General features: G+C 38.4%; 1 protein-coding gene and 1 long non-coding RNA gene across 4 annotated transcripts; both read left to right on the forward strand.

Moving 5' to 3' along the window:
- The first annotated feature begins 10438 nt into the window (after positions 1 to 10438).
- Positions 10439 to 39013, forward strand: SLCO4C1 (solute carrier organic anion transporter family member 4C1). 3 transcript variants are annotated; one of them, XM_032096948.1, is made up of 14 exons: positions 10442 to 10865; positions 15692 to 15955; positions 20050 to 20244; positions 22882 to 22978; positions 23866 to 23987; positions 24819 to 24934; positions 25221 to 25365; positions 27218 to 27413; positions 28038 to 28040; positions 30432 to 30585; positions 32543 to 32730; positions 34665 to 34729; positions 36511 to 36648; positions 38181 to 39013. In XM_032096948.1, the coding sequence occupies exons 1-14, from the start codon at positions 10631 to 10633 to the stop codon at positions 38303 to 38305; spliced, it is 2043 nt and encodes a 680-aa protein (XP_031952839.1). In that variant the 5' UTR covers positions 10442 to 10630; the 3' UTR covers positions 38306 to 39013. The 3 variants fall into 3 exon arrangements, with proteins under 3 accessions (XP_031952841.1, XP_031952839.1, XP_031952840.1); XM_032096949.1 differs by lacking the exon at positions 28038 to 28040 and having other exon boundaries at positions 10446 to 10865; XM_032096950.1 differs by lacking the exons at positions 24819 to 24934; positions 25221 to 25365 and having other exon boundaries at positions 10439 to 10865.
- A 14468-nt stretch (positions 39014 to 53481) lies between these two features.
- Positions 53482 to 59596, forward strand: LOC116438527. The gene is made up of 3 exons (XR_004237793.1): positions 53482 to 53664; positions 54335 to 56977; positions 57240 to 59596. It is a non-coding gene; the product is annotated as an uncharacterized LOC116438527 (long non-coding RNA).
- Positions 59597 to 72089: the final 12493 nt, after the last annotated feature.

Genomic DNA, 72089 nt, shown 5'->3' on the forward strand with positions numbered 1-72089 from the left:
GCCTTCAAATTTTATTCAGACTAGATGTTAGTATTAAACCTGTGTGGTGACTGAGTGGGTAGAAGTTTTTCTTTCACAACTGCCAGTTAATTAGTTCATATTGTCTCACAAGCGTTTCAAACATTTACTGTATTGCTGGCTTTAGAGTTGGAGATTTAGCTTAAAGATTATGGCTTAAACAATTAAATGTGTAAGATTACAATTTACATATTGCTACACAACATACAAAATGGGTAGACAGTATTTATGAATTGAATTTTAAAATATTTCCCATGTAATACAGTTTACTGTAATGCTGCCCCTGAAAAATAAGTGCTATAATAAGTTTCAAAAAATACCCAGAATCCATTTTTTAAAATCCCATACAAACAGGAGTCTATTTTAAGATACATAGTTTTATATTAATTTTAATAACTGCATATTACTTTATATTTTGTCATAGTTTATACTTACATACATTTCTATTATATGATATTTTATTGTATTTTACTTGGCTTAAACTTAAACCCTGAAAATTACCAACTTCTCTGTTTCCATTTATAGAATTTGTTCCTCACTCACATCTTCTACTCCTAGAGGCACAGGGGAATTTTTTTCAATATCAGTGGATAGTGACCCTTTACATCCTCTAAAAAATATTTCCTAAACAGTTTCATTTACATTTATGGAGGAATACTGCAGTTATTGAGAGTTCATACATTCTTGATGCTGAATACACATTGTAGTGTTCCTAATCACACAGGTGTCCCATTGATGCCAGGGCTATTATTAGGATGGATAAAGCGTATGAAATGGTTATAACCAAGGGGAAAAATATTCTTTCTCAAGGATGTAAATATCAGGATGCCTTCAGCCTTGACAGTGTCAGGTCTTTATTCTGATTATTTTACATCAGGCTTTTAAAATAGTCAGTGGAATAGCTTCTTCTGGCATATTTGAATGGAGAATCAATTTTACCCTAAAAGGTCAGCTGGGGCATGTGTTAGCATAACTTGTAATTTTGACAGCTAACATTAGCAGCTGATATAAAACCAGTGGAATCTTATCAATGAGAAGTTAAGATGGCACAAGATTTGCTAGAAAATTCCTGATTTCTTGTCTCTATAAAGCACTTCGCGCTGTTATATTTTAACAAGCTCAGTTTTGTTCCTTTCTACTTGGGTTGCAACATCTATGTCTTGGATTACTTGCTGGTCTTCATTTATTTAGAATGCTTTCCAATCTGTTCAATTCCTACTCAGTTTTCTTTAGATGTTTAGCATTCTTCCAAAGAGAATATATTCTAAGTGGAATCAATTTTACGCTTTCTTCTTGGCTGTGATCTAGTATTCTGAAAAATTTCTAAGGTCAGAATGAATTTTGAGAACTACTTAAGCCTTCTGCATCTTCATGGATGTGAGTTGCATGCTTGGAACAAGAAAAAGACTATCTAAGGTTCAAATAAGATTACTAATAGCTTCCTATTAATAGGTATTAGGTAAAATAATAGGATATTAACACAATTTAAAAATTGTTTGTGCCCCCAGCTGTCTGCCATTTCCATCTAAAGAAGGGTGTGGAACAAAAGAAGAAAACCACACAGTAGTAATTAAAGAAATAACAGATGGGAGAGATGCAGAGCTGGTGCTATTTGATGTGATGTAGTTCAAGAAAATTAGAACAAATATTCATAATGTGAATTCTTCCTTAATCAGCTCAACCAGGACCTCCAGTGCTCCAGACTCTTTCCTCCCATCTGTCTCTCCTTCAGGTTTTCACGGCTGTGCTTATGCAAGCTCTGACATGGTGCAGCTGTGCTGCCCTGGGTTAGGGATCAGGTAGCAGAGCTGCATGAGCAGGAGCTGGGAGAACTTTGGTGAGGGGCTGTCCCCACTTGCCCTGGGAGCTGCACCATGCCCAGGTCCCACTGCCTGAGGTGTTAATGCCTTCAGTGCCTGGCTCCACAGAAACTGCACAGCAAAGTGCTGCCTGACAAAACCAGTCATGAATGTGCTTCCATCATGTTCATAAGTCTAACAGTGATGGATCTGTATTGTCTCCAAGCCTCAACCACTGATCAATTGCTTGCCCTCAGTAACAGCTTCTATTATCTTTGCTATCCTTTTTCTTATGACAGGTTGCAGAAGTCCATCCTGTGTTTCCGATGCAAAGTGGAAAACATTATGGATTGTTCTCTCACTTTTAATACACCCACCATCACTCCGGAGATTTTGACTTCCCTGTGGTGACACACCCCGAGGCACTTGGGGTGTGAGGCCTTGAGGAGCTTCCCATGGGGTCTGCACCCACAATTCTGCCCTTCTGCCTGCGGCTTCAGAGGAGGACAGGGGAGAAGCCCTTTGCTCTTGGCTCCTAGTCCCTGACACAGCCACTGGCCCGTGTTGCTCCCTGACATCAGGTTAGGGGTTATGCTACCTGGTCTCTCAAAAAAACTGCTACTCCTTACACAGTCATTGATTCCTCCAAAACTGTCTCTGAGGCTGGACATGATTTTTGCCCACTCAGGCCTCCTGAAATTTCTCAAGTCTCAATGTGCCAGTGCTGAAATTGCCACCTGGAGAATTCAGGGTGTTTATGGGGAAATTTGACTAAGCCACTCTTCAGCTGATCCTTAGCTATTGAGAGGTGATGCCTAGTAGCAGATAGGTTCATAGGCTGTTCTCCTGCCTCCCTTTACAATGTCCCTTTCCAAGATGCATAGGTGAAAAGATGATAGCAGCCTCTCTCCCATTACCCAAACTGAAGCCATCAGCTTTCAGTCTCAGAGGGTTTGTGGAAGTATGAATAGAAGACCAAAGGAAGGTCTGAACACAAGAGGTTTCTGCATGTCATTTTAGCTATACAACTTAGACTCTAAATGTTAAAAGCATGGTAACTGGACTATCAGTAATTCCTTGATTAGATGTCTAGGACAGTGTGTTTGTTTCACCTAAAAGAAATTTGAGCTTAACAAACTATTCAAAATTCAAGGAAACTACTCCAACCTGGATCCCAAAACCTGGTGATAGCAAGAAGTGCCTGTTGATGTGTCAAAATCTTTCCATGCCTTCCTGTTGGTGGCATGTCTCCTCCCACTTGTGGTGAGTATGTTACACCCTCTCCTGTTGTGTTTAGTGGGAAATCCTCTGATCCTTTTTCACCCTATAGCACTTGTCACTCTGTTTAGGCTGTTGAATAGATTTACTGTAAGGTTTTGGACATGATGAAAAACGTGAATATGATTTATGTGATAGAAGGCTATCAGTTTGGCTTACTTCTGTTTTCTCAGAGCTTCAGCTTCCCAACCAGGTCATCTTCAGTAAATTAGGTAGCTATGACCAGGATGCTTTAATTATATGACCTGAAACAGAAATCTTGTTATTCCAGTACATTAGTCACTATAAAAGTAAAAAAAAAAATCTAGTACAAAACTAGACTGTATATGAAGCAAATTTAAAATCTGCTACATACAATCCCGAAATCAGAAATTAAGAAATGGGAGTATATTACTATGGTTTCTTGTGAACAACACCTTTTATATGATTCTACATATAAATTAAATGCAATTTTAATTATTGTGCTATGGACCTCTAAAGTGGTACTTGAAAACAAACCACTGAATGAAGAAAGACACTCTTTTCTAGTCAAATAAGACACTTGGGCATCTTTGCAAAAAAAAAAAAAAAGTCTTATAATGATTTAACTTCATAACCTGGCTACTGCCTTTGTTAGGAGCTAACATGCAAAGGGTGCAAAGGGTTTGAGAGTTTTTTCACTTATACCTATTTGATACATTCCACGAATTAAAACTTCCTGTTGAACCTGATATTCGGTGGACTGCTGAGTAGGTTAATTGCTTAATTTGCAGCTAAAATTATTTTAAACTCCAATGCAATTGTTCAAGTTGTCAATTTCTTTTATTTTTTCATTTAAAGCTCTAATTTATAAATTTGCTTTTTAATGTTAATTTCACTGTTTTGTTGTTTTCTGCATTAAAAGAAATAAGGAAGGTAATTAGTACCTGCAAAGCTTATATTTAAGAGTATTTTCTGTTCCACGAAGCTTTTGAAGGCTTAATTTGTGAATTGATTTTTTTAAATAGAGAAATTCTAGAGAGTTCTTCAGCTTAACAATTTTCATGGAAAAAAAATTTCTTCTTTGTAATATATATTAATATTTTCCAGCTTTTATATTCTACATATACAATTATTATGAATAAGCACATTTAAAAATAAACCTATCCAAGAATCACTCATCGAAGCATTTTTAGCCAGGAGGATAAGTGAGTGAATGAAATCATACTAAAATCTCCTAAACAAAACAGAAGCTTTATATATTTGGAATAAGGAAAATCCCTGAAAAAGCCTAGGCAAGATTATGCTGCGTCAATAAAATCATGGGGCAGAATTGTGTAATTTTAGTTTCATTAAACTTAATGTTAAAATTTTCCAGTAAAAGTCTAGAACAGTTGGAAATATTTGACATTCTGAAAATCAAAGCAACAAATTCAGAATTTATATATTTATCTGGATATATACCTGACATCTAGACAGAAGTGTCTAGCTAGTAAGAAGCTTTCATGCAGTGTGTGGTTATAATTTGCAAAACTGCTACAACCCCTCATATAATCTTGATCTCTTGAATTACAAAGAATGTCATATCAATTGATCCACCCCTCAAAAAATGGATTTTCCAAAAGTGAAAACACAATTTCTCAGAAGAAGATGAGATTCAGGAAAAAGAAATAGGTCTGAGTTTTTAAGACCAGAGACATCAAGCCTGCAAATTTAATTTAAAACTCAAATCTTACAAACAATTGATTTTGTCATCTATTTGTGAAATGTTAACTATACGGACTGTACTTAGTACTGACTGGATTTCTTTTGTAGCGGTGTCTCTAAGATAATAGCAAGTTTCTTTTTGTACACACTTCTGTCAGGGATATTTTTTAAAAGCCCAAATGGAGAGATTGATAAATTCTCTCTCTACATGCATATTTACAGCAGTGTTCTCAGTTAATAAAGAAGAAAAGTCAACTAGACTACTTCTAGACTAATAACTAGAACTCTGACAGAAGAGAATGATTCCATGCCAAACCAAAATAAGCACATTTGTTTTCTGCCGTTGAAATATTTGTTCATGCAACAGAACACAGAATTGCAGAGTGGTCAAAGGTGGCAGGGACCTCTGGAACCAATCTGGTCTAACAGCCTGCTCAAGCATCACCTACAGCCAGGTGCCAAGACCTTATCCAGTCATCATTTTAATGTGTGTATGTATGGAAATTCCACAACCTCTCTGAGTAATCTGTGGCAGTGCTTGAGCACCCCCACAATGAACAAGAATTTTCTGATGTTCCGATTGTACATCCCATGTTTCAGTTTGTGTCCATTGCCTTTGATCCTGGGCACCACTAAAGAGTCTGGCTCTGATTTCTCTGCATCCTCTCTTCAGGTACACTGACAAGATCCCTGTCCAGAGCCTACTCTTCTGGCTGAAGGGTCCTGTCTCTCTCAGCCTTTCCACATAACAGAGATTCTCCAGTCCCTTCAACATTGCAGTGGGCCTTCACTGGACCCTTTCTAGCTCAATTTCTCTCTTGCTCTAGGGAGAACTGGACACCCAGCTCCAGGTGTGGTCTCACCAGTGCTGAGTAGAACTTACCGGAGGACGAAACCAGTGAGGATTTAACACAGAGGGACTGTGTACTTTCACCTGCAATATGAATGTTATATATAGAATAAATTCACTGCTAAGAAAAAACAAACTGCTATTACGTTAAGCATAGTATATAAGAGAGAACTTCTTTGAATGTTCCTGCTCTGTATATGCAGAATTTACTGTATATCATAAAGCTTTACTAGCTGCCTGCCACTAGAGGCCATATATTTGCTGATGAAACAAACAATGAAGCAGATCCAATTTCATTTAGTTTTGTTCAATCTATGAACCAGGCAGAAAGAAAATAGAAGAGATTTCTCAGTTTTAGGAAACACTGAAACTAGTGTTTCTCAAAAGAAATGAAATAATTCATTCTTCTCTATTGATCTACTAATTAGATTCCTAGGGTAAGAAAAATACGTGGATCTTACTTTGTGAAAAATCAATTACTTTGGTAATGGTATTAGCTCCGAGTATGTTTACAGGTCAAATAACATGAAGGTTACAGAAAACAGGTGAGGTTTGGCTGAAAATAAAAGATTATAGCATTGACACAAAAACAGGAGAAGCCTTAAGTTTCCACATTGAGGCATATTAGTTAGGGAGCTTAATAAATTATGGGAATAACTATAGGTATTAATTGTAGGATATCACTTTAAATCTCAGTATCACTATCCAAATAACCAAACAAGCATACCCTTAAATATATTTCACTTCATGATATGTTGATTGGAATTAAAGTGGCATAAAGGTAAGAATAAAACATCCATTACTAACGCCTTAAAAAAGATAATTCAAAAAAATACCTCCTTCGTCATATATTCAAAATAGGGGGGAAATTGATATAGCTTCTTTGGGCCCATACTGGTGTCAGAATTAGGCACGGTCCAAACTAAAAGCTACATTACCATAATTTAAGTAGATACAAGACTCTAGACAAGCACTACAGTGACAGAAGAACATGATTTATCAAGGCACAATGGGATTTGGAGATACCTTCAGCTAGTTAGATTCTACAGGAGAAGTGTACATAGTTTTAGGTTTGCTTTTTTCATTTTCAAAGCAATTAGTGTGTTCGAAAGGAGACCAAACCAGATAATTTTTACATAAATTCTTCATAAAATTGCCTATGTGAAGTTTTTACATAAAAACCTCACATAGGCAATAAAAAAGCTGTTTTTACATTGTTTCCACAACAAACACACCATCAGGACTGGAACAGGATTAAGATCTTACTAGTAATATAAAACAACGAAGATAGTAAAGAGAAAAAATAAGTAATATATGAAATTCCTGGTTCTACAAGCCAATGAGGCAGCCTAATTTCTATTTTGTTCTGACTGTCTCTGGTTACTGACATTCTTCTCCAAAACGGGGAAATACACTTCGTAAAAGTGCTAGTTGCGTCTTTAAATAGCACAAAGGATGTCAAAATTCAAGATTAATTTTCTTAAGTAAGTGGAAAAAAAATTAAAAATATGCAAAAGGAGATTCTTCATTTAAAAAAAAATAACACTGTTTTTTTCTTAGTATCCTTTGCATGAATTCTGACCCAGCCCAAATAATAGAAAATTATGTGGAGAGAGCTACTACAGATGAAATAATCTAAAGAGGAGGATTTTTGTCAGTGACATGTATCAGAAATAAAGTTGTGCAAGCATTTGAAGTCTGAAACATTCAGCAAACACTGAAAAGCTGCCTGGAAATTGTGTTCTAAGGACCCCAGGTAATCTGCTTTGCATCTTATTTTATAGCTGGTAGAGTCAAAGGGAATATCGTACTGACAAATGTTTTACTGAGTTTCTGGGAGATAATATTCCTGCAATGTGAGACTGGGTCTGTGTCCCACTTGGCCTTTATATGAGATGGGATGGCTTTGAGACGCTTGAAAAAAATTATTTTGAATACGCATTTTCCCCCATCTGCCTTATCTAATTGCAAAAACTCAATCACTCGAAATTCAGAGGATAGTAGTTCTCAGGCTTCATAATGCACTCTATTTCTTAAACAAAATCAGAGGTTAATATGATTGCAAAAAAAATGACATGGCATGATAACATGCAACTGGACAACTATGACTTGTGAGGGTACAGACTCAGTAGCTGATCAGACACAATACCGTGAAGTTTTAAGGCCCTCAATTTTATAATTCTTCCACAAATTCAGCAAATCTTTTCTTCAAAATAGTTTTTTGTGTCTCTGCAAGGTATTACAGTATTAATTGTATTATATTCTTCTGTAATAAACAGAAACTTATAAAACTTATTTTGCCCCTAGAATATAGCTTCCCATTCCTCCTTTAAACTTAGGATCAGAAAGGGACTTCCTAGTTAATCAGTTCTCCTGTCTTTATCCTAGTCATAACTTCATCAAGCTCCATTTGGAATTTTAGAATTCAGCAAATCCATTACTAGTTTGTTCCAAAAACTCACCTCTACTGAAGATTAAAAGCCTTCTATAGCCAAAGAGAAAATTAATTGTCAGTTTGTTCATTTGTTCTGAAATCTTTTGTTGCATTTTGTCTTTTTCCTTATGGTTACGTATTTCATGAAGCACTTCAACTTTTTAGATTGAACAAGCTTGTTTCATTCAATTCTTTGTGGAAAACAAACTTCTCTGTAGTATTTCTGCACATTTTATCCTTCAGAAGTGATTTCATGTGAAGTTGGGGAAACAAGTGGTACACTATGGAGAATAACATATAAAAGAACTTTATCAAGTACGTTTGACTGCAATACACACATAAAAGTGCTGGTCATGTTTGCCCATTTGATGAGCTTCTCTGGACTAGGCAAATAGATTATTCACCTCACAGACTTTTACTATTTTTTTATCTGAGCACTCTAGATACTCTCCGAGAAACCACTTATATTTTGCCATTTTCTGGTAGGTTTTGTATCAAGTCTTAAATGGGAAGAACTGAAACTTCTATAATGGCTTTAGATATTGTCTCAGAGTAAAGCAGTTTATAAAAGCTGGTTAAATCTGCTGCATTTCTCTGTAAATTGCTTTTGGGGACATAACCAGTGCAAAAATACACTATATTTTATTCTCTATCTCTCTCTTCCTGTCCCTGTAGCTTTCTCCTAAAATATGTGTTCTACTAGCATGGTACAAATGCTCAAAAATTCAATGCAATTTAATTTCCTCGATTATTAAATTCCCTATTTAATTTCCAGATTAGACCTACACTGGACACCACAATGCCACCCTCCTCCCCAGTTTCGTTAAAAATGTTGTTGGCTTCATCTGAACATATACTGAGCTCCACTAGCTTCTCTTTTTCCCTTCCGTTCTGTCACCTTCCTGTGGTGATAAAACAAAACCACCAGTTGGTAGAGTTACAACTAGATGAAGATAACAAGAAACATAGCTGATCTGGCAGAGCAAGAGCGGTTTTCATGTCTTATTAGCAGTATAATAATTTAGCAATTTCATGAGTTACTCTTACTACACAAGTATGTAGGCACTCTAGCAAAAATCAGGATGTTGTTTCAAATGGCATGTCCTACTTTATTATAATTAGGAGGATATGAAAGAAAATCAAAAAATGGAAACTCAAAAAGAAGACTCTACTATATTCTTTCTGAAACAGACTGGTGTGCCAGCTGGTTTATGCATATCCTTAGACCTCTCATGAAGCTGTTAACTGGGATATATTTTGATACCCACTTGAGGAAACAACATTCTGGACTATAGCCTGAAACTATAATTAATTTCAGGGCTTCAGATCGTCAGTGACCAGCAGAGGAATGCTTCACTGGAGAGCAGCTTTCTGTGCTCCTGTGGGCTTGGGAAGATCACTGCTGGCTGTGGGGGGGGACAGCACCTTGGAGGGACCCTGACGTGGCCAAGGAGGAGAGTGGAGAAGGCCCAGGAAGTCCATGGTCCTCCAGCTCTAGCCACCACACACTGTCCCCTCAAGACGCCACAGAAGCAGCAATAACAGCTGATTTTCCATTTTCAATTTATCAATTTGAATAATTAGAAACATATTCTCTTGTCTAACTTACTTGTTTTCTTTTTACAGAAGAAAGTCTCCATGTAGTTTCTGTGCTGCTATATGAATACTGGAAAATGTGCGCTTCTCTCTAAGAACAGACAGTTGGGAATTCAAGACAATGCCCTGGCTTTCACTGTGAAACCAAAGTCACTGCTGATGTCTCCAGTTTCAATCCTCTTTCTCTTGACTCTAAAATGTCTTGGACTCTTAAAGGGGGAAGGACTTTTCAGGACTAACTCATACTGCCCAGAGATGATCACCAGTGGTGACAGCTAATTGATCCCCAGACTCTCTCCCAGTTATTCTTGTGCAGAGGGGTCAAACAATTTATACTAAATGCAAACAAACTCAGACTTTCTTATGCCTTTGACAAATTCTCATGGTTCATGTCTGCAATTGAATCAATGTGTTTAATGACTGGGAACTCCTGCGCATGGAAACTTTCTGAGAGAATAGTATTTCAAAAGGGTAGCATCTGCAAACGTCCATAGTTTTTGTTGTGGGCAGGTCATGTTGCCTAAAGTGGGAAAGTACTATATCTGGTACATTTTGCAACCTTTCCCTTTTTGCAACACTTATACGGAACGGGTTTTTTTGGGTTTGGTTGTTTTTTTTTTTTTTTTCCGTGTCGCAAAAGAAACATTCCTGATTACTTTTCTCAGGTACTTGGCGGGTGCTTTGGTTGGTTGTTTTTTTTTTTTCCCCGTCAGAAAAAAATGTTGTTGGAGAATATCGACGTGCCGGTCTACCCGCCCGACGTTCAGTGAACCGCTAAAAGCTGTCGATACTACGCGGCCGTGGTGCGAGAGGACGTCCCTGCAGCGCCGGCCGCGAGGCAGGAGCGGGGGCAACCAGCAGGGCGGGCCGAGGGCTGGCGGCGGAAGCACTGCCACCTGCCCGGCGGGGCCGGGCCGCCGTCGGGGTATTTAGCGGAGCGCTGGGCGCGGGTGCCGCTCGCAGCCGCCGCTGGGAACGGCCTCGGGCGCCATGGAGGGCGGCGGCATCGAGAATCCGGCGTTCGAGACGCCCAGCTCCGACCTCGGCCGGCGGTACCACGCGGGCCCCGCCAGCCCAGGTGCCGGCGCCGCGGCCCGCGCCAGGCCCTGCCCTGGCCCCGAGGAGGGGCCCTGCGGGTGGGGCCACTGCACCCCCAGAGCTCTGCAGCTCTGCAACAATTCCGAGGGGTACTTGGCTGCCTACAGCCTGCTGGCCGTCTTCCAAGGTAATCTGTTCCTGCTGCCCAGGGCACATGCTGCTCCCCGTCCCGGGGCTGGGGGGAACCGCCGGGAGCCTGGGCTGGGGAAGGCAGGGAAGGGAGTGGTGATGTTTTTTGTGGTGGGTAAGGAGAGACAGAGTTCCTCTAGTGCTGTTTCTGAACACTGACGGTAATGGCTTGACTAAGGGGAAGAAAGTACACTTGTGCCCTCGATGGGGAAGTTGCACGGTATTACTCTTTGCAGTTCACTGTTTCTCCTTTCTTCTTTTCCCACGTTCTTTATTGACCACTGCTGAGTCCACGGTCCTACCGGCTCTTTGCTTCATGCTCTTATCAATGCTGCATCCCCACTGATCACGGGAAATAGTGCTTTATGTGCACCACAGCCAGAGACTTACAAGCCAGGGATTAAAACACCAATATAAATACAAAATTGTAGTACCTCTCCACTTTACTACCTGCTTACTAATTAAAACACTATCCTGGCCTGGTTGGGTGGGACTTTGTGAATCCCAGTGCACCCATCTTCCTAAAACTTAACTAATGGTTTAAGTTCACCCTTGGGAGTAACCTGAAGTTTAGTTTGCCCTACATTCCTGTTGTTCAGGTTCAGAGATTCTTGTCCATATTTTTGGTTTTCTGTAATGATTGGTTAGGACCTCAGCAAGCCTTAGGCTTAAAAAGTAGAAATTAACTGAGGGGAGGAGAAGAATTAGTGTAAAAAATATACAAAATTGACGTTTGTAAAACTTAGATATTTGTCTGCCAAAAGGATGATTGAGTTCATGTTCATAACCTTTCAACTTTATTTGACTAGCTAGAAAAGAAAAGGGTGTTTCCTGAAAAATTTGCTTTAAAGCTCATTGTTGTTACTCATAAAGAGATTTCTATAGAGGGGTAGAGGGAAATGTTATATATTTGGAGTTAGAGGAGAGGGCAGCCTACACCAAAGAAACATAGGGTTTGGATGTCTCTGTTCCACCTGGAACCACACTGAGGCAACTGGAATGGTATGAGGAGAGAATTAGAGGCTCTGCTTAAAACCTAGAAGGACTTTAATGCTACTTGTGATGCTTGGAAAGTCCTTGCATGAACTAGTGTCTTGGTATGTGTTTCTGTGGACTTTTTCTGATTTTAGTCCCTTCAGATTCTGATATTGCCTTAGCATATAGGTTTAGTGTTAGAAGAGAAGTATTTAGAAAGTTTTGGGATAAGCCTGTTGTTTCTTGCTTGGATTTGAAAGGCCGTGCTATAGCTGGTAGGAGCAGAAGATGATTACTGTTGCAGTTGTCCTGTCATATTTATTTTCTCTATAAATAAAAAGGGTGGGGAAGGGTGTGAAAGAACTTCTTACATCATAGGTTTCAATAGTAGCTGAGTAGTAGAAGACTTTTAGAATACACATATAAATATTTTTGAGTGGCATAAGAATATGGATAGGCAATTGGAAATACCCTGAATATGACACGAAAAAAATTGTTAAACTAAACGAAGTGTCTTGACTATTTCTAAGATGTCTAAATTTCTTAAAATCAGTCCTTCTGATCTGATTGTTGAGCTGACTAACAAACTCAGCATACTTTAAAATCTTGTTTGTAGTCTGGTTAGGTTCCCGATCATAAAAATAACTTGTGTATCATAAGAATCTGTCCCCTTTGGAGGTTTTGGGTGTTGCTTGTGCCACTCATCCAGGTCTTGCTTCTCTTATATAACTGTATATGTATGCCAGGCACCTAACTTATCTAGTTCAGGTTTAGGGCCTTAAAGGAAGGCTAACTAAAGGAAACTTATGATGTTTGGTTTGGAAGCTGGTTTAGGCATGGCTATTACAGATCCTGTGACATTCTTGATGTGTTACCTGGATTTTCTGACAAGAACCTTTCCTTTGGTTAGAATGTAAAGGAAACTGGGTGCTGAAGACTCAACCTGCAATTCTTTTGGAGATGTGGGAAAAACAAGGGTCATCAGTAAGAAATTCAGGGTTATGTGTGAAACTTTGTGAAAATATTCAGGTCTTGCAGCTTCAGAGTTTAGATAAAAGCAAAGAAAATACAACTAGGATTTTGAAGTTATGTGTCCTAATACTGTACTCTAGTTTGGGTCTGATCATTTGACTTACCCTCCAAATTACAGAAAGCTTCACTGTGGAAGATAAGATATATCTATTAAACTTTCTAATGCACCTCTAGAAAAGATTATTTCTTAATGCATTGAAGATTAATGAAGTAATCTGTAACACACTTTTGATGAATGTAAGTTGTTCTACTAGACTTTTTACGTGAGTGAACATAGTAGGTGATTATCTGCAGTGACCTGGTATATTGTGAGTCTAACTTAAGGCATGTGTTTGTCAGAATATTTTCTAGCTGCTCTAGAGAATAGGTTGTTATCATTAGCACCTGATATGCTGTATTGCAACTTCTCAGAGGATTTCAGGTAGAACTTAACTCTAATTTCTGGCTCTTTCTGGTTGAAGTACATGTGAAACCTGTATTTCCAGAATAGAAAACACTTCTTTGCCTAGAATGTTTTTACATGACTAATACTTGCTTTGTGTATGGCACTTAGAGTTGCCTAAATGTATGATTGCATCTAGTAATACAGTAACTGGATATGCTGCAGTTCATAGTGGTAGAAAACAAGGTAGAGGTTATCTCACTATTTTGAGTACAAGAAGGACTGTTTATTTCTCATGTCATTAATAATTTTTAGTACATAAAGCAACAGAACCACAGTTTGAGACTGGTCCAGTCTAATCTACCTGAAGTCTTTGAATAATGTTAATATTTTATAGGCCAATTAGGCCTGGTACTTTTACCAAGGCCTTTTTAATTGCTATTTTTGTGTGCCTGTTGTTAAAGCCACCATTCTTATAACAACTGCAAAACACGTATTTTTGTTGAATGGATGAAGAGAAAAAATACTCTTTTGCTTTGTGATAGCAAATAAAGTTGGTTTATAATTAATCTGGATTTTATGGGTCAGTACACACTGTACCTAAATCTCTTAACAGATGTGGCAGGACAACAAAGTTTTGGTTGAGAATAGTTAAAAATTAATTTCTATACTACAATTTTAAGTGTTGGGATGTCCTTACAGAATTTGTTTTTCAGATCAAGTCATTATCAGGTAGTATTTTTTTCTTGGAGATACTTTAGTGATTAATCACTAGATTATGCAATTGGAGAAGTTATGCTGCCATTCATCACATCTGCATTTTTACAGATGAAATCTAATTATCCAATATAATTACCTGGAAGGTTTTATGGCTTTTAGGATGTAAATTAAAGGTAGTGACTTAAACTACATAAAATACAATGCCTTCTAGGTCTGTAATCCACTTGCTGTGTAGCATACCTTCACACGAGTGTTTTAAAGCCTTAGTGAATGTTTGAAGTTCTGGCAGATGGGAAAAACTTGTTTGTTCATTCCTTCATGCTAGTATTGTTCTTTGGTTAATGCTTCTAAAGAGGAAAATAAAGTTGCTGAATGTGTAACTAATAGCAGTGGAAGGACACCTGAATACTTGTGTCAAACCCATGTGCATTTAAGTGTGATGACTAAACTGACAGGTGAAATTGTCAGCTTTAATAAAGAGGCCGTAGTAGGGTATTGGAACTAAGATTGTGCGAAGAGTTGTTTCCATATAGGAAGCTGAAGTTTGGCCATTAGAAAAACATTTATATTTGGAGTAATTTTTTTATTACATTTGAGTGCTCTAAGGAGATGTTGAAGTTTGGCTCAAGTAGTTGTACTTATGGATGGTGCAAAGCTTGTTGAAAACTAACTTGAACACATTTCTGTCACTAGTCTTGTGTTCTCATTTTGGAATGACAGTAGAGACTCATGTTGCAGTTTTAGAGTAGGGGTAGAGGCTCATCAGTCATCTGTAAGGTTACAGAACTCAGATGTATTTGCATCTCTAAGACTTTGCAACTTTTTTTTCAGGTATGTATTTTATTATGGGCACAATTTAATTAGGCTATGATAGATTAAGTTATCTGACAGTGTTATAATTACAGCGATCTATTGTGTAACTGAATCCTATTTTGGGACTGCTAAAACCAAACTCCTGGAAGTTTAACTACCTGGTCTTTCTCATAGAAACAGAATTTGAAGCAGGATGGAAGATTCAAGTTAGTCTACAAAAAATGCTTTTGTAAAAATGAAGAGAGTGTTTAAGCATGCAGTGGCAATTGTAGCTTACTTCTACTTTTGTATAATTTTTTTTGCAGTTCATCTGTGCTTCAGTAGGGCAGCTTGTGCAGTGCCTTTTTTCCAGGTTGTTTGATACTTTTGCTTCAGGGAAGTTAAAGATTCAGGGGGGTAAACCTTTTTTGCTCTGTTGAAGTAAATCCCCTCAGCTGCTCTGAAACAGCTGCAAAGAATTTTTAAATAGCCTTACACTTTTTGTATTATATAGGATACATGTTCATTCAGAAGCCTTCTTTTATCTTCCCTTTGTGGTGGTGGGGAGTTGGTTGTTTGCAGTAATTTGAAAACTGTCCTGAACTTGCTCCAGTCATATCTTGTATTCTAATACAAGTTGTAACCTTGACTATTTTAAAAGTATCTTATGACATTGTAATGCATTCTATTTGAAATCTGTGCTTCTGACAAATCCACAGGTCCTGTGCAATTTGGCTGGCTAAGCTGGCACTTATTGATCTACTATATACCTGTATTTTACAGCTAATAAATACCATTTAAAGGAATCTTGTATAAATATATATTAATTTTAACCTTTCCATCACACAAGGGTAAATTTATCTCTGCAACTCTATTGAATTAAAGTATCTTTGACTAATTATCTCCTTTTTTTATTTTTGTAGGTATTGTGGTAAATGGCCTGATTAACATCAGTATTTCAACAATTGAGAAGCGTTATGAGTTGAACAGTTCCCTAACTGGCTTAATCTCTGCAAGCTATGACATTGCTTTTTGTGTATTGTCACTGTTTGTATCTTACTTTGGAGAAAGAGGGCACAAACCACGATGGCTTGCTTTCTCCGCATTTATGCTAGGACTGGGCTCACTTGTATTTTCCTTACCACACTTTAGTAGTGGAAAATACCAATATGGAGGTAAACTTGAAGGTAAGCTTATTGTTACCTTTTGAAAATTACTCTAAAAAATTTAAATCTCTGTATCAACTTGGTGCAACTCTTAATTTGGTGCAACATAGTTAATCTCTGTCAAAGTCCTAAAATAGGGTGTTATCTGTAACTAAAAATAAGATGATTCTGTGAAATCTGTAAGTCCTAGAGCTGCCTTTCTGCACAGTAAACTTTATTTTTCCAGAAGAAATTTGAGTGTCAATATCAGTTCTTAGTCATAAACAACATTTAAATAAAACGCTTTTTTTTCCTTGCCTTGATGAATGCAATTAAAATTCACTTTAAAGAAACAATTATCTGGCATCTCTTTGTGACTAGGCATCAAGTTAGGTCAGCAAATAGGAGAGATGTTAAATGTTAGACTTAGCATCTTGCTGAAAGGTGACTACTTCTTGCATTTCTTTGTGGTTTTGAACTATTAAAGGCATCTTGATTAATTCATTAACAAGTTTCTCTAAGTTCTTTTAAGAAAGATGTTGATTTTAACTTGCGGATTTATTTGAAATAAAGAGGAGACAAGCAGTACTGAACAAAGCAGTACTTAAATAATGGGTGTAGCTATCTGTCAGTTCTGAAACTTTTTTCATTAAACAAGACTTAGCACAATATGATTAATGCCAACTGTATTTCAATTTAGTGACACATCTATAACTAATACAGAAATGTTCAGATATTTTTAAAGCAGGATGACTTGATCTTTTAGGATTGTCTTGTTTTTGCAGTCTTTAATCAAAATTATGCCTTCAATGACTAAGCATATTAGAGTGCTCACTAAAAAGAATCAGTAGCTAAGCAACCTGATGAAAGGTTGTTGATTCTCAAATTAATTTCTCTAGTGGTAATTAATTTGTCAACTTTTATGAGCTGTCTAGATGTTAGTTTAAAAAGTTTGGAAAGCTGTTTTTCCCTGTCTAATAAATGAGGATCTGAAATGGAAATTAACTGAACTTTTAACTGAACAAGGTCAAAGGAAAACATCTTTACAATTTTGGGGGCTATGAGCAGATATTTACTTGTTAGCTCTTGGTAGAGGGGCAACAGGTTACTTGCTCCTGGCTCTGCTACAATTCAATTTCTCTAAAATTTTGGTTTCAGTATTGACCTTCTTACTTCACTATAGGATGAAAAGGAAGCTGAATTTAATACATAAAAGTTTAAACCTGATTTTAGTTGGTTTTTTGTGGTTTTTTTTCTGGTTTTGTGTTTTGTTTTGGGGTGGGGTTTTTTGTTGTTTTTTGTTGTTGTTGTTTGTTTTTGTTTGGGTGATTTGTATTTGTTTTCTGTTGTTGTTTTGCGTTGGTTGGGCTTGTTTGGTTTGGTTTTTGGGGATTTTTTTTGTGGTTTGGGTTTGTTGGTTTTTTTTTTTTTTCCCCATTTGGGACAAGATACTGACAATATGGGAGAGCAGATTACCAGCTATTGCAACTGATCTTTCCCCTTTCAAACACTTTTAGTTGAAATCCCAAAGAATATGTTACTGTTTCATCCAACATCCATCATTGAAGATGGCTGTAGATACTGGTACCTTTATTAGGGACATTTTCTACATGGACTTGTGAAATCTAAAAGTAGTGGGGAATTTTTGAATTGCAATATGTTTTCTTCACCGTAGTACTGTCAGCTGACAGCATGCCTGCTGTTTTGACTGTTGTAATGCAGGTGCCTTTGCTGTGCCTGTGTGAGTACATTTAAGATCTTAAGCTGATTTAAACAAAACACTATCAAAGATAAATGACTAAGAGTGCCCGGAATGTGTCTACACCATGGCAGTAAACATAAATCTTCAGGTGCAGTGCAACAGTATCCCTTAACTGTCAAGTAAACCACTGTACAGGATGATGGGATGTCTGGTTTAGCTAGTTCTGAGGTTGATGAAACATTTTAACTATACAATAGTTGCAGAATTTACTAGCACCACAACCCCAAAGACTTCCTTTTTCATTATTTGTGTGAGTCACTTACAGAGATCTTAATATTTTTTCTTTAAGCTTGTATTTGAGGCTTTGTATTAAAATCTACCACTTAATTTATTTCTGAACAGCTCTTTACTAGTTGGTTACTTGATTACTAATGTTTGTCTGTTATATGTCAGTACAGTGAGTTTTACATGTAGGATAACTTTAAAGTACAGTTCAATGCAAAATTTAATATGGCTGCCATATTAATTAATAAGTCTAGTCTGAAATACAAAATACATCTAGCCTCCAGCATAAGTCTTACAGACTTCCTGGAACTTACTGCTTTATCTTGAGATAACAATTTACTTTTATTCTGAGGATATATGTATCCTACTCTACAAATATATTTGATCACTTATTTATCATAATACCTCTTCCTGGTAATAGTTTAATCCATGTCATATTGAAAGATTTGCTAATCAGTGGTCTGCCTATTATTAATCTTTTTTTTAAGCCACCGTAAAATGTGTTTTCTATTCTCCAGAAAGGTTTTAGACTCAAATTTGTTACCCAAGTGTGACCAGCTGTTTGTTCTCGTAACTTGTCCAAGTTGCCTGAGCCGCCGGTGCCGCAGCTGGCTCCGGTATGTGCAGTCGGGGGCTCCCCCTGCTGGTGTGTCCTAACAGAATCAACTTAATTTCGTAAATCAGAGACGGCACAGAGGACTGTAAAAACTACAGATATAATAAGCAGTGTACCTTTAAACTTCAGTCTCGGATTTTATTTTAAAAACTAAATATGTTTCAATATGTCTGTGACACCAAATGTGAATCATAGTTTCTCACTTGACACAAAGAGGATAACTTCATTGTGAAGACAGTCAAACATTGGGACAGATTACCCAGGATACTTCCTAAGTGGAAAGGAAGGAAAACTTTAAAGACTCTTCCTTTTGAAGTGAGGTTTTCTTATCCCTTGTGTTGGCCTGTTTCTGTGCAATGGTGCTGTATCACTTTTTGTGTGCTACAGGAAGTAATGATTAAGGTAAATTTTCTTAAATACCTAGTGTGTGGCCAGCACTTCCTTATGCTTTGTTTTGTGAGCCCAAAGTGTGGATTGATCTTGCCCTTTCTTTGCTTTAGTAAAAAGTGTTCTCAGATGTAAAAGAACTTAAGGAAAATAAAGTCTGTAATAATTTTCTGGTGAAATAATGTGAATTAATCAGTCTAGTTACCTGATCTGGAGGACATTTTCATATATTTGTTCAGTGGGGCTCATTGCTACCAAACTGAAGGGTTTATCCTCTTTCTTTGGGTTTTATGCCCTTATGTTGAGAAACATGGAAAGAACCATGCTCCTAATCTTGTCACTTGGTATTCTGTTACCAAAAGTGCAATGATAGCAAGAGAAAGGAGAAGACAAAACATACTCCCTGTCTTCACTTCGTCTTTGCCTCCTTGTAGTGCCAAATATTACAGCAGCAGACACAACCTTACACTGCTGTACCGCTACTTTCCTCTTTGTGTGTGTGCACAAATACAGAGGATTTACATTAACTTCTCTTTTTGGAGGCATGGCAGTGTGTGTTCTATGAGAGATAGTGGCATAGGTTTTTAAGGTTTTTCCCTTTTTCATAAGCAAACACTTCCCAAAAGAGTGAACGTAAAGGGAGGATTATCTTTGTATTTTCTGCACTTTCCATCAGGCCCAGATTTCCTCAGGTTGTTCAGGCTGCTCTGTCACTTAAGAGTGGAAGTTGTTAGTGCTCCTCAGAATTGTTATAAGGTACAAGAATAAAATGAAGCGTCTGTTACATAGGAGTATTCATAACCTGTGGAATGACCATTTGACAGGTGGTAGGTTGTTCAGTTTTTTCATATGTCTGGTCAATAATACTTTCAACAAGCCAAAGCATTTTAATAGGGCTGTTCATGTTGCCTTCCTGGAGAGGAAACAGAAACCAAGCCCAAGAAAAAGTGTTTCTTTTGGGGGATATGATATTGTGGAAGGCTTGGCACTGCCATGTTAGATATATTAATAGGTATGAATATTAAAATGGGAGCTTGACGTAACAGCATTCTTTTATAGTTTAGCTTTTGGTATAGATTTTTCTTTAAGTTGGACGTGATGAGTTAGGTTACAGAATTGTAAAATCTTGCTGTCTCTGTTTTTCAGACACGTGTCAAACTGCAGAAACCATCTTTGCTAATGCCACTTGCAGTGCCAGCACAAACTCTTTACTTCACAAGTATCTGTATGTCTTTATCCTCGGACAGCTGCTGCTGGGAGTTGGAGGAACCCCTCTATATACTTTGGGGACAGCTTTTATTGATGATAGTGTCCCAAAACACAAGTCTTCCCTTTATATAGGTAACTTAAAAACTGTCCATATACATTGTCTGGATAGATCATAGACTGCAATGTCTTCCAAATGTTTTTATGAATTCCTCTAATTATACAGTCTTGTAATTATTACTTATGTACATGAAGTATTTCTACATCCATTACTGTGCAATTTAGTTATTAGTCTGCTCTAAGTACCAAGTCTTTTCAATTTTTATTTTGTAGAGCCTGGTAAAGCTACTTTGAGCACCCCTTCTGTCAATTTTTCATGTCAGTAACTAAAAATTGTTAAATGGTTAATGTAGCCCATCTGTTAATAACAGAGTAAGTTGTAGCAAAAACTTAACTTTTTAGTCACAGATGTTGAAAAATCAGTCAGGTCAGAATCAGTCAGGTCAAAATCAATCAGGTCAGAAGCTAGAGCATATTGTTGTATCCTTTAATATTTTTGATGTACCTTCTAATAGTAGGCTGTCCACTCAGTCCATAAACACTGCTGTGCCTCATGGGATCAATCCAGTTCTCTAGCCACATAGAAATTTGGCACTTGGCTGTACTGGAAGTACAGAGGTTGCTTTCCTGGGACTGTTTAAAAGCTAAGGAATACTAATACTTAGCAATGGTTTTTAATCTTTTTCAGTCACCATTCTCTAGGTTATGTGCAATTTTATTGCAAAGTTCCTTGCAGTCTAAGTGTTTTCTATGGGTATGAAGATATTTATTTCCCCCATCTTGTATGTAAGCTGATTAAAAGCATATTATCTATACTTGTAACTTATAGGAGGAATTCAAAGCATCTCAGATTCCAGGACTGTTTTCCAGACTAAATCAATATTTTAAGGGACAAAACTGAAATAATTATCTGTTTGCATGCAATTTTTGCACGGTTTTTCCAGGCAAGCTACTTCATTAGATGCCAAGAAATAGGATAGTTGCAGATGATAAATCTTAGATGACAAAGACAAGTTTTATTTTTGCTGTTTCTTTATTTTGAGAGAGATAATATTACACTTTTTCTTCCTCCTCTGCCTCCTCCCCTGAAACCAGTGAAATAAACAGAGCAAAATTAGGGCTGTCTGCATGATTGGGGGAACAAGGAGTGACCTGAAGACTCAGGAGAACGGTGTCAGTGTTCATACTTAAAAAGTGCACAATCTTCAGGCAACTGAGTTGAGTTCAGAAGAGCAGTGTATTCTGCTTAATATAACAAAACTGGAATGCAAGTGAGTGGGTTGGTAACTACACCTTGATTCTTTTTCTTGCTTCATGCAATGTATTAAGTGTTAAATTATATTGTGTTGCTTTACCTAATAGAAGAAGACTTATGCAAGGCAGAAAAAACCCAAAACCCCAAAAAAGCAACCCACAAAACAAAACCAAAATAAATCCAGAACCCACCCATAAAATTGTCTGTAAATAGCTGCTAGCATCTTTTACTATAAGCCTGCAACTCATAAGTTGTTGTTTTCTTTCTCTTCTAAACTGCATGCATTTTCACAAGGACTGGGACATCTACAACTAAAGCCGCTGAAGTTAAACAATTCCAAATGGTATTTAAATTGAGTGTGTGGGAGGAAGTAGGCACTTTCTAAGCTCAGTTTGAAGTTCTGTAGGATGAATATGAACTTAACTCAGAAAGTTCCTATGACAATGTCACTATTCCCAAATAGTGGAAAAACTATTTGGTGGGAAAACCTGGGATATAGCTACTCAAAATTTATTTTGACTTACTTGAGTGTCACATTTTGCATTGCTTCCCCCCTCTTGCACTCCTCTCACCCTCCTGACTCCCCCATCATTTTCTCTTACTAACTAGAGGGAAATTAAGTACTTGTGATCCATGCACTTCAGAAACAAATGAGAAATCCAGATTGTTTCATCTGGGGTAACAGAAGGAATGCATGTTTACTAATTAAAGATGGATCTAGTTGCTATTAATTGCAAGCTTTAATCTGCAGAGACAGTGTTCCTGCTATCAGGGAGTGCTAAAATGCAACAGAAATCTGTCTGGTAGGCCAGGGATGCTATTGTGACATCAAAAAAGTCATGTACTCTTTTGTAGGGTATGGTTCCACCAGCAACTTTGCAAGTTGGTGATTTTTTTGATGGTGCGTAATTTCTTTTTTTTTGGGGGGGGAGGCGTTTTTTTGTTGTTTGGTCAGGTTTTTTTCTTTAAAACTGTCAGGAGCTGTCAAAAGCCCTGGTTTTGTATTTTAAGGCAGGTATTACTCCAGTCAGACACTTTAATGCAACTCTGTCTTCTGGTCTTAGAAGATCTAGAAACCAACTTAAGATTCAAAAGCATAAACAAGCAAGTTCTCAAAGATTGTGGTCAATACTGTTAATAACCAATGTTCATAATTTCACTAATTTTTTTTCACCAGTTAGCTTTTAAATGTAGGCACAAAATGGGCAAAAAAGCAATCTAATAATGCTTAAAGGTACAGTCAGTTAAATTAATTTTCCTGAACCTCTGATTTGAAACTTCTGAGAGCTGCAAATTTCCTTGTTGAGGCATAATTATAGATTTTGTCTTCTATACACCAGTGAAAGAGCAGGTTGACTTACACAAAACTTTTGGTCTGAAATTGATTTAAGAATTTTATTAAAGCTTTAAAAAAATTTAAAGAAGTTATGGTGAACTTGATGTATTTTCTCTTCTAGGAATTGGCTATGCCATGTCTCTGCTGGGTCCTGCTGTTGGCTATGTTGTCGGAGGGCAGCTGCTTAAGGTTTATATTGATATCCAGATGCCAAAAAGGCAAGATACAACTTAGTTTATTGCTTCCTCTTTTTTTTCCTAATAATTTTTGTTAAAATCTGTAGCTTTTTTCCCTGTGAGGAGAAAGTTTTTCAGAAAATATTGCATTTTCAAGAGCTTCATTAACTTGGAAACAAGTTGCACTTATAAAGTCTTCAAGCAAATGAGTTACTTCCCAGAGTGAGTAGTGACTCCATTGTGTGTGCAAGTTTCTTTGTAGTGCAAATAGCTTGTTCTAGCATTTAAATATTTGCTATTTTAAACCTCAGCAGCAAAAAATACTTTTTCTTTTGCTTAGTTGTTTATTTGGGGTTAAGCTGCAGCTACTGATTCCTCATGAACTGTTTCCCTGAGTTATAAGATGAGGGTTAGGATATTGCTCCTTAACTCCTAGGGAAGAGCTTGCTAGAAAATCTATCAGTTGAATAATAGTCCACTATTTAAAAAAATGTTTTAAATTTTAGTAGTGTAAACCAACAACTTCACTTAAACTTTTAGTTCCTCTGTTTTAGAGCCTTCTGGTCAATGCAATGGCACTCTAAACTTCTGAATTGGTTTTGATATAACTCATTGATTATGAGGAATCTTTCTAAATCCAGATTTTCCAGTATCTTAATAATGCCTAAGGATCTTGAAATCAGGGCCAAAGAATGGTCTTTAAATTGGAAAGACATTGACTAATGAGTTGAAGGCTACATTTGGTGGAATTATTTTTAAAATTGTGTAGTTGGTTGAAACAAGCAAACAATATATGTAATACATGTAAAACTAAGAAAATTACAATATGAAAGGCTTTCTGTTAAATAAGTATTAAAAGGAAATATTCCAGCTCACTGAAATCTGAAATTCAGAAAGGTAAACCTGCTTCTTCTGAATTACTTTTCCAGTACAAAGGTGGATCAAGATGACCCACGTTGGCTTGGAGCATGGTGGATAGGATTTCTTGTATGCTTTTTTGCAATTTGGCTTCTTATAATACCTTTTTCATGCTTTCCGAGGCACCTACCAGGTAAAGGTTTAGTAATACTTGGCTACTTTGGAAGAGAGATTGTTCATATTTGCAGGTTATAAACTACTGGACTGAATGTTTCCTCTTTGATTTTGTTTTTCAGTTGACTGTCTTTGACTAAAATCTGAGGACAAGTACTTTTTTTTTTGTTTCCCCCTCCAATATGAAGCCTTTAAAACAAGGCAGATCAGCTAGAGGGAGGATCTCGTGTATGGTGGGCTTGCCCATGGCCAGGGAATTGGGAATAGATGATCTTCAAGGTCCCCTTTCAACCCAAACCATTCTATGATTCTATATAATGACGTACAGTAGGACTGGAAACGTATACCTAATTATGGAAACTGGTGGTCAGACTTTGAGAGATGCTTATAGCTATGCACCCAAGACTAAAGATTTAAAGTTTCTGTGTTACCCACCAAGAATCATGTAGAAATTCCATGAGCATCCAAGGGGACTTACTATACTAATATTGAAGGAGAAATGATGGAGGAAAAGGAAAAATGGAGTAGGAAATGGGAGAATGTGAGGGTGATTTAAAAAAAAAAACCAAAGGGCTTCAGCATACTCTGAAGTTTTTAGGATGTCCCTGATAATATCTTATTGCAGCCAAGACCTTCCAATGGAAGGGTGATACTTTCAACAAAAGTCTTCTTTTAACAATACATTATTGATCTCTTTACAAATCTGTACCAATAAAACAGGCAAGAAGACCTATAATATCTGAAATAGCTTTGCCAAGTAAAGGAAGCACAAATTTTTGTAGTTTTTTGAAATTGTCTAAGAGTGCAGATATTGAATGTTTTCATTGTCGATAAATATGACCATTTATAGGAACTGCAAAAATACAGGCTGAAAAAATCTCTGAAACTCATGATGATGGAAGTCAGGTACTGGTTCAGACCAACAATATTGGACAAAGTTTTAAAGACTTTCCTATGGCTCTCCTGGTAAGAAAAATCTCAAATTTGCTAAAACTGAATATATTCTGAGAAATGAAATTCTTTACCAGATGTTAGATATCTTTAGAAACGACTTATCATGTTGTGGTATGGAAGACTTCAATGTTACTGATAATTTAATGCACATTCATTTAGTTGATACTTGAGATTGTTAGAAAAGCGTATTACTGAAGTTCCACTTCAGAGTATCTGCTTTTACAATATAGTGACTTCTACTTTAGTTGGTACCAAAATCAAATAATTTCCAGAGCGTTATGATAATTTCTCCCCATAGATACTGCTGAGGAATCCAGTGCTTATGAGTCTAATAATAGCCAGTTCCTCAGAAGCTTTAGTTGCTACTGGATTTGCCACATTTCTACCAAAGTTTATAGAAAATCAGTTTGGAAAGTCATCAAGTTTTTCAGCAACTCTTGGAGGTAATATGGCTTTTTATTTTAAAATCTTAAACATAATGTGTTGAATACTTAATTGACATTACAAGTGGAAGATTATATGGGTACCTTTTTTGTGTGAGATGTTTGTGAATGTACTTAGATGGCATACAGTAATCAGAACAATATTTTTGTTATTCTTGCCTGCTGGGTACTCTAGTACTTAATTCATTAAGGGTGTAGCTCTACTTGTTGTTTGTAGGTTCTGAAGACTTGATGCTCATTTTCAAAGTAGAATGAGGATTTTGTGTGTTGATGACACTGTAGTTTATTCCTTTCTTATTCTTGGTGAAAAAAGTTTAATTTTCTTTATTTAAAATTGTCTGAAGGAACATTAGTATCTTAGTTCCTAAAACAATCAAGATGAAGGGCAGCTAGAAAAAAACAGTGCTTATTACAAATAAGAAGTTGACTTTGCCTTTCTCTTCTTTAGTTCCACACTGACAATTACAATGAGTTTGCAATAAAATGACTAATCAGAATATGTAATAAAGCTATTATGTAACTGGTTCTATAATTGGCTTACTGTCACCTATTTACTATCTGATATGTGGAAGTAATAGGTAGAACAGGAGAAAGCTATGAAAAACTGAGTGTTGGAGAAACAGAAAAAAACCTGATGGAAGAGCTGTGCTCAGTAGGGTCACATGATTAACTTCGACACAATTAATTCTGAAGAATAGCAACCAGATCAAGGCAGAAATGTCCATAATGCCAACAGATGCTTGCAGTATGCAGACTTAATATTTCTAGAATGTGTCTTGCTAAGCTGTAGAGTGCTGCAATATAACTATGGTAGTTGAACTGCTCTTTCTCCAACAAAAATGTGTTTGGGAAAGACTTTCTAAGTTACTTATTCTTCTGGGCAATACCAGATAGTATTGTTGCATCAAAACAAAGCATCTGCAAGTTTTACATGAAAATACATTGGAATACATGCTCAGTTGTTAACCTATAACCAGGAGTGAAGTGGAAAACTGAGTGTTGCCTTTTTTTGTCCATAGACCTTGTCTGAATGTCTTTGCATTGAAAATACCAACAGTGCTTATTAAATGTACATCTGTAAAGAAATTACTACAGTCATGCTGAAAACTAGCTGTACCTGAACTGAGCTAGCTAATCTAAGCATTACCAATGACCATGGAAACTATTTAAACTATCATTGACTATGGGTGTCTGTGGCTTCGGCAGTTTTGTCACCATACCTGAACTGTCTCTAAAGTTAGCTGTCTCAGGTCAGTGAAGTTATACTGAGATCTATGTTGTATTATAGATTAGCCATATAAAACTGCTCAGTTATTTATCTGAAGTGCAAAGAGGATAAATCATTGTGGACTATATGGACTATGACAGCAAAACTGACCCACTGATCTAGACTTCTTTACATCCTTCAGTAGATGTCTTACTGCATCTTATATAATAGTGGTTATGTTCTCTTATTAAAAAGCTCATAACAGAAGTATAAGAAAGAACATGGACACATCAAAAAACCACTGAAAGAATGAAAGTATTTTCTATTTTCATGGAGATGCCTATTGGTGTTCAGAGATTCCCGCCTCATTGTGCTCCTAAGTCATCTAGTTTGGCTGTCTTGAATTGGGTTTCGGACAACTATAAATGACACTGTCCAGTTAAAACTCTGGAAAAGCTAAAGGTGATGTAACAGTAGAATAAATTACTCATGCAGTTAGATTCTGGAAGTATGGTTTGAAAACAATATCACATGGACTGCATTTTACAGCTGTTTTTATTTTTTCTTAGCATAAAATTGCACTCAGTTGCTTGCCAATTATGTCTTGCATTTTTATGTAACTGTTTCTGTCTTGTTTTCCTCTAGGACTTGTACTAATTCCAGCAGCAGCGCTTGGCCAAGTCATAAGTGGTGTCTTGGTTTCCAAGTGCAAAATGGATTGCAAAGGCATAATCAAGTTCATGATAAGCACTTGTTCAGTGGCCCTAATATTAAACACAGTGTTTTTATTTGCTAAATGCGGGAATGAACCTTTTGCAGGTGTCTCTGAAACGTATAATGGGTAAATATATTTTAGTGCACTCTTGGGTTTAATGTTAATATTTATTAAATTCCCATAGTTTCAAATAGTACACACCAGCAGTTCTTAAAAGTGGGAGGAAGGCAGCTAGCTATTGCAAAAGTCTGCTCTCAAGTGGTCAGTTACTCCGTCATGAATTAACAGAGCCAGAGGCAACACCAACTGTTTGAGGGTCTGCCAAAGAGCCAGATGGTGCTGTGCCAAATAACTCTGGAAGGCGGGTACCTAGGGACTGCTAGATGACATGTGACAAAATCACAGGCATGATTTGTGCTGTGTAAATTGGTGAATAACTTACCAATACCTCTTTATTGTTTTCCCAAATCCCCGGTTTTAGACCTGGGCTACGTACCACTATCTTGTACAAAATTATGATCTGATAGTTCTGCTCCAATGCATAAAAAGGCACTTGAAGCTAAATAAGATGGTGAAGAGGAGTGTTGCCCTTTACTGACACAACAGCATGATGTGTACCATGAAAACAGGTAGCAGAAGATGGGTTGGGGAGGAAATTGGTTTTGTAGCCTCTAATGCACATGCAAGTTGGTGGAAAGTAGAAATTTACTGCTATGATACTCAAATATTCATTTGTATTTCCTTTTCCAGAAGGTATGCAAAGAGAATCAACAAAGTTCCATACACTGGTGACTGAAAGAAAATAAAAACCTTAAAGCTCAAGTTATGGCTCATTCTGATTTCATCTTTACAACTTGCTATATAAATTGAGAGTATATTTAAAGGCCAGTGTTGAAATTTGATGCCTAAAATATGGCTTTGCTTCAGAGTCTGAAAAAAATCTAGCAGACAGATGCCTTGGACAACTCAGAAATGTGAAAATCAGAATTCAGCTTTTGGTTGTAAAAAGCTTATAGTTACATACTGACCAAAAGAATCTGTATTCATCAATAAAATGCTGAAGATATGGTATAGAAAATGGTATATGAAATTATCCATATTTTTATACCAGGTCCTATGATAACAAACAGCTGCCAAAAGTTACCATGAACTGATTTTCCTCCTAAGCTAAATACAGCTAATTTGTATTTAGCAGTTTTGTGTAACTTTGTCAGTTATGTAGCATAACTGTTGCTGAAGACCACTTATCTACAGCAATTTGGAGTTAACCAGTCCTGAAATATATCTTTTACCTCAGTATCCATTATAAAAAAATGACTCCGTTTTACCTAATTCAGTGTTACATGTTGGACTGTATTTTACTGGACATGTGCATCAGAATAGTTAGTGGCACCAACACAGTGTCAGTTCTTAAACTGTTTTCTACAAAGAAATAAAATATGTAGCAGCAGCTTTAAAAAATTAATAGATTTATAAACTCGTGGAAGAACAGCCAAGTGTTTGCCTCCTGCTTATGCTACTGAACAGATGCTTCTGAAGGAATAAATTATGAGCCTGCTCTGAGAGTTGAATTGGAATTTGATGTTGATTTTTGTGGAGAATTTCAAGAAATCCTTCATGGCAAGCATTATCTTCCTATTGAAAAATAGCCTGGAGAGGTGATGGAAGATTTTGCAGGTTTAGTCTCAGAATTATATGAGTACAGGAGGACTTGTTTGTGTCAGCATCTTGTAGTAACACTGTTTGTTACTAAATTAGGCTATCAGCAGAACTAACATGGTTTATTTTGTCTAACAGGCACTTTAAATAATTGGCTTTGCCAAATTCTATTGCCCAGTGCTTCCTTGAAAACTTGAAGGAACAGAAATGTAGTGACTGCTTCTGTACTTTGTTCATTTCCACATGTCTTTGGGACTCTTGTTTAAAAATTTGTATGGAGTTTTTTAAAGAGCAATTGATGGCCTCATCTGCTAGATTTTTTAGAAAAGCCAGGGGTATCTTTTTTGTTTTATTTTTCTCTAACTGTCCATAACTAAATAATCAGTCCCTCTTTGGAGGTCAGGGGAAAGAGACACTGTCTGCACATGTAGACAGGACAAATGCCACCAAATTGATGAAATATTTCTAGGCTTTGCATGCCTCACAGGCTAGCAATGCACTGTATGTACAAATCTGTGATTAATGTATTTGCTTATGGTGCACTGTGGTTCATTCTTCATACTTAGAAGGATTGAAATTAGTTTGCTTAGGCTTAAAACACGAATTAGTTTAGTGGGATTCTGCTGTAGTACAACAAAATGGAGTTTATTTGTAGTTACGATGTCCCTAATATTCCATTTGAAGTTTGAATGTATGTAAGTTAGTTCCTAGATAAACTGTTTCTCCTTTTAGTATTTTTTGCTATCTCAAATTCTGATGAAGAAACATGCCTTTTAGATAATTAATGTAATGTGGAACTTTCATTTTACAGTACAATATTTAAACCCTACTGGCAGTGTCAGTAACCTGGTTTTAGCTGACTGAACTTTTAACCTGTGAGAATTCTTTACTTATTAATGAACTAATATTAGAAAATCAATGGATGTTTTCATTCTCTCCAGTTAGGACAGTTCTCACAGAACCCAAGGTGATTTTTCATGCTAATAATATAGTGGGACTACATAAAATAAAACCATATGATGACCTGTATTGGAAGTAAATGCCTGAATTGAGAGTAAATACAGTAAGCAAGAGTTAAAGTAAACTCTGTTAGTTATTAGTTATTCCCTAAACAGCCAGAGAAAATCTTTAAGGTCCTTTAGGGTGTGTCATTGTACTCTGCATTTAACATATGCAGTCGTCTTAGTGCTCATACAATTTTGTTGTCTGCATGGAAGAGTTGGGCTGAGATACAAAATTTTGTCATCTCTTGTGAGTGGAAATTGGAGGAATAATCTTTGGAAGGAATAATAGCATAAAAATAACTAGGTGCATAATAAATGGAAATTCAAGAGCAGTAACTACTATGCTTATTTTTAAACAACTAAGTGCATAAATAACATGAATAGAATATTTTAAAATATGCTATAAATATTGCATTACTTATTTACATATCTTCTGTTTTTCAATTGCTTTATTGAAAGTCTATTAACTTCTGCTTTTCAGAACAGGCACTCTATATAACTTAACAGCACCATGCAACGCTAACTGCAGGTGTTTGCGCTCCATGTACTACCCAATTTGTGGCAGAGATGACATCCAGTACTTTTCTCCCTGTTTTGCCGGATGTGCCTCATATCTTTTTAACAACATGAAAAAGGTACTTTATGCAATGAAGATAGCTGACATGGTTTATTCTGGTTTCCTGTAAAATGCACTATATTTCAAAATGTTCTTCCCTTAGTATGACAGGAAATTGCAGTATTTATGAATTTAAGTGGCAGTTACTAAGAGATATACTCTGACCAGGTATTTTTAGACATTCTACTTGTGAAAGTGTGATGTTTAATATTAAGTTTACTTACTTGATGACAGTTGATGTTTCATGGGGTTTCTGATTTATCAGAGTGATACAAAATATGCTGAAAACACAATACAAATGGAGGTTGTATTTAGCAAAATCCAGCAACTGCAGTTCACTTATGGTACCAGTGTGACTCCCACTGCTGGTCTCTAACGTGTTCACTGTCACAGTGCTGGCCCTCCTCAGTTGTTGGGAAGGCTTGCATGGGTTGAAGCCAGGTCAAGCCTATTGCTCTATAAAATGTTTCTGGTAGTTGTCTGGCTTTTTATACTCTGTTGGTTCAGAGTTCTGGTTTAAAAACCGTCAAGAACTGTAGACTACTTCCCATGATACTGATGTTGTATGTATGGTGGTCATTAATATAACATGTTATACCAAGTGGTATAACTTGCTACATACCAAGTATATAGCAAGTTAACCAGTGGTTTTGCTGTCTTTCAAATTGCTGAAATTTTTTTTGTTTGGATTTTAAAATGTGCTTCTTATTATGAATGTACAGCTGTTTTGCTTTATATTGAAGTTTGACCTGTTTTACCACCCTCCCTGTCCTTCACCTGCCATGTTTGTGCTGGTCTGGCTAACTTAGGAGTATGTTTCCATTCTCTTAATGAGCTCTGGGAGAAGCATTTACACCACTGGTTGATTCACTGAAGTGGCATAGCTGTTTCTTTTCTGTATAGCTTTCTTTGCAAATGTTCTGGTCATTCACAGCCTGCATTGTTTTGTGAGCTTTCTGGGCACATCACTTTTTCCCATCTCTGAGCCTCCCTTCATTGTAAGGGCTTACTGGTTAGCCACAGTATTTCTCATTTGTGTGATGCCATTTTGCAAATACTTCTACCAGACTTTCTAATGCTGATAATAAGTTAAATCTAAATGTACTTTACATAGAATTGACAATCAGAAAAGTCAGCAATTGTCTTGACATTACCTGAAGTTCCTATCTATATCTTTAAGCAAAATGCAATGTTTATTGTATACGTGACAATCTGAGTTTTGAAAACTTGAATGTCAGTAGCCCCTAATGCAGGAATGGTAAGCCATGAAAGTGCCTGGGTATTTTCAAGCCTTCCCAGAACTGAGGGGCTTTCTGTGCTTGTCTCTACTAGTACAACAAACTCTTGAGCAGGGATGTGGGAGGAATACAGAGAGATCCAAAAGTCAAGCTGACCCAGAAAAGGCCTTTCTGATTTTATATTGGAAAATGAGAGGAGGTATTATCCATAAGAAAATGTAGGAGACTAACTACTTCTTGCTGTGGAAATTTCACACTTCACTGACACAGTTTTGTTTATTTTCTTTGAAAACAAGCTTCTGTGGATTTAGATGAAGAGTATATTCCATTTTTTTCACCTGCTTATAAGAGTGGTCCTATATTGCTTCTATTCTTTCCTGCTTAAGTCTTAAGATCTCACCTCTATGTCTGCATATGGTTTGGCTCTAACTTCTGCAAGTTTTTTATGCTTGTTGCTAAAAGCTTGCTCCATACAAAATGGAGACTATTACTGTATTTTTAGGTCAAAAAGCCAAAAGTATCTTTTGCTCAGGTGAGCTGGATCAGTCAAGTTCCGATGAACCAGTTTTAAAAATTAGTGTTAGTGTCATGTGCTCATCAGCAAATGGACTGTTTCCCATATGGTAAAGTCAATGTTTATTCTTGTCTTGTGTGATGCAGACACAATGAAAATATACCAAAATAGTTTCATTTTGTGTCATTCTTGGAGCTAAATTTTGTCTTATAAATTATTTGTAGACATACCACAACTGTTCCTGTATTGGGAAATCAAAAAGAGAAAATGGTTCAGAAGACTTTCTCTATGAAGCTGTCCCTGGGAAATGTCCAACCCAATGCAAATTTTTACCTTTATTCCTGACCTTCTTCTTTTTTGCTGTTGTTTTTACATTTATGGCTAATACTCCAACAACTGTGGCCATTCTCAGGTAATGTTTTTTGGTCTGAAAGAAAGGTAATATTCTTGTGAAAACTAATATCAGTGAAATACTTCTATTTGTTTTGCTTTGCAATGCGCTGTTTGAACAAGTTTGCGTAGTAAGCAAGCAGTACTTTAAACAGAGGACTTTCATACCACTGTTCATTCGTTAGTAGAAATGTTTTGAATCTACTTTAAAAAATCTTTCTTACATGTAGCAAAATCCGTTTTATGGGAGTGCTCTTGACTGTTTTAGTTAAAGCAAAAAGGAATAACGTGCCATTTGCTTTGATGAAGAAAATATTTGACTAGCCTGTCTATTGATAGTGTCAGTATTTCAAATTGTATCAGGAAATGGACACAATAACAACTGATCTTGTACTTTCAGCCTTTTATTCCTGTCTCAGTTCAGAGTTCTGGTTTGAAAACTTGTCAAGAACTGTAGACTACTTCTCATGATACTGATGTTGTATGTATGGTGGTCATTAATATGACATGATAGCAAGTTAACCAGTGGTTTCGCTGTCTTTCAAATTGCTGAATTTTTTTTTTTGGTTTGGATTTTAAAATGTGCTTCTCATTCTGAATGTAGAGCTGTTTTGCTTTATATTGAAGTTTGACCTGTACCTCTAATACTTCTAGTGAAAAGATAACCATGATGCATAGACATGTTGCTTTGTGAGGATGTGGCTAGATGCCTTTTGGCATGGGGCTGAGGAAATCAATAACATCCTAAACCAGTGCTTTGTAGTAGCCTCCTGTCCAGGTTTGGTGTAAATCTGGAATTAACAGCTTGTCATATTGGTGTGCGGGCAGAATAATGTGAAGTTCTGCATTATCTTCAAAATTGAGCTGACAGTTTTATTTCACTAATTCTAAGCAGTAGCATTTGGATATTTGAATCCATATATAATTCAGCTGAAATAGTGAAACAGTTTTTATGGAAAAAAGGACTGTAAGTAGTTTAAATTTTCAAAAATTAATTAAAAAAGCTAAATGTCAGTAAATTTTACTGTATATCCTGATATCTTTTCAGTGAGCCTATTTTGTGCAATTTCAAACATAAAATCAAATATTTATGACAGTGTTCTATTGCTAGAAATATTCACCTGCATGATGTGAAACTCATTCTCCTTCTCTTAATTGCCTTTATGGGTAATAGGGTCCCAACACTGACTGCTGATAAGTGCTCCTCTGGGATGTTTTGATGTGCCTAATTCTCACACATACTCCATAATGTGGGAATAGCTTCTGAATGTGTAAATATGGTCTTTTTCAACAGTGTGAGTTTATTAAAAGACATGATAGTTTCTTAAAGGAAATAGTTCTGAAACTAAATTAAGCAAGTTATGTTGTATTTAACCTCCATGGTAGCACCTTTAAGACACTGTCATGGGAATGTTTGTTCCTGGAAAAGAATCTTAAAATAGGTAAGAGGTAAAGAGGTGAATTTTGCTACTTGTTAAATCAATATATTGGTTTGTATAGCAGAGGCCAGCACACTTATTGAGGTCAGATGAATATATGCAAAGGTTATGGAAATACAGCATGTTGTGCTGTGCTGTAGTCTAGTCTCAATTCATGTTTCTTTAGGTATAATAGCTCAGGATTGCATCCTAGCACTGTTTTAATTTCCTTGGTTGTTCTATGGAAAAAGTGTTCAGCAGTATATCAGGGTGCTGATAGCAAGCTTCCTTTTTATTTATACTATTTTGTTAAACTAGTTAAATCCAAAATTTCTTGATGGGCTACTGCTGTTTTTTCTATCTTTTATCTAAACACCACTTGAAATAGTTCAGTTACTTGTTCTGCACACTGGATTTCTAAACCCCTCAGCAATTAACAGGTTAAAAGAGTATATAGAGATAAAGCATATTCACTGAGGGACACAGCACAGAAGTGGAACTTGTTTACTCTGTGTTAAACTGCAAATCTTGTTTACAGGTGTGTGCCAGATAAACAGCGCTCATTTGCTCTTGGAGTACAGTCAGTGTTTCTGCGACTACTGGGTATGACTTTCTTGTTGAAACGTTTGCCTCTGAATAATCTACTTATTTGACAATTTTTTCTAGACTTTTAAATAATGTATTAAGAAGCTTTCAGAGGAGCTTGAAGCAGTTTGTCATTGGGTTATAGGATACACTTGTTGTAAGGTACCATCTGGATTCAAATTCCTTGTTAATAGGGTATTCATGCTCTCTGTAGCCTTTCTTAGTCTTATGAGCACAAACCAAATACAGGTAACTGTCCTTCTTTCAGTTAAAGGCATCTGTTGTTACTTTCCCCAGAAGAAGGCCTATTCTGAAAGCTGAGATAAGAAAAACTGATGTAATAGAAAACAGCTTCATGTAGTTAACATCTGAAATCCAGAAGTTAAAAGGAAAGTGAATAGGTGGAGCCTTTCCTCTTCTTTCTTCCTTTAAAATACCTTTGACTAGTTTTAGCATTTATTGAAATTGTAGATACTTGTACATAAATAATTATTGAGTATGATGTGGGAAATATAATACTTACATTCTAAATCTAAGCATCTCCAACATTTCAGTAAGACAGATGAATCTCCTTAACAAAGGAAACAGAGCTATGCATAGGTATTTTCTGGTCCCCACTGATTCAAATTTTCTCAGACATAACTTAAATTCTTGTTTTCATAGTAGACTGTTTTTAAATGGCATATTTAATTCAAGACTGGGACAAGACACAAGATTGGCCTTCTATTCCAATATTTAGTACTGCAGCCATTCCCTCTCCTTTGACATCACATATCTAACAGTGTGAGTTTTGCTTTGCTGTATTCAAACTGTGATTAAGTCATTCTACCAATAAAGTGTAACAAAAGCAAACATCCTCACAGGTAGAAATTAACTGGAAGATAGTGCTCAATGTTATATGAGGGTCTCTCTGTTTCACTTTACTCAGAGTTCATATATTTATGATACAGCTCTAACTCCTGACTTCAGTGTGGAGAGATAGAACTTTTTGCACTGCCTATACTATGACTGAAGAAGGCATCAATTAACAGCATTACTTACCAGCAACATATTTTTGTTGCAGACTTCGGGAATCACACAAGGGTTTTAGGCTGAAGACCTAGTGAGGGACATAGCTACTTGGTTAGCTCTAGGAGAGTTTAGGCCTTGAATAGGTTGGGTAGACATGCAGTGATGTACCTGGTATGTTTATTCTAAAATTGGCTATACCCGGATCCAAGACAGTTGTGCATTATAATACACAAAAATCACACGGAGTTAATAAAAGCTATGCAAGAATAATTTTAAACACTGTGCTTTTTTTTGGTGACATTTTTACTGGAAGCTTTGCTACATCTGAGGAATGGGAAGAAATGTATAACTGAACGCATAAACATCATGGTATTTCAGTTCTCTTCATTTGGAACAGATTGGTGTGTATGATCAGAAGAAAGGGAATTTCTTCCTTTCAGTTAAATTCCTGCTTCCTTGATTAGTTGTTTTCACCCCTGATTTTAATTACTTTTTTCTACAATGAAGACCAAGGAAATTAAGAAGCTCAAGTCTTGGAATAAACTTCTTGCTTAACAAAGTGAGAACTGTATAAAGAATTAACTCTATGGATCCTACCTATTAACTGAGAGCAATGTTAGGTGCAGACTTACTGTGTAATATGAGGCCTATGACTTTGATTAAAATGTTTTGTTTAGTGTTTGGTTCTCCCATTTTATCTTTCCCACCAGTATGGCATTTCACTGTATACATGAACCCCAGGTATGCCAAGTAACTCAAACATTCTAACATGTTACTGTGTTTTTTAGGTACTATTCCTGGACCCATTTTGTTTGGTGTTGCTATAGACAACAGTTGTACTCTGTGGGATATTAATGAATGTGAAACTAAAGGAGCTTGCTGGGTATATGACAATGAAAGAATGGCTTATTTGCTGATGGGCATAAGTAAGTCTTTTATATTAAATACATCTACTAGATAATAGATACACTGAGCCTGGCTGATAGATGGGAATTATTTTAAAATAGAACCTTACACTTTTCATTTTTAGCAGCAGTGTTTAAGTTGTTTTTTTTTTTCATAAATGATCAGCAAAATATTATGGAAAGAGAAACACCACAGTAATTAAACCTTAAAGGCTACTTAAAACACTCTTTTAATAGTAACATGAAATAGTTTTGCTCTTTGGTCATGCTTCATTGTCACACTAGATTTTTAAGGGACTGGCTTACACTTCAGTCTGTCTTCAGGGCAATGAGCATGATTACGGATGTGAAGATGATTAGAGGGATGGACTACCTCTGCTATAAAGAAAAGGCTGACAGAATTGGGATTGTTCAGCCTGAGAAAGTGAAGTCTCCAAGCTGACCTTATGGTGGCCTTTTGGTACAAGAAAGATAGAGGAGGCCTCTGTCAGAGAGCATAGTGATGGAACAAGGGGTAATGGATTGAAACTCGGAGGGTAGATTTTGGTTAGATATTAGGAAGAAACTGTTTACTCAGAGGGTGTCCAGGCACTGAAACAGGTTGCGCAGACAAGTTATGGATGGCCCATGCCTGGAAGTGTTCAAGGTATGGGGCCCTGAGCAACCTGATCTAGTGGAAGGTGTCCCTGCCCCCAGCACAGGGTTGGAACTAGACAGTCTTTAGCTTCTCTTCCAAACCGAACCATTCTGTGATTTTCTGGGTTGGTGTGTTGGCAGTTAAGGGCTGGGGAGCTTTCTTCCTCTTTTTGTATTTCAGTTCTTTTCCCTAACTTTATATTAAGTTCTTGAAAATATCTCTGAACACTAGTCAGAAAAGTTCTTGACTTGTTTAACAATCTGTTCCCTTCAAATGTGAGGTATATATGCTAGTGGGAGGGAGGGTAGGCTAAGCTTGCATCTGTGATAAGTGCTGTTGTCCTGTGTTCTGGCAATTTTGATATTTACAGTATGTAAACTGAAGTACTGATGACTAATTCTGAAACTGAAAAAGCAGTAGTCACAATTTCAGGTTTAAGGATCTCGTGGCATATTTGTGATAAAATAAAATACTGCTTTGCCCTTCTCCTTGGCCTTCCAAGTTGCACAAACACCTTTCTGTAACTTTTTAAGATGGCTGATCTTAACAGGCATTCTATGTGTGAAGTTTTAGTTTCTGGAAAATGGAATATTGATATAATGAATGACAGTACTGAAACAAGAAATAAGGAAGACTTGCACTTGAGGCTAGAATGGGGTGAAGAAATACAGAACTGAACAAAGGTAGTAGCTGCTGCAAGCAAAAACTGGCAGGCAGGTGAGGGGTCTGAATTCAGTTGGATGACTGCTTTTATCTGCCCTTTGCTATTCATGTAAAATACATTTAAATGGAAGCTATGAATTTCAGTCTTACTGGGTGTATGTAAATCACCATATAAAGCCTTATAAATGAGTGGAACACTGTGTTTGCTACTGAAAGTGAGTGCAATAAAGACTCTCCTGTTCTTTGCATTCAGGTGCTGCTTGCAAAACCATCACAATCATCTTTGTGGTCATGGCAGTGTGTTTCTACAAGCCTCCACCATTAACTAAAGCCCTGCCACGAAAGACTTCAGAAAAGATATCTGTTATATGCACATAAATTATGAACAAATCAGGGACTTTTGAAAGAAAGCTGTAAAAATAAGCATTATTACAATACTTGTACCAAAGTTCTTGTTGCGTAAATATAAAAGATTATATTCAACATTTGAACAACTTGAAATACTTTGAATCTGTAGTGTTCTCTAATTTGCTAAACATTGTTTAGTATTCCATTGTGTCTATCCAAAGAAGTTACACTGAAATTTGCAGTCTAATTTTAAAAGTCTGGTATGTAACTTAATTGAAACAAGATGGAATACTCTGATCATAAAACAGGAAAACTGAACTGAGCTGACTGAGCCCCGTTTATCTTTAAATGTTACTGTAGTGGGAGAAAACAACTTACTTGGTATATTGAAGAGAACCGTGTTTGTTTAAAAAGGACTTAATATGCACATAATCTGGGCTAGTGCCTTTGGGGATTTGTCTGCAGGACAAATGCAGACATGGGAATGTGTGAGTTTGGCTATGCTTTAGAAATATTTTTACATGTTATCTTAATGGCATAAGTTCACTTTTTAGTATTTGTAGGAAAATGTAAATAGTTATGATAGAATAGCTGGGTTGCAAAATCAAAATATTTGTTAATTTAAGTGCTTGAGTTTCTATCTGGAATATATACAGAAACTTGCTGTCAGTGGCTTTATTTAAGCATTGTTAAAATGTTTCTATAAAATTTGAAAATAAAACCGATTTTCTTACTACATCTGTGTGTGCTTTGTCATTTCCAAATGTGAGTTCTTCTTGACTCCAAGAAACACAATGCTGAAGGCTAGCAAGAATGTGTATGGAAGCATCAAAACTAAAATACGGCTTTAGTTGTTCTTTTTGACTTATATTTTTATTATGTTATGAGTCATGCTATTAAAGCCACATTTGTATAGCACAATGCAAGTGGTCACAAGTTAGCCACTATTACCAAACATTAAACTGTATTGCCTACTACTTGAAATATCATTGAATACTGACAGGAAAATTTTAATGAGTAAGATATCCTCTATACTGGCTTTACTTAGGTAATAATTTTTTTCTCTCTTGCATTGGCTGTTCATGTCATTCTTATGAAGCTGTGTGCCCTCCTCCTTGGCTTAAAAGGACTGTACTCATTGACTCTGCCAAGATTTTTTAAACAAGTGCTAGAACAAAGGATTATGACATAGTGCTCACGTTTCATCTAATTCTTTATATGTACCTGTTAAATTAGGTGGAGGTTAAGTACGCAACTCAAGAAGATCTTCTATTTGTAAATAGCTGTCCAGGAAATAAAGCAAAATAGACTACACCCTGTGAAAGCACAAGACTTGATGGGTTTTGAGAGAGAGAAGGAAAGGGGCAGGATTTGCTTGCTTCATATAGATGAGTGTCTCCTGGTAAGTTCCTGATGAATGGGCTCATAGCAAGAGATTCATTACCCCTGAAAGAATGAGATACTGATCTTCCTTAATATTTGGCAGTGTGGCCTAAAACTCTGAATTAGTTTTCCAGCTCTTGACATGGTTTGTGTGAGGTGTAGCAGGTCATGAAAAGACATATAGTATCATAGCTGGTAAACTTGTTTCTTTTTTCTTAGTCTCTGAGATCATGGTTTACAGTTTCTGGTGCTTAATGTGTTGCATAGATTACAAAACTTGTGAGGCAGAGCAATGTGAGAGCTTTCTCTTCTGAAGAAGTTATCAGAAGTCTTGCTTGCACTGGAGTGGTTATCTGGGGGGAGAAGGAAGGAAGAATTGCTCTTGTAATTTATAATCTAGCCTATGACTCATTAAAGATTTCCCTTGCTGGTTCAGGAGTATCACCGTGACTAGAAGACAGACGAAATAGAAGTTTATCCATTTACCTTGTTTCATAGCAATACATAGTGGAGGCAAGTAGACATTGTGGTAAAGGCTTTACAAAGTAAAGGTAAGACACAGACAAATCTGTTATATGTATCTGGAAAAATATGGTGAGTTAAATACTGGCCCAATAACTGTGTCCAGAGTGTCAAAGCATGAAGTCCAGGTTGAGTCAAGTCACTAGTGCTGAACCCCACAGATCAATACTGGGGCTAGTAAAATGCAAACTCAAACTCTTCTTTAATGACCTGGATGATGGGATATATTGTGCTCTGGACAAGTGGCTGATAGACTGGATGGTTGCTGCCATCCAGAGGGACATTTACAAGATTGAGAAATGGGCAAGCAGGAGCCTCATGAATTTCAACAAAGGCAGTACAAAAGCCTGCACCTGAAGGAAAGACAATCCCATGCACCAGTAATATGCACGGTACCACCCAGTTGGAAAGCAGCCCTTCAGAAAAGGTCCAAGAGTTCACAAGGCAGCAATACAGCATTTCTGCAAAAAGCTAAGCATATGGCCCTATATGGCTAGTGCAAATGAATTATCCAAAACATTATTGGAGCCCCTACTCAGTAAATGTATAGCATTCCATTAGTCTTTTACAAGGAAGTGACTGTAATTGTTTGAGTTAAGACTAAACTGATCTAAACTTTATTTGTTGTACTTTTTTAGTCTCAAAACTAAGACTGCAAACTGCATTTTCTCTCATTTGAAGAGGAAGGATGTTGATGAGGTAACCTCAAGCTCTGTCTGGACAGTGAAAGCTGGAGCCACTGCTAAAAAAGCTTTTTGTTTGAGAACTTCTCCAAATTTAATAGATTAACACCAAAATTTACTTGCAATGGCAAGACTACATTCTTTCTCATGAATACTGAGAATGGGGAAAATACGAATTTTATTTTGCATGTGGCTAGTTTTAATTAATATCATTAATTAGAATTTTAAAATATTTTGTATACACACCTAGTTTGTGAGGTCTCTTTGCACATGATTAGAAGTATCTGAACAAAATGACCTGAAATGTGTTGGTTATAAACAGAGTAGACCAAAGTACATCTACTGACAGATTATGGACAGAAACATGGGAACCTTAGCAATGCTGCAGGTTATTGGCTGCTTTTACATGTTTCTCAGTTGCTGACCATTACTGAGATGATGACAGTATGAAGAACTTCTTGTTAAAGCAGTTACTTTGTTAAAGGTAGGTTCAGCTGTAAGGAACTGTAAGAAAATTACTGAAATCTGAGTCTGAAAGCCTTCAAAAGGGCTGTGGGTTAAGTAGTATTTGTTTTTATGAATGAATGAATATAAAATACTTTCTTAATCTTTTGTTACCCTAGAAGAATGAATGTACAGTTAAGGTATTAGAACTTTAGACTTCTTTTGTTTGTTTGTGGGATTTTTTGGTTTTATTTATTTGTTGTGGGTTTTTTAATTGTGTGTGTGCACACTTTTTTCCATCCCCACCAGATGGCTCTGTTTCTGCTAAAAAATAGCCAATTTTGTTGGGTTTTGCATGCAACATTGCAATTTTTAGAGTGCAGAGCAGAAAATATGCAGCTTTTGCAAAAATACTCAGTTAATGAAAGTGTAACTGGTGCCTTTTGTCTGCTTCATTTCTGCTTTTGCAGTGGCAGTGACTTTCTTTTTGTGGTAAATAAATTAATATGCTTGTTTATTACTTACTTTCTTTTCATGACGTGTCTGTGAAGCACAATAGGCAGCTCTGTTTCTATATGGGTGGAGTACTTTTCCCCAGAAGACAGAAATCCACTGGCAGAAAAGATCAATGTTAGATTAAAGAAGCTTTACAGAAATACTGAGGAAGACAGTTACTCTTGTATCTCAGTAATATATGATGAAACAAATTGGGAATAAATTATTTTTGTGCTGCTTCCATGGAAAATACAGCCAGAAGAATGAGTCTGCTATATAGAGGAGTCTTGTGAAATTGGGCAGCCTACTCACGTGTATGCCTTTCAAAATCTGCATAATGGGAATGTTGGTAACTGGTTAGAAAACACGTGGTCCTCTCCAGTCTACAGAACACCTTCGTAAATGCCCAAAAGGAAGTACAAGTGGCACATATAAAGTTTCTTTCTGATCATTACTAATATTCAAGCTTTCATAATTAATATATTAATTTTTAGTATTAAATGGAGGTATTGAGCAAAGGTGAACTATAAACCAGAAAAATCATCATTCTCTCCAAATTATTCATTTACTTCAAAAAATTGTTTGGCTAAATTGATACCTGTTTTGCCCCCAGTATTTTGCTCTGAGATTGTCTTTAAAGATACAAAATGAAGGAAGTATTTAATTTGAATAGAAATAAAATCATAAACTAGAGGTCTGAAGTCAGTGAAGGTTTTGCTGTTTATTTAAAGGGAATCAGAGTGCTTAGACAAACTGCAAGAAAATTGTTTCGTATTTGATGTGCTTGCCAGGTATCCAGTTGGAGGAAGTTTCTGTCACAAAACTGAAAGGATCTGGTAACCTATAAACCTTGTAAGAAATGACTGTACTATAATAGAAATGCAAGCTGGAGATAGAAATCAGTTGTTTTCAGAAATTTTTTTCCTACTTAGTCATGTTTTAGAAGTGTCTCACTTGTCGTGTTTTAACTGGCTTGATGTAGAGTTTGGTTTAAAAGATTAGGAAAAGCCTGCTGATTAATGCAAATCCACATCTCCACCTTTGCAGTTCACATTTCTCAAGCATCTGTTGCCATTCCTTCAAATGGCAAACTGTCAGGCTATGGATAATGGAGGGTCCAAAACACTGAAGTAACTACCTTCAGTAAATGAACTGAAGCAGTTCCTTCAGGATATTGGCAAATAAACATGCTAGAACAGCTGTATCAGGAGATATGAAACAAAACAAATGCAGGCTGAAAATGTGACACAGGCAAATTCATATAGGAGATAAAGATGATTACATTGCTGTTGTATTTTATTCTAGTCAAGGTTAATGACCTACATTTGAAGAGCCTTGTAAATCAGTTATTTGTGTCTACCAGAACACAAGGACGTACAGTCAATGATTGCTTAGGCACTGTTACCGTGGGGAAACTGCAACACGCATATCAGTCAACGAGGCCCGTGGAAAAGAAATCTATATGGACCAATTCTTGATAGATGTTTCAGAGAGATGTTTATTTCTCCAGCCACATGGCCAGAGGTTTGCCAAGGAACTGTAGCAATCACGGGACCCGAGGGTCCTTCCCTGCGCAGGGGAACACAAAACAAGCAATGGGGAACGAGACTGACCAGGGGCTAGGGAAACCCTGTGTCTCCCCCCCAGGGCCCCTCTCCCAGGACCATGTGGCAGGGGGAGGGCCCCAACAAGGCACAAAATCTCCTGGAAACAAATCTGGTAATGGGCACATGTAGTAAGTGTTGTGGTTTAACCCCATTTGGCAACTAAGCCACACAGGGCCACTTTTTTCCTCTCTTCTGGTGGGACAGTGGAGAGAATTGGAACAGTAAAACTGAAAAAACCTTAGGATTGAGATAGATACAGTTTAATAAGTAAAACAAAAGCCACACATGCAAACAAAGCAAATCAGGGAATTCATTCACCCCTTCCCATGGCCAGGCAGGTGTTCAGCTATTCCCAGGAAAACAGGTCTACATCACATGTAATGTTGACTTGGGAGGAGAAGCCAAACACTTCAAACATCCTCCCCTTCTTTCTTCTTCCCTAAACTTAATATGTAAAGCATGATGCCATATGGTCTGGAATATCTCTGTGGTCATCTGGGGTTACCTGTTCCGGCTGTGTCCCCTCTCAAGTCCTTGTGCACCCCCAGCCTGCTCACTGGTGGGGTGAGAAGCAGAAAAGCCCTTGGCTCAGTGCAAGCCCTGCTCAGCAATAGCTAAAACATCCCTGTGGTATCAACACTGTCTTCAGCACAAATCCAAAACATAACACTCCAGATACTGTGAAGAAAACTAAGTCTAGCCTAGACAAACCCAGCTCAGGAGGATAGCTACAATGAAAAAAGATACATTATGTGCAGTTTAAGAGAGTTATCTTTCTGATGCTGTGAAAATTATTTACCCTCTTTCAGGGCTGGATCTGTCATATGCATAACTAGTCTTTTTTTTTTTTGTGGGTTTTGTTTACAAGATAATATGGTAATGTTTCCTTTCCAGCTAGCATTTTAACATTCTCTTGAGTATGGCTCTGTTTTCCTTTGGGTGCCCCGTCATTTGATATAGCACATCAATGAGGAACCTCTTTAACTTGATCTCCTAAGAAAACAAGGCAAATGTGACGTATTATTGTCAGTTCCATCCTTGCTTAAGTTTTCCTTCATGTCCTTCTTGGGAATTTTTTCACTTTGACTGAATCTGTACCACATTTGACACAGAGAAGATAGAAATATCTGAAACTTCCAGAAAATTTCATAATATTCATTGGAACAGATACGTGAGTGCCGTTCACCAGAGAAAGTTATAACTCAGTCACAAGCCTTTATTTATAGCCAAGAGTCAGCCAGGTGATGGCATGCAGATCTGGAGGAGCAGATGCCCTTTGTAGATGCTCAGTGAAATTGCACTGAGAAGCAACTTTATGATTGCTAATGGTTCCTTAAAAACTGGATGAAGAAACCAGAAAGTGAGGATTTATCATTGTCTTGGTTTTGAAAGACAGGTGTCTGCTAAGGAAGGCAGAAGCCTCCCTTGAAGTGGCAGATATAACCCCTTTTCCTCCGAGTTGTTATCATTTTGAAATCAAGGGCCTTTAGGCAAAGATGTGGGAAATAAGAATAACAGTTCTTTACTATATATATATATATATATATATGTATATAACCAGTCAAACAGAACAACAACAACTCTGGCAGTAACAGCAAACAATCCCAAACCCAGCCCCAGCCTTCTCGGCTGTCGGGCCCTTTCCCCTCGGGTGCAGTTCCGCTCGCAGCCGGCAGGGGCGCTGGCGGCTCCCGGTGAGCAGGGCAGGTGCGATGGTTCCCCCGCGGCTGCAGGGGGCGCTCCGGAGCGAGCTCGGGAAACACGCGGCACTGGTGCCCCGGGATCCCAGGGAGGGATGGGACAAAGAATTCAAAGACTTCACAAACCCCACACGGCTGGCTTCGGTGTCTGGCCGGACTCTCAGGAACAGCAGGCTGGAGTGGCAGGCTGGAGCGGCAGGGATGAGCACAGATCCCAGAGGACAGATGAGATGTACCCAAACGGGGAACGCCCCCGGAGGTCGGGCAGGCAAGGCAAGCACGGCTACAGCGTAGCGAAAACTCGAAGCAGCAGCGGGGCAGGGAAAAACAGCTTTGGGATCCCGGCGTTGTTTCCAGCGGAAAAGAAAAAAAACGGCCGAAGAAGAAGAAACAGCAGCTCCTTTCTCTGCAGCTTCTCTCTCCGAACGGTGAGAGCGAACTGACCCCACCCCCAAGTGAAACAAAAGGGTAGCCAGGTCTTTTGTTTGCTCTCAAGCACCCAGCGATTTATCATCTTAGTAACAGAATGGGGGAAAATTCCTTTAACAGGAAAAAAACTAGACCTCTTAAAACCCCAACACATTTAAACCTGCAATAACTAATACTGAGAGTGCTCCAGGTAAATATTTTTACATTGAAAAGTCTTTGAGGTAACACAAATGACAGATTCATATAGCTTTCATTTAAACAGGGCTCTGACTTCATACAGATACCATTTTTGACATTAGTTAGTACTTATTATTGAAGAACTGTCTCTTGCACACTGTTCACTGAAAGAGATGGAAAAGGTCTTGCGTATTGTTTTGATCCCACCACTCAGTGAACAAATGTTTAACTTCAGTCATTATTGCAGTTCCCTCAAAGTATCCTTAAATTTCAAGCTGAGCAGATGGATAAATTCTTGTAAGGAAAGTGATGTAAGCAACTCAGAGCTACTGAGGCAGTAGCTTCTACCATGAAATGGTTTTCTCATCACGTTCACACATTCAGACAGACACGTACTCTCACTGAAAGCATGAAGCCCGTAGGAAAGACTGTGAAAGCTATAGAAGACAATTGCAAAAGCAATTAGATACTATTACTTCATTTGCAGTAGTAGTAAGTCTACCCTACTTTACTGACCTTACTGCATTTTTCACTACAACTTTACAAGTTTTTGGGCATTTCTGCTTTCTTGAATACTTGATCTGGTAAGGAAAGTCTGCCTCAGGGCCTTTTGGAGTTAGAATTTTTTTTATTGGTATAGCAGAAAAAACACTCTTTTTTTCCTTGCCTGTTTTGCTAAAAAGCTCTATTGGACATTTTCTCAGTACTGAAGTTACCATTCTGGGAATAGTCAAACAGATATTTGGTTTAGTTTTAAATTATTTTTTTCAAAATTTTGAAGCTAGTTATGTGAGCAGACCTAAGCAAGTGAGCTTTGTTACGTTTCAGAATTACGCCAGACTCATGAAATTTTTTTCCTGTTTAAAAGTGAGAGTTGGCCACTAAAGCATTGAAAGACTAAATGTCCTAGCCTAGTCTGTCTAAGGAGCTGCTTAAGAATTTTTAATATATTGTTATTTGGTCTCCCGTGGAAATGTTAAAAGTTCTTTACACAGTTTCCAGAAGCAGTCCTCAAACTGCCTGCAGGGATATTGACTACTGCAATGAAGGTTCTTCTGTGTTCTCATAGAATCATAGAATTATGAAGATTGGAAGATACTTTTAAGATCATCCAGTCCAACCAACACTGTCACCACTAAACCACATCACCCAGTGCCAGATCCAGGTGCCTCTTAAGTACCTGCAGGGATGGTGATTCTCCCACCTCTCTGGGCAGCCTGGTGTAATGCCAGACTGCCCCAAGAGTGAAAATTCTTTTCTGTTATCTAATCTGAATCTCCCGTGTCTCAGCTTGAGGCTGTTTCCTCTGGTCCTCTCTCTGCAGGTACAGTAGTGGAGACCAACCCCCATCTCACTATAACCTCCTGTTGGAGTTGTAGAGAGCAATGAGGCCCCCCTGAGCTTCCTCTTTGCAACACTGAACAATCCCAGCTCCCTCAGCTTTTTCTCACAGGATGTGTTTTCTAGACCTCTCACAAGCCTTGTTTGCCCTTCTCTGGACACTCTCCAGCACCTCAGTGTCCTTTCTAAAGGGAGGGCTCCAGAACTGGACCCAGCATTTGAGGTGTGGCCTCAGCAATGCTGAGTACAGGGGGATGATTATTTCCCTATTCTTGCTGGCCACACTATTCCTGATACAGGTTAGGTGCCACTGGCCTACTTGGCTACCTGGGCACAGCTGACTCATGTTCAGCTGCGGTCAAGCAGCACCCCCAAGTCCCTTTCTACTGAATTGCTCTCAAGCTGCTCTTCCCCCAGCCTGTAGCACTGCATGGGGTCTAGGTTTGGTTTTTTTCTGTTTGAAGGCATGAAAACTAAAAAACAGTTGAGATTATTTGTGAAAAACAAGCAATACATGCTTCCTGGGGTTTCTTGCATTACACTCAAACAGCACTGTATTAAGGCAACTTATCCAAAAGGTGCATTAAAAATGCTATGCAAAAAATCTTTCGATTGCAACAGTCAAGTACCAGAAGACTAAGCTAGTAAGGTGAGCCAGAACCAATAGGTAGTAGCGCTAAGTATTTTAATTTTCCTTGTTTTCCCTTTGAACTTGTACATTGTGCATGCTGTGCTTAAGATGTACTTGATTTAAAGTAATTTTAAAGCATTTTTAGCAAAGTCAATTCAGAACCCTGCTCTTCTAAATTAATTGCTATAATAGATGCCTTTGGAATGTTACAGATGTGTGGAATGCACATTGTTAAATAAAAGTTTCACTTACTAATGTGACTGAGCTTTTTTTTTTTCTTTTTTTTTTCTTCTCTTTTTCTTTTTTTTTTTGTATTTTTTTGCTATGCATGGCTTTTATCCCAGATTGGGTTTTTTGAGGTTGGTTTTTTTTTTCAGGGTTCTTGTAGCAGGAAAGATTCCTGTTGCTGGAAGCTGCACGCATTAATTGAGAAAAAAACTTTGGTTTTTTTCCCTCCTCTTTTAATTAAAAGAACAAACACAAAACTGCTTGGAACACCATGGGAACTTCTAACTAAAATTTCTGTAAAACTCACAAGCCATAATAAGCAGCTGTTATGATCACCACATGAAATATTTACAGAGATTTCACTGCTGGGTTAGAAAGAGCATCATATAATGGGATTATTGATATGCATGTTGAAGCCCTTACGCCGCAGAGCAACAGTTTGTTGGCAACAAACTCTGATGGAATAGACTGGATAGAATTTGATCTAGTTGAACATCTTTCCCAAATGCTGGAGTTAAGACGTATTTGTCATCTACATACAAAAGCTACATAAATAATGAAGAATCGGAAACACATCAGTAAGTTTTAGCACATTGTTACTTAATCAAGGTATTTAGTGTCCGTGAATACAAGAAGTATATTTCCATGATAATAAAACTGAATAAAAATGGGAAAAGGTATTTACACATTCCATTTAGGTGTTTTTATATTCAATTAGCTTTGGGCTAGTGTTGTTTCCTATTCTGCTAGAATATATAATCATTATTTGCTATGTGCTAATGAAACATTGTTGTATGAAGATTATTGTACGATGAAGTCAATTTCAAGAGAAGTCACTGTGCTGGTTTGGGCAAATTTAGAAATATATCCTCTGAGAGAAGGCAGGTTACAACCACCCCTCCCCCCACCAGGTTCGGGGAAAAAATGAATTTTCCTCGAAGGAAAGTGAAAGAGATAAGATCTATTTATTTAACAAACACACAGGAAAAGGATGATAATGCTAAATAATAAAACCTCTTGCTGTGGAGAGAAAAACCTGGGAAAATTTTTAGAGTCCTTCTGTAGATCTCTCTCCCCCTTCTTGGAGCTGGGACAGGGTGATGGGCCCACCTCCAGGGCCAAGGCCTCAGTGGAAAGTCCTCCCGATGTATTCTGATGTTGAAACCATCCAGCAGAGAAGAAGGGAAAAATCAGAGTCCCAGGAAAACAAAGTTCAACTCTCTGGAGGAAAAGGAGCTGAAAAACTGGCCAAAATCTGGCTGGAAAGAAAGCAAGCTGGGGTGCTTCCTCCTGCTCCCTCCGCTGCTCTTAGAAGCCAGAGGAGTCTGTGTCCTTGAAACATGAAAATAAACTGCAAACTGCTTTGAAGAGTTTGCTTGGTTTTCTCTCCCCCCTCTCAGGCCCAGTTTAAAGGCACGGAAAGGCACAAAATTAATTTCTGGGCATAGGGCAGCAATATGGGATACACATCATAAAGTCACCCCAAGACAGTCACAGAAAGAATAAAAGAAGAAATTAATTTGGTGCAGGAATGATTATGGAAAAAAATTGTGCAGTAGATTTGGTGGGCATTCTATGTAGTACCTTCATCTTTCTAATTACATGTTAATGGGTCTTTTGGAACTTACTCTTTAATTTCAGGAAGCTTGTGTTTTGCACATTGTTTTGTGATGGCATTTGAGACTTAAAGAAGTCTCAGTTCAAGATGATATCCCTTGCATACATAAAGGGCAATATTAAAGTTGGTATGGTCACAGTGATTAGGTTTGCTTCATTTTGAAAAATTATCCAGATAAACCACACAGACAAGAGTGATCTAGTTAATTCTTCCATTTGTTGGTTTGTGTACTTTGTTTATATGCAGTCAATGTTAGCCAGTACTGGGGTTTTTAAAACAGCAGCAGAACTGACCTGGGCTCAGTAGGGCGAAATGCTGTTATTCTGTTCTCTGTGGAAAAATGCTAGGTAGTGTCTCATTTATAAGAATCTGTTCTTTGAACAGTTTATGCTTACTCTGAAGGCATTTAATTCACCCTGAACTCCTCAGTGGTTTGCATGGATTGTCTGGTGCACTCAATACATATTTTGTTGTCCTTCACTTTCATACTAAAACTAGCAAAGTGCTAGCTATTAGTTTTATCTCGTAACTTTTTCACATTATGTATGTCAGACAAAATATTTTCCATTCATTTCCATTTTATGATTTGGTTTAGCAAGTGATATTTGTAATGTGCTACATGGAATTAGAAATATGGAGGATTCACTTTTTGGGGTGAGGAAAAAAAAACATTAGAAAAATGTGCTCATTAGGTTTATTATTATTTGTCAGAACAATAATGTCCTTTTAGAATAGTGCTCAACATCACTTGTGGGTGGAAAAACAATGTTATTAGGAAGCTGGCATATTGCTTATTTTAACATGAGTCATGTGTTTTACTGTGGAGATTCTTCAGAGTGTTTGCGTGAAGCTCTACTGAAAGACTTGTGTCCTCAGCAATCTGAAAAGTAAGTTCACTTAATGAGATACCTGAAGAGACTATCTAAGTGTGTTTCCAACTGGACTACAATACTAAAGGTAGAAGCAGCTGCATTTATCCAACAACTCGGGCTTGTTCGGGCAACTTGAGGGGAAGTCTTAAATGCAGATCTCAGGGAAACCTGAGCTTTAACTTGCATTAAAAAGCAAAGTCTTCTGTGATTCCACTATCTGGCATTTTAAGTGTTAATTTGTTACTATCACAGGGAGCCAGGTCTAGTTGGTGTTAAGTAAGTAATTTCTTTTCAGAAACGATATTCTTGTCTTACTTCAGAGAGTAACTGAGATGGACAAAATGGGGCACTGAGATCCCCTTCTTTCCCTCCCTCTGCATATACTTCTGAACTATTAAATTAACTAGACTGTAGTGACTACATGATTTAACAACGCAAGCATATGCAGCTGCTGCTCTCTTAAAATTAGGATCCTAATGGGAGTTTATTTCTTCAAGCAGTAAATTTATTTACTGAGATCAGCATATTTGTAGCAGAAAATTAAAATGGAAGTAAAATTGTAACTGTCAGCATCTGATGCAGAGCAATACACCAGTAACCATTAAATCTTACTGTTCTCTCTGCAGAAGGAAAGGGATGATGAAGATTACTTCTTTTAGTGCTTCCAGTTCAACCCTGTTGCCTGTTTGTTTTCAAAAACTTACGTGCTTGAACAAAATTCACTTTTCCTTCTATAGTATTAGCCTCAGCTTTTCCCTCTAGAAAGCTTCTTGCAAATCAGATTTATTGTTTTCACAGGCTAAAAAGGAGTAAAATCTGTTACATGGCATGTCAGCATACCGCTTTTTCCTTGACAAATTAAAACATTGTAGTGGAGTACAGTTCACCAGTCCCAAAACTCTTGACAAGTGTAGTACCATGTAGTACTTGTGTCCACATTCCCAGGAACCTGAGTCACTGTCAGGTACAGTGTATGTAGTGGGTCCAAATGGCTCTTGAGAAGCTGTGGAAAGTATCACATACTGATGCTGCATGCTTGGCAGGGATTCAGAAGGCTTGGTATTCTGCATTAACAGACGAAACTGGGAGGATGAATTTTTCAAGGGCCCAGCAGTACAGAAATTTAACTAGCACAAGTTCTATGCTATACTGGGGGGTTTTTTGTTGGTTTTTTTTTTGGTTGTTTTTTTTGTTTTGGTGGTTTTTTGTTTGTTTTTTGTTTTTGTTTGTTTGTTTGTTTGTTTTTTATGTAGTATTGGAGTTAATTTCAGAGAAAGCAGTAAATCTTTCAGAATGCCACGTAACTCGTTAGCCTATTTCAGGTCTCGGGACAAAAGATAGCAAACTTGTATTTTCTAAAAATGTAGCTCTTATAAAAATATGAGTTCAAACACTGGAAACACACACAAAATATTAAAATAAATCTGCTGGGGACAGGCTACAAACACTCTTTTATAGGCTACTATGTTTTTGTATTCAGAGTTGCATCCTATTAACATTATTGTTGACGTCCCAATAACAGGCCTTAAGTTGACAACAAAATACAAATCTGTAGCTGTTCTTGCCATACTCAAAATACTCAAAATACTCAAAATAGATGAGCCATTTCATCCTTCAGGTTGTTCTTTTTCCCTCCTCATTTAGTTCTTCCCTCTCACGACTTTTATAATATCATAGTTTTAGCTTCAGAATACTGCAAATGTATTCAAATTTATTTTGATTATCAAATTTTTTTGAAAGGATGGAACAACCTCTGGGTACTATTGGAAGTATTTTTGCTTTTGCTTGGTCCTGGGTTTTCCTGTGAAACAATGTAATTGGAGACTGAGCTTAAAGAAAAGTTGGGATATGGTCTTGGTTGTCTTTTTTTTTCCAACCAAGTTCACTGATGACCACCTTAATTCCTGATTTAAGTCAGCCACTGAGGCATAATTTTATATTTTTACCACAGACTAGTTTATAGTATCTACATTTTACAGTTGTGTTTCCATGTTACAAGACAAAAGTTAGAGGAGAGATGTATGTGTTTTGACTGGGGATTCTTTGTTCATTCTTTAGTGCAACTCACTCAGACATCTCATGCTTTGCTTGTGGAAATACTATCTGGGCTTCCAACACCATGGGGGCAGCCATGGGTCAGTGTTTGTCTTGGTTCAGTGATGGTCTATTTTAATTTCATGCTTTCATGCCAGTTGTAGATACCACATCTACAAGAAGGCTTGTTGATGGAGATACTCACATTCTCTTTAGTTTAGGAAAAATAATAAAAACACTAGTTCAGCTTTTCTAATGCCATAATGATTTTTAACTATTGGTGTAATGCAGAAATGTATTTTCCTGTTTCATAAAGGCATTCAGAACACCGGGGAAGCCACACTTGGTCTGAGAGGATTGCAATGTCATCACAAGGCTGATAACACTGAGATAGAGGTAGGACCTTGTCTTGGGGTGACTTTGTGATGTGTATCCCCTATCAATGCCCCATGCCCAGAAACTAATTTTGTACCTTTCTATGCCTTTAAACTGAGCTTGAGAGGGGGCAGGAAAACCTGAGCAAAACTTTTTCAAAGCAGTTTGCAGCTTGTTCAAGGTCACACAGAGACAGCGACTTTTTTTTCCCAACTGCAGGAGGAGGGTGAGAGGGAAGGGAAGCACCCCGGCTTGCTTTCCTTTCCATCCAGCTTTCAGCAGTTTTTTTTCCCCAGCTCCCTTTCCTCCGGAGAGTTGAACTTTGTTTTCCTGGGACTTTGGGGTTTTTTCTTTTCACTCTGCTGGACGGTTTCAACATCAGAATACATTGGGAGGACTTGTCCACCGAGGCCTTGGCCCTAGAGGTGGGCCCACCACCCTGTCCCAGCTCCAAGGAGGGGGAGAGAGAGATCTACGGAAGGACTCTGAAATTTTCCGAGGTTTTTCTCAGCAGAGCGAGAGGTTTCATTATTTAGCATCATTATCCCTTTTCCTGCATGTTTGTTAAATAAATAGTTTTTATCTCTTTCACTTTCCTTTGAGGAAAATTTTTTTTCCCCGAACCTGGTGGGGGAGGGGTGGTTATAACCTGCCTTCTCTCAGAGGATGTATTTCTAGATTTGGCCAAAGTGGCACAGACCTGGAGGAAGAAAGTTGTGTTTAGGACAGAAGTCCAGATTTTAGAATATGTACATTGTGGTTGCTGTCTGTCTCAGGAAATGCCCAAAGTCTAAGGTTACCTCAATTTCTGTTTGCAAGCTTCTACAGATGCTTGAAGATGTGTCTCCAGGTAAATCTTACTAGTTTTATTTGAACAAGTAGTATCTTTGTGCTAACGTCCTACCTTCTAGCTAATGGTCCTAACAAAAGATTTGATGAATGCGTTGTCATGGTGTGCAGCAAGCAGCTGGAAATCAGATCTGCTCTTGTTCTGATTTAACAAAAAAACATGACATGAATGTGATAATAAGGCAAAATTGATAATTACTGCTGAAAGAAAAGATACTGTAGTCCAAGCTCACCACCATGTCAATGTGACTGTGTCTCGGGGTGATTTTATGATGATACTCAATTCCCTAATCATCTGCTTTATGCCCAGAAAGGCTGTTGTAGCTTTAAGAGGAACCAGGGGGCGGGGCCGGTGCCTGGGAACGCAGGCGCGGGCTGTGCTCAAACTCTTTTTCTTTGGCGTGATTGGCGGTTGGACGGACTGTTACTTCATTGCCTTTGCTGGGTTCATTTTCGCCAGCTGAGGCAAGAAGGTTCTGAGGTTTGTTGTTTTGGTTTTTTTTTCCCTTCCCATGGCCTGGAAGCTTTTCACCAGCAAATCCTTTTGACGGCTTTTTGGGGGTTTTTTGGGGTTTTTTTTTTTTTTTGGTTTGTTTTGTTTTGTTGTTGTTGTTGTTGTTTTTTGTTTTTTTCCCTTGAACTGTCTCAGTTTGCTTTTTTTTTTTCCTCAGCCCAAAGAGCCTGTGGGGATGGCCTCGGTTGGAAGCCCTGGAAAGACCAAGCCAGAAAAAGAAGGGACATTAAACTCCACCAGCTTCGCCTGCTGCAAGGAGAAGACCTATGCCAGAAATCCAACAGGTTCCCAGCTGCTGCGTGAACTCTTTTTCTCCCCCCTTCCCACAGACAAAGAAGGACAGCTGCCATCTTTGCCTCCTGGCCATGCGGCGAGGTGGGGGTGGGGTGTTAGGTTCAATTTTCATTTTTTCCTGTGCTTTGTGGGTATCTTGCTTTGTTGTGGGAGCGTGTTTTTGTTTGGTTTAGTCCGGGTCTCCCCTCAGGTTTTGTACTTTTGTATTTACCCAGTTTGTACCCTCCCAGTTCTCTGTCAATTACCCCACTTCCCTCCTTTATCTGCTCCCTGGCCCTTGCCAATCGTGCTGGTACCCCCCCAGGCTTCTAGAAAGCTCTGGCTGGGGCGTCGCGTGATTGGCCAAAGGAAAAAGGTCCCTCCCTTCTTCTCCCATGATTGGTTCCCTTATGCGCCCTTCATCCTGTTCACCACACCCTTCCCTCCTCTGATTGGTTGTCCCTATGATCCCTCCCTTGTTACCACCCTCCCATAAAACCTCGTGCAAGTGCCTTCTGTGCTTGCTCCGAGCTGGGCACCCCTGGGAGGTGGAACCTTGTGTTCGAGGGAACAATAAACTTCCCAGATTTCACCCAGATCTGAGTCTGCCTCCTCCCTCCACCACTTGCCTCCATCGCCGCGGTCCTGTGGAAGGACCCACGAGCCAGACCTCTGGTCTCCCGGAGTCCGGAGGCTGGTCCCCGCAGCTGACTGCGTCCTGAGCTGACCGGGCTGAGTGGGATCTGATCCCAGGGGATGCAGAGGCACTTTGTTAATAAACAGTTTTACTTTTTTTTCCCCTTTTTTTCCTTTTTCTTCTTCTTTTTTTTTTTTTCCACTTTCATCCCCTGGTATCCGTTTATGTCACTGACAGAAGAAGAGGGAGTTATTGAAGCCCTGTCCCTTCAGAGGAAACGCTCATTCCAGGACATCTCCAAAACCGAGACAGACTGCATAGCTTAGCACACAGAAAGCATCTGACAGACAGCCCTGGTACCTGCAATTTCCGTGAGCAGCAAATACTGAATGGTTCCATACATTCTGCTGAACATGCACTATCTGCTGCAAACTTTGCTTCTGACATTTCTTCTTTTCGTATTCCATAAATAGGGAAGCAACTTTACTATTAGAAGAAAATACAATACATACAGTAACTCACAATAAAATAGACAAAAAACAAGAATCTAAAACATGGCTGTAAAACAACCATGTAAAGCAAAGTCGGAAAAGTGTTTCTGTGAAAATGATGTCTTGGCATTCCATATTTATTTTTTGTTTAAGTTTCCAGATCAGAGCAGAACAGCCCACACAGGACATACAAGACGTGACTTCAGTTTTTCAGTAACTTCAGGCTGCAGTCATCACAGTCTTCAGAATTTTAACTGCCTCTCAGATGTAGCTTTAACCTGGTCATCTTTTCAGCTTGATTTCCTGACCAAAATATTTTGCTGGCAAAAATAAGTGGTTGTTGCAGTTCTAAACAAAGGTGGTGGACAAGGGGTGTTAGTAAGGAGGAGGATGAAGGGATGACTTTCTGATAGTACTTGGTGGATTTAGTGTGAGCTCAGTATTCCACATTAGTGGAATGATACCCACCCTGCCTTTGAGGGTGGGAAGTCATTAATGCTGTATCTCACTGAGTCAAGATGTAAACTTGCTCATCTATCATTTGCTTAATCATCATCTTTGCTTAATCCTTAACTCTGATTTTCATAGAATTATCACAGAATCATAGAATGTGCTGAATTGGAAGGGACCCACAAGGATCATTGAATCCAACTCTTGGCCCTGCACAGCTTAGCCCTGCCTTGACACAGTTTTGTGTCATTCCCTTGGTCCAGAGCAAACTTCAAACATCTCTTGGTTTGTGTATGTCCCTATTCATAAGGTGACGGTCCCCATGATGTGACGTGTGGCCAGTGTTATTTCTACTAATTATTTCTATACTGCCTTTAGCTGTTAACATCTTTTTAAAAGCTCTTTTTATTTTTGCCACAGCCCTGGCCAGCTTCAACTCCAACTGAGCTTTGGATGCTCAGATTTTTCACTATAGTGGTGAGCAGCATCTCTGTATTCCTCCCATGTCACCCAACCTTGCTTTCACTTTCCTTTTTGTCACCTTAAATCCAAAGATCCGTGTTCAGCTAAGCTGACCTTCTGTCTCACCTGTCTGACTTCCAGCATTTTGGAATTGCCTGATCCTGTGCTAATAGAAGGTGGTGCTTAAAAAGTGACCAGCAGTGATGGGCCCCAGCACCTTCTAAAGCATTTTACCAGGGACCTCACTAAAGAGTTCTCTGAGCAATGTGCAGTCTGTGCTCCTCGTCAGGGAGGAGATCCTGATCCTGAATATCTCCTAGAGAGAGCACATACTATAATTCAGTGTGGGAGATCATTTGTATGCAGTCTGGTTTTTTTAAATTTTTGTTTCTTTTCTTTTTTACTAAATGACCTGAACCTAAACATTTTTTTGCCTCCTCTCTAATCTTCCTTGAGGAAAGCCAGTTCCTGGCCCATTACTGACTGGGTAAGTAAGAGCAGGCATATGTGCCCTGTATGTGTAGTGTATGTATCAGGTTGGGAGTTTCTTTTTGTGAGCTGGAAATGTTGACAGCTGAATGATGATGATTCTTTATGGATAGTGATTCTCCTTTCTTTAAACTAATTGAAGAAACTGAAAAATATAAATTCCTTGTGATTTAAGGTTTGGGTGTTGAAAATGTGACTTAGTATCCAAAGAACTAAATGAACAATTCTTAATCGTGGTTGAATTCTTGTTCTTTTGCCAGTTAATGACCAGTTGGGAGCAGTTAATGGTCATCAGCTGCATCTTAAATCATTAACCACTGAGGAAAATATTTCTCAGTAAGTGCCTGCTAGTAAGAACTTCACTGTTACATGCTAAATGCATTTTAACGTTTTCTGAAATGCTTTTGGTCTTTTTTCCCCAGAACTTGTTTTGTGTATGTGATGTCATTGTGTGGACTTTTTATTTGATGTCATGTAAATTGTCAACAAAAAAAGCACCAAAATGAATATTCCTTCCAGTTTAAGAATTGAAGTAGTCAATACTCCGAAGTATTTTCTGTTACTGGAATTGAATTACATTCTTTTTAATATATATGAACAAGAAAGAAATATTGTGTAAAACCTAGTCTATTTCTGTCCTTCACAGCGTGCTTGGAGATAGCATGAAGATAAGGATGGTAATTAGATGTAATCTCCGTAATTTGCAGTGTTATGTCTGAAGCATACTGGGATTGTGCAGCATCTAGGATAACTCTTTGGAATATGCCCACTGCATATAAATGTACTCAATGTGTTCTTTCTTTCCATTCACCTTTTATTATTTGCAGCAGCTGTACAAGTAAGTTTTAGATGAATGATCATGAAATGATCAAATGAATTGATTCACCTAATGTTAGAAAGGAGTGAAGTGGGGGAAACCCTTAAATGAGTTTATTAATGAGTTTATCCTGGAATATTTCCTTAAAGAACAAATATCTTAAATACCTTTAGTATTTCTAGCTTCTGAGTCTGGAAGTTACAAATGCTCTAGAAATTCCTCATGGTTTTTATCCTCTTTTTTTCATAATTACAATTTTAAAATCCGAGGCTGTTCTCTTCCTATTAGTACAAGAGGTAGTATTCCTACCCCATAATATTACAGTAAGTCTACTTGTAGCAGAATTCCTAATGAAAACAGTTTCCATATTTCAGATTTCTTATGTCAGTTTTGAAAATTCCATAGCAAAACATACAGTCTTCTCACTTAATCTTCATAGGTAACCCAACCAAATTATGGTTTCTGACAAACAAAATATAATGAACAGCAGCTCTGTAGTATGAATTTTATGCTGGATTGATATGTAAAAGAGGAAAAGAGATTTTAGAGCACTTCTTCCCTGGCTAGGAGGATGGTATAGTTAAGGTAATTGCTTTTCTTTTACTATGATATCTAACAAGTCCTGATCAAGAGAGTTGCTTCAAATTAGAGAAGGTCTCTTCAGGCTGGTCTGCTTGTGCTTTATAGCTGATCTAACACTTATCTACAGAAAAAGTATCTGCTATTTGGGGTTGAAGATGAACACTATATGATCAAGTAATATTTGGTGTTCAAGTAGCAAAGATAAATCTAGAAAGACTGAGGTGGGAATTAGTCTTTTCGGCTAAAATTTCAGAATTGCTTGGACTACTAAACAGAATATTGATGAAGAAAGATACATTCTTGCTGAAGGACAGCTTTAGAACAATAAAATGAATCAATGGACTTCTCTGCTGCCATAGATAAAGAGACAGAAATTTAGGTAGTCACCAGAGACACTTTTGTGGGCTTTCATTAAATAGCAAACATTCAAAGGAAAGCAAGGCATAAAGGTCACAGAATGGACCTGAAAGGTTGGAGTGGGACATTTAGGGACTTACCAATATGTTGTACCTGGACCCCACCTGATGATACTTCATCTCATTGTATCATACTGTGTCGTACTGTGCTATTTGAAGGAAAGAGTAAAGAACTTACCAAGAATATACAGTGGGTATTGCAACTCTTTTCATGATATGAAAAGTAATGATAAAGTAGTGTCATTGATTTCCTTATTCTATCTGTGTCCAACAGAACAGCAACATGGTTTTTTAGACAGCCCTGCTAGGTCCAGCTGTGTTCCCTGTGCTTTCTTCTGTTGTGGTTCAAGAGTGGAAATCTAGACAGGATCAATAGAAATGGAAAACTTGTACAGTAAACTGTAATGCTTCCTATCAACTGTTCCAGGCTCTGGCAATTTTCTGACTGAGGGATCTTTTTTATCCCTGTATTTATTGAAAAGACATGTTGATGTGGCATCTAGGGACATAATTTAATGGTGGATTTGTTACTGAAGAGTTAATAGTTTAAGCCAATGATCCTAAAGGTCTTTTCCAATCAAATAAATCTATGATTCAATATCAGTACCTAGTTTATTTTGAATCTTACTAGGGTGGTTCCTCGGTTTCTCTAGTCACCACTTTTGAGTTTCAGAGAATGTTGTTTTCTTCTCATGTTATGACTGATCCAACAGAATGTTTCACCTGATCTACTTTGGTTTGTTTGTTTGTTTTTTAATTCATTATTTCATATATGTGTCTCTAAATACCTTTTTCTTTGCTCTCATTGTGTCATTTTATTTTGCTTCAAAATAAATTATTTTTGCTCCAGTTGTTACTTTTACTGTGTGTCTCTAACACTTTCACTGTTGTGGGGTTTTCTGATGGGACTAGACTTAGTTTTGTTATTGATTTATATAAAACATTTTCAATATTAATCTATATATAGAGCGAGTCATAGAACATCTTACATTGGAAGGGACCCATAAGAATCACTGAGTGCAACTCCCTCACAGGACTACCTAAAACTGCACTATATGACTAAGACCATCTTCCAGACACTCTAGCTCTTACAGGTTTGATGCCATGACCACGTTAGTGGGAAACTTATTCCAATAACCTATCACTGTCTCAGTGAAGAACCATTTCCCAATTTCCAATCTAAACTTCCTCTGATGCAGCTTCATTCCTTTTCCTTGTGTGCTCCCAGAGAGAGGATACCAGTACCTCTGTCTCAACTTCCCTCTTTGAGGAACTTGTAGTCTGTGGTGGGGTCACCCTCAGCCTTCTCTTCTCCAGAGTGGACAAACCAAGTGATCTCATCCTTGTAAGCTCTGCCTCCAAGACCTTGCACCATCTTGATTTCCCTCCTGTGGGCATACTCTAGTAGATTGATGTACATCTTATATTGTGGCACCCAAGACTGCCCCCAGCACCTGAGGTGAGGCTGCACCAGTGCAGAGCAGAACAGCACAATCCCTTCCCTCACTTGACTGGCAGTGCTGGGCCTGATGCACTCCCGGACGTGGCTGGCCCTCCTGGCTGCCAGAGCACTGCTGACTCACTTGCCATCAACCAGGACCCAGACATGTGTATGTATATATATATACTTTTAAGTTGTTTTATTTTTTTACCATTCTGGACTGAACAGTGTAAAAAACTGTAGTAAAGTCCAGGCAGACAACATCCACAGCCTTTCCTTCATCCACCAAATGGGTCCTCTAGTCATAGGACTGGGTTGATCAAACAGGATGTGCCTTTCACAAATCCTGATCCACTGGTTGTTCTCTATGTGCCATATGATAGCACTTGAATGACCTGCTCCATAGCTTTCCCTGGCATTGAAGTCTGTCAGACTGACCTTTATATCCTTTTAGGGGATAAAATACTAACTGTTTCCTGTCAGATCACTTGATCTCAGTTCTAGAGAGTTAGTGTTTCCTGTTTAGATTTATTTTTACCTATATTTGGAATTAATGATAATAAAACATAATGACCATATTTTACACATTTTATAAACTTAGCTAGTTTCATGTTTACACTAAATATACAAGACTTGTGGAGATAAGACTCTAAAATGATAATAAAAACCCAGCAATGACTGTTAATTCTCCAAACCCACTTGTAATACAGTGGGGTTTACCCAATAGAACTGGCGCTTAATTTTATTATATAGCATGAAATTTAGTAAGTAAACACTAAAACGGCACTATCGGAGATACTTCTGTAAAAGATGTCATTTGTGTATACTATGTAAGCTCATATTGTTGTACCCTGGGCTGTACTGAAAAATATTTTTTATTTTCTGTAATGTGACCATGAATACATTTCAAATGTCTTATGTGCATGGAGCTTTGTTTTTTTAAATATTGTGCATTAAGTTAATGGAGGTATCTTTGTACAGGACTTTACACATCAAAAGTTAAGCTTCCTCACAACATTAACTTTTTGCTATCAATAACATTTTAAAGAACAATTTCCAAGATTTTGAAATAATTATTGAAATACAAATACTTTTTGTGTGTCTAAGAAAACTTAGATCTGTGACGCAATCCACGCCTTAATTGCGCCTCCCCTGATGGGGGAGACTTTCTAGAGTCTTTGCCAGGAGTCAGAGACGAATGGGACTTTTAGCCTTCTCTTTCTTTTGTAGCTGTTTATTACGTCTTATCAGAAAAGTACAAGCCACTGACGTGACCCAGACATAGCATGAAGCAGAGAACACAGGAAAAACCAAATTACCAAGATTACACAGCCTTTTTAAAGGTAAATCACCCAATGAAAACTTAAAACGCAAGATATTTTCACTTTCCTACCAATGTCTAATAAATCATCTAGTCACGCAGGCAGGAACTGCGGAATTCTTTATCCAATCATCCCAGACTACTTCTACCGCAGAATATGGAGTAGATGAAGAAGAAGGTCTGGAGAACAACAATCCTCCATTTTGATGGTTTTTGCTATTATCTACTTACTATATTAATAAACCCAAAACCTCTAAATTTTTCACCCTGTGACAATCTTACATAGTATTCTATCACCTAATTCACACCAGTGTAGATTCTAATTTTTCCCAGCAGGTAAGCAATTTTCTCTATGGACGAAGGCCAAAAACAGTGTTGTCCAGGGGGGTAGAACCCTTCAAAACAGGCAGAGAAATATTCTCTGCACTCTGGGTTTCCACAGATCTGTTTTTAGATTTTTGGAGTAGACTATAACTGCAGTGTTGGAATGCGTATCTATTCAGAAAGCCTGTCTTGCCGAGAATGGAATGCATCAAGGAGAGCTGATATATTCTATGAGAAAGTTATAAATAGCATTTTTGGGAGAAGTTTAATAATACAGAATATTACTACTTCATACACAATTTCAACAGGCTGCTAAGTTGTGCTTTCTGTTTGTGTATATGTTTACATAGCTGCTAATATCTATAAATATATCTTGCAATGCAGCTCTTGCCAGTATAGCATGTTTATCATCTGAGCTGGAGGAGGACATTCCCTGTGGTTAGGACAAGCTATTGGGCAGAGTTTTGTAAGGTACTAATACCACTTTATTTTTTCCTTGAATCTCATGAGGTTTAACAAGGCCAAGTGCTGATGCTACAACTGGGCCAGGGCAACCCCCAGTGCCAACTCAGGCTGGGCATGAACAGATCCAGAGCAGCCCTGCCCAGAAGGACTTGGGGGTGCTGGGGTGAGAGCTGGACATGAGCCGGCCATGGGCACTCCCAGCCCAGAAAGCCAAGTGTGTCCTGGGCTGCATCCAAAGCCCCGTGGGCAGCAGAGGAGGAGGGGATTCTGCCCCTCTGCCCCACTCTGGTGAGACCCCACCTGCAGAGCTGCCTCCAGCTCTGGGGTCCCAGCACAGGAAGGACATGGAGCTGTTGGAGAGTCCAGAGGAGGCACCAAGATGTTCAGAAGGAGGGAGCACATCTCCTAAGAGGAAAGGCTGAGAGAATTGGGGTTGTTCAGCCTGGACAAGAGAAGGCTTCTGGATGACCTAATTGCAGCCATTCAGTACATGACAGAAGCCTACAGGAAACATGGAGAGGGGCTTTTTACAGGAGTACGTAGTGAAAGGACAAGGGGAAATAGCTTCAAACTGAAAGAAAGTTGCTTTAGATTAGATACTGGGAAGAAATTTTTCCCTGTGAGAGTGATGAGGCCCTGGCACAGGTTGCCCAGAGCAGCTGTGGCTGTCCCATCCCTGGAAGTGTTCAAAGCTGAGTTGGGTGGTGCTTTGAGCAATCTGGTCTAGTGAAAGGTGTTCCTGCCTGTGGCAGTGGGTTGGAACAAGATGGTCTTTAAGATCTCTTCCAACCCAAACCATCCTATGTTTCTATGAACATCCCATGGGAGAAGGGTTTCCCTGCCCAATTGCTTCTCTGCATTTTATTATTACAAATACAAATGCAGCTTGTATTATTACAATTACATTGTATTAAATTATAATTAAACAAAATTCTGATGCAAAGTTTTGACAGAATTTTCCCATGTTTTATGGCTGTTCTGGAAAGAATCAGGCTGTTACCTTAGGTGTCCGTATTGATAAAGTTATCTGTCTTTAAAGTCTATTTGAAGTCATATTTTAGAACATGATAATGGAATTAGACGGACTTCTTGTCCTTTGGAGTTTTGTTCTCCTGTTTGTTTCTTTCGCAATTCTAAATCTACAATTTCTAGCTAGTGTTCACTCACTGGTAAAAGAAAACATAGTGGTTCTGTCAAGAGTAAAACTGCATAATCTACAAATTCTCTCTTGCTTCAAGGCAGAGGTGAAGTACTAGCATTTTTTACCTTTGTCCATCTGGCTTTGGTTTTAATAAGAAAATTAGTTTTACTTTTTGAATGCTTTATCCTTCCAGTGTTATAAGACTTCAGATGTTCACCTGTTATATAAGTAATCCAGTGATATTTCCATAGAAAATTGAAATAAAATTCCTTTATTAACTCCTAAATAATTGAAACTAAGTCTTTAGTCCTTTTTATTTAGGAAAAAGAATTGTAGAGTGGCCTGGATTTTCACTCTTCTTTCAGTCCATAGCAGCAGAGTGACTGCATGTCTGTTCTGGACAGAAAAGCTATGTCACAATTATCTTGGTTCTCTCTAAAAAGGAAAATTTTATAATGAAGTTTTCACTTTCAGTCAGTAGCAGTTAAGAGTGAACATCCACGTTTATGGTTTGGCCATAATTTGTGTGCTGAAATAGTTTTTGCAGACTGTTGAGGGAGTGGCTTTTTAGAGTAACTTGATGCCTTAAAGAACCTACAATAAAAGAACTCTCTTTTGAGATAATATTAATATGGGAAGTAATATAAAGGCTGGTCTTTGTTGGAGGCCTCCGGGGCAGATACTACGGAAAATGCCTACCCCTGCATGGAGTGAATACAGTTTTATAAGTTTAGCAAATTAGCATAACTTACAAAAATCCCCAATTAGAGACGTAAGTGGTGAGGTCATTCTCTCCCAGTTCAACCCTTTTCTAAATCCTCCCCCCTCAGACAGGAACTAAACTTTGTTTATGAAAATGTGTCTTGAAGAACTGGTTTCAACATTGGCTCCCAGGGAGAACCAAGATAGGATAGGGGCCTTGGACCCCCACCTTGGAGCCTCTGGAATGTGTTTTGTCTTTTTGCCTATCAGGGTAGGGAGAAGGTAGGGAAAAGTACTGGGGCTGGCTAGGAATACAATAGGCCGCAGAGATACAAATATGTGTGTAAAGAATATAGAGAATATATAGAACAAGAAAGGCAGAAATTAATTTGGCATCAAACTAAGACTAGATTTATGGGCTGACATCTTGTACAAAAGTAAATTAATTTTTAAAAGGGTAATGATGTATGGTATGTTTCAAATCATGTAAACTTCCCAGAAACAGGGTTTATTCTGTTACTATTGTTGTTGTATAAAATGATGTATTTATTATTGTCTTGGGGTGACTTTGTGATGTGTATCCCATATCACTGCCCTATGCCCAGAAATTAATTCTTGTGCCTTTCTATGCCTTTAAACTGAGCCTGAGAGGGGGAAGGAAAACTGAGCAAAACTTTCTCAAAGCAGTTTGCAGCTTATTAAGGTCACATAGAGATAGGGACTCTTTTTTTTCAGCTGCAGCAGGGAACCGAGTAAGCATCCAGCTTGCTGCTTTCCAGTCAGCTTTTGGCCAGTTGTTCAGTTTTCTTTTTCTCCAGAGAGAGACTGAGAGTTGAACTTTGTTTTTCCTTCCCTGGAATTTCAGATTTTCTCCCTTTTCTACTGGACTGCTTCAACACCAGAGCACATCAGGAGGACTTTCCACCAGGCACAGAGGGCCTGGCCCTGGGCCAAGCCCCAGCTCCGAGGAGACCAAAGGAGGACTCTAACACTTTCCCAGGTTTTTTCCTCCACAGCAAAAGATTTTATTATTTAGCATTATTTTCCTTTTCCCATGTGTTTGTTAAATAAATAGTTTTATCTCCTTCACTTTCCTTCGAGGAAAATTTATTTTTCCTGAACCTGGTGGGGGAGGGGTGGTTGTGTTTCTACACAATCATGGTGATTCATTGAAATTTTGAATGTTTTACAGAGCATGGTGGGTGGTTTGTTTGTTTGTTTGTGGGATTTTTTTGTGGGTTTTTTGTTGGGTTTTTTTTGGTTGTTTTGTTGTTGTTGTTTTTTAATAAACTGCCCTTAAGTATCAAGAAATATTCTGATAAGTGCTGGAAAGGGTGATATATACTCCCTTCTAGGTAAAAGCTCTGATAAATCCCTGACCACTTGGTAGCTCTTGAGTCTTGCCCCATATCACATCCTCTTTTTCACTAGGTGCTTTCACAGTCTTCCTGGGGACTGTTAGGGGCTGAGCTCTGAAGCACTCAGGATTCGTAGTCTGCACACCTCAGAACAGCCAGCAAAAGACAGTCCTGAGATCTCAAGTTCTGGTCTGCCAGCACTTGAGTGTTGATGAAGCTGATTCTGGAGAATTAAGATCACATTGTTTTAATTTATGTGCAGACCTTCTGGACTGGTATTTGCTGGGCATGGAGCCTTGTCTAATCTAGAGCAGAACCTCTGTCTTGTGATTCAGTTTTTCCTGATACTGACAGAAGACTGTTGTAGTGGTTTGGTCCCAAATACTCATTACTATTTACCTTCTGTGAGATAAGAATTAGGAGAAACGCAAAGCAGGCACCAAACTTGAAAGAATATAAAGAAGTTTATTAACAGACCTAAAAGAAGGGAAAAAAAATCATACCACACCTTCAGAACACTTCTCCTTCCCTCCTCCCCCCAACCTTTCTCCCTTCTCCCACTGACAATGTAGAAAGACTACCCTTGAGATGTTCAGTCTGTTTACCACTTCCATAATAACCTTGTTCAGTCCATTTAGGAAGAGGGGTCTCTCTTGCTCATGCTATGAAAACATTGTCACAACAAGACAGCTGCCCAGGTTGGTTCTCTGCTTGCATATGAGTCCCTTCCCACAACTTGCAGCTTTTTCCACAGCTGCTTTCGAGGGTCCACTCTTGAATTACTGGGGGTACAATTTTAAGGTTGAGCTGTTCAGAAACAAAAGTTCTCTTCACCCATCTCTGGGAGCATTTCATCTCTAAGAACAGAGGCCCTTCTCCTTCCCTGGGAGCATCCCTCCTCATCTTCATCTCTAGGACTATCTCTGGCAGCATCTCTAGGAACTGAGGTTTTCTCCTTTTCCATTTGGAGCAAAAGTCCTCATCGCTTCCATCTCTCCCTGTTCAAACTTCTCATGAAATTACAGCTGCGTCAGCATCTGCCTATCTCAGCGCAGATGCTTTTGCTCACAAGTACAAGTTGAACGCTCCACCCCCCACGCCTTCATGAAATTACAATGGGTACTCTGATACATCATAGCTTTACAACAGAATTTCAGCTTTAAGCATCTCCTCTTTCTTCTCCCTCAGGTTTTCAGCTCTTCACAACACTAAAAGGGTTAACCTCATCTAGGCCTTGCAGCTGGAATGTCGATTATCGCTGTTGGTCACATGATCTCTGCCAGACAGCGGTGCAGCTTCAGCTGAACCTTGGCTCCACTGGAGAGGGGGAGCCGGGCCGCTCTGGCTGCCCACAGCAGGACGGGGGTGGGGGGGCAGTTCCGTGGGTGGAACAGGGCCCATCGGCTCCAGGATGGCCGTGGCCCGGCCTGGCCTGGCCCAAGCAGGGCCTGGGCTGGGCCCGCTGGCCCCCGCACGGGGCCCGCAGCCACCTGTCCCAGTGCCGGAAATGAGAGAGAGAGAGCCCTGCCCTGGGGTTAGTCTATTCTTAAGTGTGGACCACAGAGGTGGTCACAATTTTAAGTGGCTCAAAGAATTGTCCATATTTAAACTGGCCAGCTGATAGGTTCTGTCAGGTCACAGAGGAAGCTGTAAGCACCCCTTAGCAAGGACATCCCTTCCGGGACTATGCTTGCTAACCCATGACAACTGTAAAAGACATTTAAAGAATACAAAAATATTGTTTGGAAAACATCTATGTTGCAGAATGGTTAGAGGATCAGGGACGTGGATTATTGATAAAGGGAACAAATCGATAACAGAACTGTACAGGCAAAGGCATGCAAGCAAAGGCCTGCATGAGAAAAAAACCTCCATGAGAAAGTGCCTGCGTGAGAAACAGGCCTGGGAACAAAAAGGGAGTTTTTAGGAGGTACAGTGCTGTTTTGATAAAGATGTGCTGTCCATGAGAAGGGAGGAAAAACTTTGATCTCTCAAGACAAAACATAAAGCTTGCCAAATGTAGTCTTTTATCTAACCCAATTATGTAGAAGTAAGAATGTGCTTTTGTAAGTTTAAACTAATTAAAGAACTGATAAGCATGTACACTTAATACTATATAAGTGGCTCTGTATTGCTAATAAACGAAGCTTGCTCTATCGATCACATTGATTGTCTGCATGGCTTCTCCCACCCAAAGTCGGCACATCTATGGTGAGAAAATTCTGTTTTCAACTGTATTGACAGGTGTCCTCCCAATTCCTTGTTCTGATGCTACAACTTACAACAAGGTCCTATTTTCCAGGGAAGTTTGCTAAAAAAATGGGATCTTTTAGGATTAAAATATACATATATGCATATTTTTCCCCCACAGAAGGTATACTGATGGTAGAACCAGTTGTCTAAAACTATGACAGCTCTAAGTTTTTCCTACCTTTTCACTGGGACTGAGATACTACATAGTCTTCAAGAACAGATGACCTGTCAGAGCACATTAAAGATGAAAGTTGCCCATTCAAATCAAATATGTCTTAATAAGCAGGCTTCTCATTTTTTAAGTATCCTCAGATATGTTCTTTAGTAGTCTGACCCACTTTGTGAGAGAAGATTATCTCTCCCTTGGAGAAGGCTTGTAAATATTTCCTGCATCACAGAGCTCCATTTTGCTGCCATTCTCTTTTCTGAGAGCAAACAGGTCTTTTGTCTAGACCTATTACCTTAATACAAGATCAAGGAAAAGGATGCTTTTCCTTCTCAGCAACAGATTTGAGGTTTGAGATGACAGTCTAAAGTCTATTTCAAAAATTTTGATTTGCAATAATTGTTCCCTAATTAGCCTGTAGAAGGACAGCAGAAAAAAGTTAATGATCAGAAAATCTCTTCTCTAGTAGCCTAAATTTGATATCTGTGTCCTACCTTCAAAAAGTACCATGCAAACCTGCCCCGTATTTTTCATTCTATGTTCTTACGAGCAGGTAATAAACCAATTTAGTACATAAATCAAGTGTGCAATTCATGTAAACTCTACTATAAATTTATCACACCTTGAGTTTCTGAAATTTCTCATTAACCTCTTGGTAATACAGTTTATTATATCTGGAGCGTAAGCTTGTCCTTTTTGACCTTCACTTGTGCTCAGCACTGTGGCAGCTGCAGCACACAGAACATGTTATGCTGTACCATTTATGGTTTATGTTCCACAGATTCTGTAGCTGTAAAATTACTAAAACCAGTGGAAATGAGGATTATGCATCTTGTGATTTGAACTCCAGATATTTTTCATTATTTTCAAGAATAAAAGATGGATAATCATAGAAACAGTAAGCAATCATCTATTACTCACCTTCCGCATGCCATTTGCAGGTTTATGTAGCTGTCTTAACCATCCTGAGTCATCTCTTTTCTAGGTTGATGAAGACTACTTTGCATAGTCTTTCCCCTCAACAGATCTGATTGTCCTCTGAACTTTCTCTAGCTACCCTTTCAGGGCCTATGAACATCATATTTGCAAGTATCAACAGCAGAGCAGAAAAAAAAATAGCCATGCCATCAGCAAGCAAATATTCAGAAGTTTTTCTGGAATATCATAAGAATGGGTGTTACAAACATGAATTTCGTAATACAGCACAGAGATACTAGTGTTTGAAGGAGATTTTGACACATAAAAGTAAGTTTATTGCCAAGAATGAAGTTCAATGAAATGTACTTCTGTGACTTTTGAAATCTCTTTTGTATAAACAGAGCTTCATTTATTTGATGCTCTTCTGGGAAGTTTTCAAAAATAAATTAATATTCTCGCATAAGTTTCATTCAGTGTTAATTCATTGCATTATATTTTCTTCCAGTTGATGTGATGTCTGTGCTACAGTGTAAGGAACCAATTTAATTTTTATTTATGCCTCAACATTGTTTGGTTTAATTCTCGAACTGTGGGTTAAAAATCCTTTTTTTTTTGCATCGGGTGGAAAATTACTAGAGGGGCTGTACACGTGCTGGCAGTGTTAACACGCTGTCACGTGCAGAGGGTGGCGAGCACTCGTGAGGGGGAGAAGACCACCAACATTACGGTCTGTAACCAGGCACTCCTTTTAGAAAATGGAGGGAAGTTCTATCTCCAGGGAGACTTTGCCTGACAGCCAATACAGGGAGAGAAAATTCCACCAGTAGGCCGCAAGTGATTGCCCCAAGAGGGCAGGAAACCCCTGCTGCCATGAGAAGACTTCCCTGACTAGCCCATGGACATCCTCAAGGGATCGGACTATGAGAGGAGCCTTGGGATATAAAAGCAATTAACTGCGTCACAAGAGGCTTAGCTCCTTCATTGATTTGCTTGTTTCTTCGTTGCTCCCATCCTTGTTCAGTCCAGCTTGTCCTGCCTGAGGTCCTTCTCCCTGTGGTCTACCCTGCTTCATTACTGCCTGCCTGCCCTGCCTGCCTCTGCCTTCTGACCGTGCTTTTGCCCTGTCTTCGCTCCCACAGCAGCCTGCCACGACCCCGTCCACAGTTTGGATTGACACTGCAATCCCGCAGCAACCTGCCACAATCCCACAGCCTATCCTGCCCGCTGCTCCACCGCCTCCCGCGCACCACGTCAGTGGCAGTCCCGCCACTCGTTGCTGCAGAGGCAGCTGCCACCCACCTGCCACAAGTCGCACTTGGCCTTTCTTCCCAAGAGCTGTGCAGACTCCCCCAGGCTCACAGCATGCACTCACTGCCTACCCATCGGACACTGACAGTGCGCCCCTGAGTCTTGGCGGTAACACCCTGTCTCGCTGTTTCTGTCTCTCTCTCCCTCTGATTCTTCTTTCCCCACCTTCGCTTCTGCTTTTAGTGTCCTCCTCTGGTTTCTCTCATCCATAAGTGGTTTTCAGATATAATATTGGTCTCGTTTGTGCTTAATTTTGTCCGAGATAGCCGTTTGAAAGAATCCTTTGCAGTTCCCCGTAGTGGAACATGACACACAGTTCTCTCAGTGTAGCCTTCAGTTACTGACTGTGCACGCCTCCAGTAATGGACCTCCCACAGCAGAGTACTTGTATGGAAATGTATAGCCTTCATGTGTTGCACCATATTGAACAAACCATCACTCCAGTTTGTTTTCTAGACTTAACTGTTACTTACTCAAGTCCCGGTTAAGTGCTTGTCAGTACTCTGAACTCGCAGCAAAGTACATATATTAACCTTGGCTCCTTTCCTGACTATAAACAACGTACTTAACTACATGTACTGCATCTTTTAATCAATAAAACAGGAGAAAAGAAAAACCAAACCCACAATGAATTAATATAAAAATGCAAAAAATTATTTACAATACCGAAGGCCTTTAATTTACAGTTGCTGACATCGTAACATCAAGTACTATGTTTATGAAAACTATGAATATGTTTATATTTTGAATATTTATTCTGGGAGCAATTCAGAGAAAGTCCTGTTATTTTTTGTTTTCAATGACTTTACTAATCATAGAATCATAAAACAGGTTGGGTAGGAATGGGCCTTAAAGCTTATGTCAGTCCAACCCACTGCCAGAGGAAGAGACACCTTCCACAAGACCAGGTTGCTTATAGCCCATCCAACATGACCTTGAACACTTCCAGAGTTGGGGCAGCCACAGATTCTCTGGGTAACCTGTGCCAGTGCCTCACCACCCTCATAGTAAAAAATTTCTTCCCAGTATCTAATCTAAACCTACTGACTTTCAGTTTGAAGCTGTCTCAGTTTAGAGACAAGTTTAGGAGAAGAACGCTGGAATGAGTGTTTCCACTAACACAAAAAGGGGTTCCAACAATCCGTTTCTGCCAATGAGAAAATGAATACTAGTGGATGAAAATGAAAAAAACCCAACCATTTATTGACAAACTGTTTATTGACAAAGTGTCCACATGGCATGGGAAAAAATGAATAAATGCTAGATACTGAATTCTCAGAATCTTAGCCCACACACACGTACACACCCCCACACCAGAACAAAAAACCCCAAAATGCCAGGGAAAGAAAAAAATGGCTGGCCACATGGCAAGGAGTAACAAAATGGTGCTGGCTTTTGTCTCAGGGAAGGAAGAAAGTTCACGCAGCAGCTCGGGAAAAAACCAGATGGGAACCTGGTGAATCTCTGATGTTGGTCTCCTCCTCACAGCAGATGAAGCTGGTGGATTCTCAGGGTCCTTACTTTTGCTAGGTCAGCCCTTTCTGAGGTCTGGGACTGGGACAGAGCAGCTCCTCAGGTCCCTGCCGGTCCACAGCCAATGCTTCTCCCATAGATTTGTCCTCTCTGATCTCAGAGCAAAAGCAAGCTGAACAGTTCAAGAAAAAACAAAAGCTGCTGGAGGGTTGCAGTCTCCAAGGCCAGGGAAAGGGGGGAAAAAAAGCTTCTTGCCGAAGCTAATGTCAGGAAAATCCACTAACGCCAGAGGTTTATGTCTGTCAGGAAAATTAATTCACAAGCACCAGAAGTTTATGTCCAAAAAGGAGACAGAGGAATCCTGTAACTTTATTCACATAACGGGAGAAGCCATGGGTATTTCCCATGGGGTTTCTCGAATTGTT

The sequence above is a fragment of the Corvus moneduloides genome, chromosome Z (genome assembly GCF_009650955.1).
Source record: "Corvus moneduloides isolate bCorMon1 chromosome Z, bCorMon1.pri, whole genome shotgun sequence".
NCBI lineage: Eukaryota > Metazoa > Chordata > Aves > Passeriformes > Corvidae > Corvus > Corvus moneduloides.

Bases quoted from the DNA above. Each gene is read 5' to 3' on its own strand.
- SLCO4C1 (XM_032096948.1), top strand. From the start codon at position 10,631: ATGGAGGGCGGCGGCATCGAGAATCCGGCGTTCGAGACGCCCAGCTCC. The intron at 34,730-36,510 runs GTATGACTTTCT...TGTGTTTTTTAG, and splicing joins AGTGTTTCTGCGACTACTGG to GTACTATTCCTGGACCCATT. The intron at 36,649-38,180 runs GTAAGTCTTTTA...CTTTGCATTCAG, and splicing joins TTATTTGCTGATGGGCATAA to GTGCTGCTTGCAAAACCATC.